At 36.2% G+C, this 71,257-nt stretch overlaps 6 protein-coding genes and 1 pseudogene across 10 annotated transcripts in view; 5 read left to right on the plus strand and 2 right to left on the minus strand.

Moving 5' to 3' along the window:
- The first annotated feature begins 8,569 nt into the window (after nt 1-8,569).
- LOC136234773 (pentatricopeptide repeat-containing protein At1g52640, mitochondrial-like) lies at nt 8,570-10,130 on the plus strand (annotated as a pseudogene).
- A 10,859-nt stretch (nt 10,131-20,989) lies between these two features.
- LOC136236051 (patatin-like protein 2) lies at nt 20,990-23,968 on the minus strand. The gene is made up of 7 exons (XM_066026163.1): nt 23,810-23,968; nt 23,532-23,713; nt 22,584-22,773; nt 22,324-22,488; nt 21,900-22,202; nt 21,429-21,601; nt 20,990-21,283 (listed from the first exon to the last, which is right to left on the minus strand). Exons 1-7 carry the CDS (start codon nt 23,939-23,941, stop codon nt 21,205-21,207), a joined length of 1,224 nt encoding a protein of 407 aa, XP_065882235.1. The 5' UTR covers nt 23,942-23,968; the 3' UTR covers nt 20,990-21,204.
- Nucleotides 23,969-31,103: 7,135 nt separating this feature from the next.
- On the plus strand, nt 31,104-32,663 carry LOC136234717 (pentatricopeptide repeat-containing protein At1g52640, mitochondrial-like). Its single transcript, XM_066024191.1, has one exon. The coding sequence runs from the start codon at nt 31,104-31,106 to the stop codon at nt 32,661-32,663; it is 1,560 nt and encodes a 519-aa protein (XP_065880263.1).
- Nucleotides 32,664-41,404: 8,741 nt separating this feature from the next.
- Nucleotides 41,405-48,694, plus strand: LOC136235535 (uncharacterized). Of its 2 annotated transcripts, none has more exons than XM_066025252.1 (10): nt 41,405-42,281; nt 42,740-43,900; nt 44,066-45,214; nt 45,383-45,424; nt 46,921-46,997; nt 47,405-47,489; nt 47,590-47,673; nt 47,794-47,895; nt 47,982-48,080; nt 48,252-48,694. In XM_066025252.1, exons 1-10 carry the CDS (start codon nt 41,535-41,537, stop codon nt 48,378-48,380), a joined length of 3,675 nt encoding a protein of 1,224 aa, XP_065881324.1. In that variant the 5' UTR covers nt 41,405-41,534; the 3' UTR covers nt 48,381-48,694. The 2 variants fall into 2 exon arrangements, with proteins under 2 accessions (XP_065881324.1, XP_065881325.1); XM_066025253.1 differs by having other exon boundaries at nt 42,147-42,281; nt 42,783-43,900.
- Nucleotides 48,695-49,058: 364 nt separating this feature from the next.
- On the plus strand, nt 49,059-51,517 carry LOC136235650 (probable inactive heme oxygenase 2, chloroplastic). Its single transcript, XM_066025485.1, has 5 exons — nt 49,059-49,765; nt 49,931-50,154; nt 50,815-50,922; nt 51,006-51,136; nt 51,234-51,517. Exons 1-4 carry the CDS (start codon nt 49,246-49,248, stop codon nt 51,099-51,101), a joined length of 948 nt encoding a protein of 315 aa, XP_065881557.1. The 5' UTR covers nt 49,059-49,245; the 3' UTR covers nt 51,102-51,136; nt 51,234-51,517.
- Nucleotides 51,518-51,655: 138 nt separating this feature from the next.
- Nucleotides 51,656-56,094, plus strand: LOC136235649 (uncharacterized). Of its 3 annotated transcripts, XM_066025483.1 has the most exons (7): nt 51,656-51,800; nt 52,661-52,911; nt 53,019-53,254; nt 53,324-53,582; nt 55,000-55,179; nt 55,358-55,513; nt 55,584-56,094. In XM_066025483.1, the coding sequence occupies exons 2-7, from the start codon at nt 52,900-52,902 to the stop codon at nt 55,770-55,772; spliced, it is 1,032 nt and encodes a 343-aa protein (XP_065881555.1). In that variant the 5' UTR covers nt 51,656-51,800; nt 52,661-52,899; the 3' UTR covers nt 55,773-56,094. The 3 variants fall into 3 exon arrangements, with proteins under 3 accessions (XP_065881555.1, XP_065881554.1, XP_065881556.1); XM_066025482.1 differs by lacking the exon at nt 51,656-51,800 and having other exon boundaries at nt 52,390-52,911; XM_066025484.1 differs by lacking the exon at nt 51,656-51,800 and having other exon boundaries at nt 52,399-52,911; nt 55,599-56,094.
- A 14,591-nt stretch (nt 56,095-70,685) lies between these two features.
- The window catches only part of LOC136235226 (uncharacterized), an 8,445-nt gene continuing 7,873 nt past the window's right edge, over nt 70,686-71,257 (minus strand). For both annotated transcript variants that reach the window (XM_066024810.1, XM_066024812.1), the window contains one exon: nt 70,686-71,197. In XM_066024810.1, the coding sequence (XP_065880882.1) occupies nt 70,988-71,197 (210 nt within the window). In that variant the 3' untranslated portion in view covers nt 70,686-70,987. The remainder of the gene's footprint in view (nt 71,198-71,257) is intronic.

The raw sequence follows: 71,257 nt of genomic DNA on the forward strand, positions 1-71,257 counted from the left end.
TGTCCTGGGATCCACGTCCATCGCAACCTCGGGAGTGTCCACCGGAGTCAACAGCGTCGATAAATAATGAGCGCGACCCCCTGTGTGGTCCCATACGTCTTGAGGGGAAAACTGGTGGGTCAGGTCGCGACGAATGTCCAACAGAGGCATGGTCCTCACTGTAAACATGGACACTGGAATCTGGCCAGGTGACCAATGCGAGGCGCTAACCCCGATAATGCCCCAATCGCCCAAGTACCATGCCCGCACGCAGGGGCCTGTAAGTACGCACCGCTGCCCCTGGACCAAAGTCGAGGTCGTCCCATCCGAATCGAATCTGAAAACAAAAAAGAAAAGCCAGGTCTAATCAAACGAAAATCTAGCATAGTTAGAAGATGTTCACCTACCCCAGGGTCCGCGAGTCAATCCGCGCTAGGAATCGCGCCACGGTCCGTCTCTCCTCGGTGCCTAGATCAAAATCACTCCACCGAGCCATAAGGGGAGGCCTAACCACCCGCGGCCTGCTCCGATGCGCGCATGGAAGAATTCGCCTCTCATAGGCCCAAACCTGCTTGTAGAAGCAAAGGTTACTAACAGAAATCGCGAAAAGAATAAAGAAACAAGCTAATGATGAACGACATACCAAGAGAGCAAAGCTGTAACCACCGAAGTCCTTGCGCTTCCGGCAAGTCAAATCCAAAAACTTGTATAGAAAAGCCAAGCCGGCTCCTGCCCAATCATAAGACGACACTGCGTCCAAATCACGGAAGGCCTGAATAAGACCCGCATGTATCGTCCCGCTCTTAGTGCGGAAGATCGTCTCACCCAAAGCATATAAAAGAAAGCTGCGAACGGCCTGATCCGTGTCGTCTAGCCCGTAGGAGTCCCTACGACTCAATAGTCCGGAGGTGGTAATGAACTTCGCCGGGGAGACCTTGACGCCCGTATAGACTCCGGGTCCAATCAAAGTAGATAACTCGGCGCGGTCAACCCGGGGATGCACCATGTCGAAGAAGAGGGGAACCGGGATACCGCTCCCCCGCAATCCGGTCAGTAAGGAGAAGTCACGGGGCGAGATCGTCATCTCCCCAAACGAGAAGTGGAAGGTGTGGGTCGAGTCTACCCATCTCTCACATAAGGCGCGAAGGCCGAATCGGTCACACCGTTGGCGTGGGGCAACGCCAGGATAAAAGGCTCGAAGCCCAACTCTCGCACCCGGGCTTTAGCCGCCGGGCTAAGCATGACATACTAGATATGAATATCCTCTGTAGTCCCAGAAGTGCCTATGATCTGGAAAGAACGGAACAGGTAAGTTTAAATGTCGCTCCTAGGCTTGCGTCTAATAAAGGCTCGTTAACCTAGTTATTCTTCCGGTCAAGTTTAAATCTAACCTAGAGACACTTTGTCACTTAGGACCGTCATTTTGTGAGATTTCGTTCTTAGGGTCGTTTGTATAAGATTTGATTAATTCATTATTCTTTGGTGTTCCACTCTCCCACGCATTGGTAAAGAGATTGATCTAATTTTAACATTTAATTTGGTCGTTTATGTCTTGTTGTTACTATTCACGTGCACTATTCATGTTGTTACTATTCACGTGCACTATTCACGTTTTTACTATTCACGTGCACTATTCACGTTTTCACTATTCACGTGCTATTCACGTTTTTACTGTTGGCATGCATTGTTCGTATTTTAACTATTCACATGCATATAATTCACATTCTTTCAAAAGATAAATAAATTGTTGCTTGCGGACGAAGAAATTCGTGTTTTCTAGCTAAAGTCTTCTAAAGACGACTTAGAGGTTGGCATGCAAATCATGTTCAAAGTAGGGCTACTAAAGCCTAGAAGTCTAGTCAAAGGACAAGAGAGTAGAAGAGTACTTACCTGGTTAGTGTGGGTCCGGCTAAGATGAGAAGCAGGATCCTGAAAGGGGACAACTCTAGTCAGGTTCTCAAAACCCGCATCCATGCCCTTCATGCCATCGTGTTTATCCAAATCCATCACGAGAATGCTCAAAATTAGAAGTTAGAGAGAGAGAGAGAAGGTGTGGGGTTGAAATGAAACCCCACCACCTTATATAGGAAAAGGGAATGGCATTCCCGTAAATAGCGAAAAAGGTACGATGTGACATAAAGGTAAAAAGTAAATAATTAATTACCAAGTGCACAAACCTCCGATTTGCAGTCCGTTTCAGCCTGCGTTTCTGCCAGGCGGTGACCAATAACACCAAGATATGACTCCAGATGACAGCCAAATTTTACAGAATAGTGGTGCCAGTCAAAATACAGACAACAGTCAACAGAAAAATAATTGTTAGTCTGAAGAGTTCCAGACGAAAAGATAAGGACATTCCTATCAAACAACTCAAATACCCGAGACGGTAGCTCTAGTGAAAGTACAGACGACATCGTTTTAGAATTCAGAATAGTTAGAAAGGACCTTTTGCTATTGAGCCGTCTTATCCGCGGTCGTGGACCAGGGTTGCTTTTGAGCCATTTTACCCGCGGTCGTGGACCAGGGTTGCTTTTGAGCCATCTTACCCGCAGTCATGGACCAGGGTTGCTTTTGAGCCATCTTACCCGCGGTCGTGGACCAGGGTTGCTTTTGAGCCATTTTACCCGCGGTCGTGGACTAGGGTTGCTTTTGAGCCATCTTACCCGCGGTCGTGGACCAGGGTTGCTTTTGAGCCATCTTACCCGCGGTCGTGAACCAAGGTTGCTTTTGAGCCATTTTACCCGCGGTCGTGGACCAGGGTTGCTTTTGAGCCATTTTACCCACGGTCGTGGACCAGGGTCGCTTTTGAGCCATTTTACCCGCGGTCGTGGACCAGGGTTGCTTTTGAGCCATTTTACCCACGGTCGTGGACCAGGGTTGCTTTTGAGCCTTTTTTACCCGTGATCGGTTTAGAGACCAGGGTCGCTAGAAAGGGTTGCTTACCCGCAGTCAATTTAGGCTAGGGTCCTTAAGAAGAACATCCGCCGGCAGCTGATTCAAAGGCAAGGACGGAGAGGATCGAAGACGAAGCTGGAGCGCGCAGCGCAGAGATCGGGTATTCTTCCTCCTACTCTTTACGTGTATTTTACTTTAATATATTTACATTGCATGTGTTGCGTTAGCAAAAAACGTTTTCAAAACACACACATCACTGTCAAAATAGGAAAGTAGGGGCAACTGTAGACACCGATCGGATGACCTGTGACGAAAACCTGTAACAAGACGGTTGAAGCGGCTGGTTCCGGGAGTTTTAAAGCAAAAATATATATAATAAAAAAGAGAAGTTAGAAGGAGTTGCGGACGGCTGGCGAGCGCTCAGCGACGTGGTGCGAGCGCCTAGCGGCTGTCGACGCATGCCCGATGATAGTTGGACGTGCGCCCGACAGCGCGGGGCGCACGCCTGATGTCCGCTGGGCGCGCGCGCCCGACGGCCGTTGGGCGAGCGCCCAACGACGTGGGAGAAGCGCCCAACGTAGGTGGGGCGAGCGCCCGACGTCCGTTGGGCGTACGCCCAACCTGCGTTAACGCAGACGCCCAACTAATGTTGGGCGTTCGCCCAACCTGCTTTGGGCGACGCCCAATTTTAATCGGGCGTCGCCCAAAGTCTCCGGGATCCGTGCCTATAAAAGGCACGAATCCCCATGCAAAAAAGGGGGAGGAGGGATTTTGGAGAGCTTTCTCACTCTAGACATTTTTAGAGAGAGAGAGTGAAATTTTTTGAGAAAAATATTTTTTTCTCAAAAAGTCCGAATTTCCTAAAAGTTAAATTTTTACTAAAAAACCCGAAAAGCACAAAAACACAACTCGTGGAATCAACCGACTTCGACTGTCAGATACCGATCTTGAGGTATTATCCGAGTACTAGACTCGTATTATTTATTTCATTTATTTTATTCATTTATTCTAAAGTTTTATTTATTTAGTTATCTATTTAATTATCACGTTTTATTTAGTTTTGAATAAACATTTAGTTTTGTTTTGAAATAAAAAACCTCGTTTTAATATCCCAATACGAACCGTGATCCGATTCAAATGTAGTTCGGGAATTAAAAAACGTTGTAATTATAAGTTTTGAAAATATTTCTAAATAACGTTTTGAAATAAAACATCGTTTTAGGAATCTCCGTTATAGACTATGATCCAATTTTGGTAGTTCGGGGACTCAAAACGATAGAATAGATTTAATCTAAAGCTTTTAAATAAATCTGTAAAGTTTGGGGTTGTTTCTGTAAATTACCGTTTTCTGTCACTAAAAGCGGGTTACCGACGGATTTTCCGTCGGTAAAGCTGCTGGAACTTAAAAAATCCATTTTCTCAACCTTTTTCTCATCTTTTTTACATTTATTCTTGTATAGGTATATGTATAAATATGTAATGAGATTATTAAAATTATTTTCAAAGTATATGACTAGTAATAACTTACTATTGAATGTCTATTTTGTATATTTGGGTATGATTTTCATTAATTTGGTTTTATAAAGGCTATATGTATATATGTATATTTTCCTTTTATTGTTTTGGGTGGGTTATCCTCCATATATTTATTATGTATAAAAACTATTTAGTTTAAATATGGTTTTCTTATTTATAAACTTTATCCATTACTTTTTACATATTCTCAAGTTAAAATAAAATGTGTATCATATCTAGTATTATACTTACTACCCTTTTTACTTATTAATTCATATATACATTATTATTTTACCTTTTTATATAAGTATTATTATTATTTTGCCATAGTGTATATTCATATAAATAAGTGTATTTATTTCCTTTTTTGAATTTCCTTTATATATATATATATATATATATATATATATATATATATGTTTTAAAAAGTATTTGGGTTGGGTGAATTTGGGTTTAGTTAGTAAGCATTGTAATTATGTTCAAGTGAGGGTTAATTGAGTGAAAAAGGGAAAATAAACCACAAAAAGAGAATTTAATTTGCTTATTTAAATTTAAGTTTTCTAGAAGTTCCTAATGTAAATAAAAGGCTTTCTTGTCACTTTAATCCGTTTCTTAAAACATCACGTGTTAAAACCTTAGTTTGTTCCAACGACGGATTAAGCGAACCCTGTAATTAAAAATTGTTTTTGTGAACAATGATGTTTTGAATTGTTTTCCTAATTAAATGGTTTTGTATAAAATAAATTGACTTGTATGCTTAATCACGTTTTAGATTAAAACCGTTTGCTCAAACGTTTTCAAACGCTCGAGTCGTTTCAACGGCGATTCGAGTGAATAGCATTAACGGGGCTTTGAAACATACCTAAATCATTCCAACGACGATTGAGGTACGAACCATGTAAATAAACCCGTTTTTTGGGAGTGAGATTAGCATAGATGTAATATACGATGTAAAGCATAAACCACACTGTAAATAAATCAATTCTTTCTTCTATCCCCCTCTCTCCTATATACTTTAAATTTATGCAAAATGGGTGATTCTTTACTAAAATGGCTTTCAAAATAACATTGTCAAAACGGTTTTCAAAGCGAGAAAGAAAAGGTTTCAAATGAATTTTAAACTTAAAGAAATATGCGATTAGTCCGTTATCGCCTAACACACTGAGTAGGAGGCCGGTGGTTCATAACCGGGCGATGTCGGGGTGCCTAGTAGCCTTTCTCCGGAAAGGAGCTAGCCTTATCGGCTCGTACCTAAGTTTCCCGAACCCTTACCGATCTCCCGCAAGGGATCGGTGTTCATTTTCCCATTCGTGGGTGGCGACTCTTCCATACTCCGAGCTCCGGTCCTGCCGAGCAGCTTGATTCCACGATTGGTTGCTTTCGGCGTCAATCACCGCTTACGTCGCCATGAGGTGTCCACCCCCCGGTCCGCCCGGGCGAGGCCGTTCGACACCTTGTCTAACAGCCGCTCTCCACATCTGTCCACTTTCTACTCCACCATATGTCACACCCGACCCTAGACGACCTCAATCGGCATCGGGCGTGAAATAGAAAGATCATAATCAATACTTAAGAGTCTCCAATTTATCCCAATATCATAATATCATATATATTACAATTGAAATACCAAAGTTCTAACCATAATTCTAACAATAAGCAGCCAACTTCCATACCTCGCCTAATCGGTCGGTAACCTGCTCTATATCCTGTACTTTCTCGCCTAAAAACATTAAAACATTTAAAAACGTGAGACAAAAATCTCAGTAAGAAACTATCAGCTACAAAAACCCAATTTACTTAACATAACTACATATATACGTTTCTAAAGGGAACCTTATAAAATATTGTAATCAAATAAGTGGTTTATCAAACCAACTCGTATTTAATCAAACGTAAGACCTTATATCAAAATCAATAATAACCGAAAACATCATCCAAATGAACTTAAAACATTGTATCCATCCTCGAGTTTCTCCCCTGAAGTATCAATCCATAACCACATATATAATCGAGACGTCTCTTAACATTGCCTATCCCATATGGTCTTACCCGACACTTCTTTGCCATACCCAATAGGTCTTTCAAACTGTGTACACAGGCCATGTCCCTCACTGAACATGGTCTTCAAATATGGAACCACCGATCCGGATAGCTCTCGATGGATATAAAATCATAAAATCATAAAATCATAACGTGCTCAAATATCCTTTCACAATCAAATTCCTAACTATTCCATAACCAAAAATCATTTGGCTACAATTAGCCCTTTTGTATCATAAAAATCATATTTGGATTTCAATCCAAAATAATAACAATAACAACCGCAACATATATGTATATATGTAAATCAACCAAATTAAGCCTTAAATCACCATAATCAAGTAAAATCTAAAATTCATATAGAAGTATAGTTCATAGCTTCATTTGAACTGTAATTGTACAATAAAAAGCAAAATCGTGAAAAATCCCAATTTTATAAAATTCATGCAGAACCTTCAAATATCAATTTCCGGAACTTCTTTGATTATATATATATCTATATACATAAACCTCAAAATATAGTTGATAGTTACTTACCTTGGCTACTAATGAAAGACCATAAACCCGTTCAATTCGTTTTTAAACTCTGTCTAAGCCATTTCCCTTCAAACACTGCCGAAATTCAAAAACTCTTCAGCTAGGACTTAGATCTATGTATAAGGATGCTATGGTTCCAATTTCAAGTAATTCAGACGGTCGAAATTCCGTAAATCAAAGAAACGGTGGAGAAACGGTTCAGAGAAAACTGATAATAAATATAAAAAGAAAAAGAAAAAGAAAAGAAAAAGATAATGATCACCGCCACTTCTGATTTCTGTTATATATATCAAATTTGATAAATATCACGTTTGATCCTCTATTCTTATATAATCTTTTACAGTTATCTTAACTTTTAATTTACACATAAAAACCTCAAATTAACTCCAAACTTTTTCTATAGCACCAAATAAAAATCATACACCTAATAATTATCATATATACTAATATCAAAATATAAATTCTAAAAATTTAGTCACGGACGTGACACCATAACTGTGCGGTGTCGCGAAGGAATGTTGACGCATTAACGATTTTTGCCTCATCATCGTAAATCCCTGTGGCTTTGAAGAACTGCTCCATCCCGAATAGAAAATTCTCCACCGTTGTGGCATTTCGAACCCCATTGAATGTGCTTGGCTTCTGGACATTCTGCCCCGCGAATGATTTTACGCCGCTTCCTCTTGAAACAAACGACGGGTACTGACCATAGCTCCGACCACCCTACCTACTGTTACCTTCACCTTCGATCCTACACCCTTTCCTTCCGCTCCATTCCTTTATTGCAATTAAAGCTTAAAGTCCTTTTTAGTTTCGCATTCACCATTATCTGTAGATGAACCAAGATTAACTAGCTGCAGATCCTTATGATTAAATTTTATTGAAGAACATAGTGGGTTTTGATGGAAAGGTAAGGCGGTTGTCTAACGTTTTTCATTCTTTTTATAGTGATTTTAGGATTCTTAATACCCTATCTAGCTTACCCATTGCCAGGGAAATTTTTGTTTGTTAATATTTGCATTTGGTAATCTGGGTACTGCTTAAATTTAATTGGTGAATTGGGTTTTTCGTTTGTTGTAATTTGGTGACAAGGGTTTATCTTTGTAAGTGATTTTTTTTATCTGGGTTTAAGTTGAACAACTGATCTGGGTTTAGTTAGAAATTTGATAGGTGATCTGGCTTTAGCGAAAAGAAGAACAGTTAACAGTTAGGATTTTGATCTAGTAGTTACCCTGTTTGACTCCCAATAGGTGACTATATATTGAAAAATATAACATTGGTGAATTCAATTTCAAGTCTATGGTTCATTGGCCGGTGAAGTTTGGCGATTTGGATATCTGTCCATGATGAAAGCTGCAAAATTTTGTTTTTGGACTTGGAATTTAGTAATGGATTTTTCGTGCTAAATTTCGTTTCTTCAACGAAATATGGCGCTTGGCTGCTCATTTCTTTTGAAATAATTTCATTGCTTTGATCTGGAGCCTCCCCAAACATTTGGTCCGAGTTCAGCCACTAACCACTATTTAATGATTAGCTTCAAACTCAGAAGCCACTTCTAAAGCAACCAAACCAGATGTTCAAGGCTATGATTCTACCGTCGAAAATGATACTTAGATCTCTTGTTTCAAAAACTCAACCTTTGTACTCTCTTATGCACTGTTTTCACAGCCTCAAAAGCCAATCTTTCTCTTCTATTACTCCACATAACGTAAATCCGCCGTCACCAAACCTTGTAAATGAGATTTCCCGCATACTTAGCGACCATAGAAACCCCCACCACGATTTGGAGCTTTCTCTTTGCGATTACTCATCAACAATATCAACAAACTTAGTGGAGCAAGTTTTGAAACGTTGCAAGAATCTTGGATTCCCTGCTCACAGATTCTTTCTGTGGGCTAAGAGACTTCCAGGTTTTGAGCACATCACAGAAAGCTATCACATTTTGGTGGATATACTGGGTGCTAGTAGGCAGTTTGCTTTATTATGGGATTTTTTTGATGGAGATTAGAGAATATCAGGATTGTAAGCTAATCCGACAAGTTTTTTGGTTTGTTTTTAGAGCATATAGCAGAGCCAATTTGCTAGGAGATGTCATTCGCGCATTTGATCGAATGGTTGAATTTGGTTTAAAGCCTAGCATCCATGATATTGATCAACTATTGTATGTGTTATGCAAGAGGAAGCATGTGAAATATTCCCAACAATTTCTTGATAGAGTTAAACATCAATTTGAGCCTCAAGCAAAAACTTATAGTATTTTAGTGAGAAGGTGGGGTGATATTGGAGAACTGGTATCAGCAAGTAAGGTGTTCGATGAAATGACTGAAAGAGGAATTGATGTGGATCTGCTTGCTTATAATAGTTTGTTAGAGGCTTTGTGCAAGGGAGGGAGAGTTAGTGAAGCCCATAAGATGTTTCGAGATAAGAGTCCATATAGTGTTGAACCAGATGCATCTACTTATTCCATATTCATTCATGCATATTGCGAGGCAAATGATATTCATTCATCTTTTAGAGTGCTTGATGAAATGCAGAGACATGATTTGATCCCAAATGTTTTCACTTACAATTGCATCATCAAAAAGCTTTGTAAGAATCATAAGATCGAAGAAGCGTATGAACTTTTGAATGAGATAATTGAGAGAGGGAGTAGCCTTGACATATGGAGTTACAATACAATCCTAGCTTATCACTGTGAGCATTCTGAGGTCAATAAGGCTACCAAACTAATAGCTAGAATGCTAAAAGATAACTGCTTGCCAGATCGACATAGTTATAACATATTGCTAAAATTGCTGATAAGGGTGGGGAGATTTGACATAACAACTGAGGTCTAGGAAAGTATAGGGGAGAGGGCATTTTATCCTTCCGTCTCCACATATGATGTTATGATTCATGGTTTGTTCAAGAAAAATGGTAAATTAGAGGAGGCCTTTAAGTACTTCGAAATGATGATCGATGAAGGACTACAACCATATTCATCCACAGTTGAGATGTTGAGGAATAAGCTAACAGGGTTTGGATTAGTGGATTATGTTGAGATACTTGCTAGTAAGATGGAGAATAGCACTTCCTGTATAATAAGAGAGTTGACGACTTCAATGAGAGGCGGTAAACTGCATGTTAGATCGAGAAGAGAAGAAACAGATACTGAAAGTGACTGAAACATTGAAAGCAATCAATTAAACTCCTTCTTCCTTGAACCACAAGGTGAAAAAGTATCTTGCTTTTTATAGATATCTCTTACCATTTGGCCAAGCATGATCATTTTTCATGGCACTGCTAGAAAATACAGGCTGACTTTTAGATGGGGAATTCTTGCCCAATAATGTTGTATTTTTTATCATATTTTATTGCCAGTCAAAAAAAGAAGGTTAGTTCTTATGATGCATTCGCCAATTAATATGACTATATATTGATGTCTGTTTTCTGTGTTTCTCAAAGAAAGTGAACTTAGAAGTAGTTCTATATATGTATGTATATTGTTTGCCTTCTTAAATGTTCAGTTTTTCAATTAGCATCCATCCCATTTCCCTAAAATAAATTAGGCTTCCCTACATGGGTGGTGACGAATTAGAGAAGAACCTTGAGCTGTTAATCGGTGCGAATGGCAACTGCAAATTGTCACATGTAAATAATAGCAATCATGTGTCACATGAGTAAAGAATAGAATTTGGATTAAAAAAATGTCATAAAAATTAGTACATAAAGTTTTAATCATTATATGTTGCACTAGTTTATCATATGTGGTTATGTACTGAATCATTCAGTCTCAACTCCTGATCTTGTTTATCTTTACAAGTTGTTTTTTGTGCCATTGATATATTGTATTTTTGTGGAAGCGGCAATCTTGACGTAGTTCATTCGATATTTGTGATTCTTTGTAAGGTAGGAGCATGCTTGTGGCTACCATCATGGACATCGTCACATCCAAATGTGATAGTAGAATAGAAAATATCTTGTTCAAGCCATCCTTGTCAGGAATGCAGAAATAAGGGATATTACTACTGCCATTGAGGTCATTGAGGAAGGTGGCCTGCATATGGATGGGTCACATGATAGTGAAGATGATGACAGTGGTGGAAGGGGGATGAAAGGCATTGGAATTAAAATACTTGAAGGTACAACAGTTTTGGGGCTTGTAAGAAGTAGTGGGCTAGAAACGTTGGAGCATCCTAATTCTAGTCACATAGAATGTTTCAGCGAGGCTCCTAAAACCATGAGAAGAGAAGAAACAGATACTGAAAGTGACTGAAACATTGAAAGCAATCAATTAAAGTAGAGTTAGATCCTTCTCCTACTTCCTTGAACCACAAGGTGAAAAAGTATCTTGCTTTTTATTGATATCTCTTACCATTTGGCTGTTGGATCAAATAAATAAACTTTCACAGGTAACAGAGGAAGAGTATAATTGATGGAAGAAAATTCTCTTGCTTTACTACTTGTATTGATAGGTATTTATAGATTACAGACATGACTCTTGGTAAACAATATTAACTTTCTATAAATACAGATACAAATACAGATACAGAAATACAGAAATGACTCTTGGATAATACACTGAACCAAATTAGAGACTATTAATTACAAGTTTATTATTTCAACACAACCCCTTAAACTTATAATTTTTTATCCCATAGTAACACCAAGAACAGCTCTCAATCTGCTGAAATCTTCCAACTTCAAAGCTTTAGTAAAAATATCAGCAACTTGATCTTTGGATGGTACATGCTTGAGTTGAATTTCTTTCCTTCCAATGCATTCTCTGATAAAGTGATACTTGGTGTCAATGTGTTTGCTTCTATCATGAAAGATCGGATTTTTAGCCAACGCAATAGCTGACTTATTATCAACAAAAACATCAGTTGCTCCATCTAGAGCAAACTTCAAACTTTTTAACATCTGTCTCAACCATATTGCATGACAAACACAAGAATCTGCTGCAACATACTCTGCTTCACATGTTGAAAGTGTAACAATTGCTTGTTTCTTAGAACTCCAAGCAAAAACAGCAGTTCCTATAAAAAACACAAAACCAGTTGTGCTTTTTCTATCATCAACATCTCCTCCCCAATCACTATCATTGAATCCATACAATCTGAAATTGTTCTGGAAAGAGTAAAATAAACCATAATCCAGTGTACCTTTGATGTATCGAAGTATTCATTTTGCTGCCTCCATATGAGTTAAAGTTGGAACCTCCATGTAACGACTAATGAGTCCAACTCCATATAAGATATTTGGCCTTGTACATGTCAAAAATCTCAGTCTTCCAACCAACCTTCTAAACAAAGTTGGATTCACCTTTTCTTCATCATCATGCTTTGACAACTTATTTCAACAATCCACTGGCGTAGAAGCTGAATTGCATTTATCCATCTTGAATTCTTTTAAAATAGCTTCTGTATATGACTTCTGAGACAAAAAGACACCTTCATCACTTTGCTTAACTTCAATGCCCAAATAATATGACATCAGCCCCAAATCCGTCATCTCATAATTATTTGTCATCAACTTCTTAAATTCTTCAATCATCTTTTGATCAGATCATGTGAAAATTAAATCATCAATATACAAGCATACATACATTATTTTTCCATCCTCATTCTCCTTGATATACAAAGCATGCTCATATGGACATCTTGTGAAGCAATTCTTCTGAAAATAGTCATCGATGCAAGAATACCAAGCCCTTGGAGCTTGCTTAAGGCCATACAAAGCCTTTTTTAACTTCAACACCTTATCTGCTTGCCCTTTCACAGTATAACCCAATGGTTGATTTACATAAACTTCTTCTTCAAGAGTTGCATTCAAGAATGCTGATTTGACATCCATTTGGTGAATTTTCCATCATTGTTGAGCTGCCAAAGAAATAACTAATCGAATTGTCTCAATTCGAGCCACCAGAGCAAAAACTTCTTCATAATCAATTCCGGCCAGAAAAACCTTTTACAACAAGGCGAGCTTTATACTTCTCCACTTTTCCTTTGGCATTTTTCTTTATTTTGAAAATCCACTTCACTGCTACAACTTTTTTTCCCTTTGGCAATGTTGTCAATTCCCAAGTGTCATTCTTCTTTATGGAATTTATTTCTTCATCCATTGCTTGTCTCCATTTCTTTTCCTGAACAGCTTCTTCAAATTGTACAGGTTCTGTATCAGCAAACAAACAGAATAAAGTAGCAATATCTACTTCTTCAGTTTCTGCATAAATCTCACTCAAGCTTCTCATTCGAGGCTGCCTTTCTGATGAACTTTCTGGGGATGAGTCTGTCATATTTGTCTGAGATGTGGAAGGTGAATTCGGTGGTGTGATAATTACATCATCATTTTGACTTGTAAAATCATCATCATATATAAGAAGAAAATCATAATTTTCATCTTCTGGAATCTCCCAATTCCAAGAGCTTTCTTCTTGAAATTCTACATCTCTGCTTATCATAACTTTTCCATTCCGAGGATTATAAAATTCATAACCTTTGGAATTTTTTGCATAGCCAATAAACATCATCTTCTCACTTTTATCATCCAATTTGCTTCTCAATTCGTCAGCAACATGAACATAACCAAGACAACCAAATATTTTTACATGAGAAATATTTGGTTTCTTTCCACACCAGCTGCATTAGGAGTCTTTCGCAAAAGCTTCTTTGAAGGACTTCTATTATTTAAATAGACTGCACATGTTACTGTTTCTGCCCAAAATTCTTTTGGCATACCTTTGCACTTCATCATGCTTCGAGTCATGTTAAGAATGGTTCTATTTTTCCGTTCCACGACACCATTTTGTTGAGGAGATCTTGGAACAGTAAGTAATCGACGAACACCATTATAATCACAGAACTGATTGAATTTCTCGGATGTGAATTCTCCTTCTCGATCAGTTCGCAATGCTTGAATCTTCAAGCCGCTTTCATTCTCAACTAGTGCTTTAAATTTTTTAAACACTTCAAATGCTTCAGATTTTGCCTTCAAAAAATAAACCCATGTTTTCCGAGTATAATCATCAATAAATAATAAGAAATACCGGCTTCCTCCATGTGAACTCGGATTAATAGGACCACAAATATCTGCATGCACCAATTCAAGTGGCTTTGATGTGCTTGATAAAGACTCCTTTGGAAAACTCCTTCTGGATTGCTTCCCGTACATACATCCTTCACAAATCTGATTGGGATGATTTATAGAAGGTAATCCATGCACCATTTGTTGCTTTCACATTTGCTCCAGTCCACCAAAATTCAAATGACCCATTCTGAGATGCCACAACCATGCAGAATCTGATGAGGCTTTCAAACACATAGGACGATCACTGCTGATTTTTAATTTGAACATCTTGTTTGCAGACATAGGAACTTTTGCAATTATTTTTTTCTTTCCATCTTTCATAACCAGCCCATTCATGCTCATCTCCACCTCATAACCTTTCTCCAAAAGTTGTCCAATACTCAAAATATTGGATTTCAAAGCTGGAACATAATAAACATGAGAAATAAATTGATGATCTCCATTCTTCAGTTTGATAAGAATGTCACCGCTTCCCATAACTGGAACTTTTGTTTTGTCACCGAAAGAAATACTTCCTTTCTTAGATTCATCAAGCTTATAAAAAAGTTCTTTATTTCCCGTCGTATGATTGCTTGCTCCCGAGCCTAGATACCAAAACTCCTTGCTCCTTGCTTCATCTTCGCTACATGTCAGTAACAAAGTTGATTCTTCATCGTCCGTCTCGGCAAAATTGGCATGTTCATCTTTAAAAGGTTCAGATTTACACTCAGCAGCATAATGTCCAAATTCTTGACAATTGTAACATTGCACACGAGATTTATCACGACCATGCCAATTATTTCTACGGCCTTGGAAATTGTTGCCTCTACCACGTCCTCTTGCATTCCATTGCTGATTATTTGTGGCTTCATTATTGTGGAAATTTCTGCCACCTCTACCTCTTCCATTATATCCACGATTCCCGCCACGGCCACGGCCTCCACCTCTTGATCTTCCTCTTCCTCTTCCCCTTCCATATCCACCTTCAAATTGCTTCTTTTCTTCTTTATCATTCAAATCTAGTTTCGCCTGCAACACCTGAGCGACATGTTCTTCTCTATTTTTTAATCTTTCCTCATGGGCTTGTAACGAACCCAAGAGTTGATCTACAAACATAGTCTCCAAATCTTTTGATTCTTCAATGGCAGTCACCACGTAATCAAATTTCTGAGTCAAAGAACGAAGGATTTTTTCTATCACAAGAACATCCTCCATTTTTTCTCCATATCTCTTCATCTGATTGACAATTACCAAAGTTCTATTAAAGAACTCATCAATTTTCTCTGACTCTTTCATCTTGAGTTTCCCATACTCACTTCTCAAGGTTTGCAAACGCACCTTGACTACTTTATCTTTCCCCTTAAAGGAATTTGTATGGGATCATTCCATTCATCATTGTAGAGAATTTTTGCTGGCTCTGATACCAATTTGTTGGATCAGATAAATAAACTTTCACAGGTAACAGAGGAAGAGTATAATTGATGGAAGAAAATTCTCTTGCCTTACTACTTGTATTGATAGGTATTTATAGATTACAGACATGACTCTTGGTAAACAACATTAACTCTCTATAAATACAGATACAGATACAAATACAGAAATACAGAAATGACTCTTGGATAATACACTGAACCAAATTAGAGACTATTAATTACAAGTTTATTATTTCAACATTGGCCAAGCATGATCACTTTATTATTTGGCATAGATATCTTCTCACTTGTTTATTTTACTTGATAGTTTTGAACTATCTTGGTATGAGAATGATGCTGCAGCTTCTTTTGGTGAACCTCAGTTGCCTGCTAGTTGTACATACGTATGCTTCCTAAGAATTCTCACTTGGATTTCTTTGGTTTTTGTCCTATAGGGGATCAACCCAGCTGGTGTTGCACTTGTTCTCCATTGTTTGCACATCCATTTTGCAAAATTGGACTCATTCTTTCTTGATTCACATGACCGAGGATGGTCCATTCAGGTTCTAGTGTTTTTGAAGATGAAAATGCACACATGTGGTCTAATTTTCTAAGGAAAGACCTTGTTGAAACTCCTACTCGGTGGTTCCTGATGCTAGTTGTACGTACATATGCTTCTCTGTAACAAATTCCTTAAAACAGAAAGATGAAGTTTAGATGCTGAGGAAGTTGGATATGTTCAAGCCAACTTCATTTGGAAGTGCCATTTACATTTACCTGCTTCTTAAGTCTTTTTCACAGGTATTATTGAAAAATGGAGAGCTTTGCAACTAGATATACTTTTTTTCTCTTTATTTCTTTGATAGAATGTATAATATTAATAAGAGTTAAAGAGTATTTTGTTATAGTATGGTGATATTGACTACTAATCTTCATTGAGATGGCAAGAGTAATTGTTAGCCGGTCTTTTAAAGATCATAGAAGTTAGATGGCAAGAGTAATTGTTAGCCGCTTCGAAGATTTTGTTTTCATTATCGCATAACAATTTCATTTGGAGTTTACGATATAATGGACCAGGTGCAGTAGATTTGATCAATGAAAACATAGATGTATGCTACTTTATTGGAAAATGTCATATTTTCATTAGTAAATGGATAAAGTTCAAATTTGGTCGTATATCTTTTGAGAGGGCCGGTCCTGATAATTTACGGGCCCTAGGTGAAATAATAAATTAGGGCCCCTTTAATCAAAATATTTTATGTAAAAAAATTAAAATACATTTCAATACAATAAATAAAAAAATATTTTATTAGTAACTATACGGTACGTATTATTACATTCAATAAATACAATTGTTTATCTAAAATAAAGAAAATGTTTCAGAATTTCTTTAAATTATTAAACTCCTATTTAACTCATGTGGTATATATCCAAAATTTTATCATTCGGCTAATGTAGTATTATTTGATAACATTTTTCCATTGGAGTATTTTCCGTAAAGGACCTCATTTTGGATTAAAAAAAACCTAACTGATTTGTTCAATTTTTCGCTAGTAATTCTTTATTTTATTTTTCTATACACACGTAATACGTGGATAAATAAGAAAAAAATAATAATTTCTTATTTGTCTACATATTAAATCTATATGATAAAATATTAAATCAATTGCCGCGTATCAAAAATTATGTCATGTGGCCAAAAAATTAACAAATCGATTAAATTTCCATCCAAAATGGCAAAATTACTTTTTAATGTGTCATTTAAATTATGATTTTATACTCTAATTAAAAAAAATTAGACCCCAATTCATTAATTCCAACCTTTAATAAATATATTTAAACTTAATTTCTATATAAACTCTCAAATTTAGTATTTGTATATTTTTTTTTATTAAGCTATTAGCTCTCATTGCAGGGAGATCCAAAAATATAGCTCTCACGAATCCGACAAACAAATTGTAGGCACATCTAAAAATATGCTTTCTTGGCGGATCGAACTCACAAAGCATTGGACAAAAGTGGTAGGCTTTACCACTATGAAAGTTATTTAACTTTGATATTTATTGTTTTCTAATCTTTATATATATATTACGCACCTAATAAAATATTTGCCCCTCCTTACAGCCTTGGGCCCTAGGCCAGGACATTCCTGGCCTAGGTCCAGGGCCGGCCCTAAGTAAGTGTGGATTTATCTCTAACGTATGAAATATTAAAATGGATTAAAAGACTATTTGGCCGATCAACATCCAAAATGTTTGTTTTTTTATCCTTGCCCTATGATTTGGTTAACCCACTAATCTATCCAAAATGTTAATTTTTACCCTGACCTGTTATGTGGTTATATTTGTTACTTGATCTATTAAAAAATGGTAAAATTTGAACCATCCCCGTTGGTTGAGATTTTACCAATTTTGGATAGATTAGAGGGCAAATGTTACCAATTAATATGCTAGGAAGCAAAAATAACCATTTTGGATAGGCAGTTGGCAAATGTTACCAAATAATAGAACACTAGCCAAAAACAAACATTTGGATAGATCAAAAATCGAATAGTGATTTAAGCCATGATTAAAAAAAAAAATTACTCCCAAACATTTCCAACAAAATCAGTTTTACCATTATATAACATAATATTGAATAGAAAGATTTACCGTTATTTGGCATGTTATTTAACTCTAAAATCAGACGCGACAAAAATCAATTATGTGTAAAATATTTAATACGGTTACAAATACTACGTCAAAATGTCAATAATTAAATTTGTCACAAATAAATTAAACACAAAAAACTACCTAAAATATTCACTACGTTATTTATATGGTTACAAATAACCTCCTATAATGCACAAAAAAAAAACAACAGTTTTGGTTTATTGATAAAATTATTTTGGAAGATTCAATGTGGCAGTTATATAATCAAATCAGTTTATTCAAAATTTTCATTACATCATAGTAAAATTATCTTGTTTAAAAAATTTAAAGTAAACTTTTATTATTTTGTACATTAGAGGTTTATAATAGAAGTTCTTAGATATTCATAACACTAAAAACTTTATTTGCATGGACTTTAATGTGTTTGAAAGGAGAATTAATCCTAAGCGAGCTGTCATTTGGTTCGAAAGCTTAAATCATTCCATTATGCAATGTAATTGCGAATACATGATTACTCGGTTGGGGAGCCGATTTTACAGGTGTATTCGCAAAAAAAAAAAAAAAAAAAAAAACTTGCTAAATCGAACTTGCTCAATTTTCTTAAAAAATATGCGTGTTATAATTTGAGTGGTCAAGAACCAATTTTTAAGTACTAATGTATAATTTCTCAAAATTAAGCTAGATTTAGTTTAAAATTCCTAACATGTAAAAAAAATTGGATATAGAGTGGACCGAACAGGTTAAAAAATTAAAAATTTTGATTTGAGAGGGGCTACCAGGTGAAAAAAATTAATAATTTGGATTTAGGAAGTACCTAATAGGCACAAAATATTAAAGTTTTGAATTTTGGACAAACCTAACACTTAATGAGTTATCTTGGTGGGCTAATTCAACACCCTGATATTATTTTTTTTGAGACAGAGGGGGCCGAAACTACCTGAAGTCACAGTGGTTTCAGCGGTCGGAGGGCCTGGGCCCCCCGCCCCTGATGCAATGGTAGAATGTAATCTCTGCTACCATATCATTACTTTGTCAAACTATCCCCACTAGGGTGAAAATTACTAAAATATCCCCACTACGGTTACAACTTAAAAGGGTAAAGATAAGGGTAGTATGAGAATAGATGTGCAAATGGCAAAGATAATAATAAGCCTAACCACAGAATAGTAAATAAGGTAGTGACATAACAGTAATAAAGAGTGTGACAGCCTTTGTCTCCTCTATTTCAACTTGGTGAAGAAGACATCTTAAACACCCCGCACGTCGTGCCACATAACCCACACGGTGTATGAGTCCAGTTCTGATGTTCCACAGTATTTTGTCCTTGATTTATGTGAGCTCCGCACTTCGAGCTGCAGTGACACGACGTGCATATAATGACACTATTTGTCACCTCGGTTTTGCCCCTTGGGTACTTGAACTCTGCCTCGTCCCTCTCCCGTGGCAACCCATCGCCCATGGCCTCACCCTTGGGTACTTGAACTCTGCCTCGTCCCTCTCCTTGTGGGCATGTTTAGATGGATATGTATGAAATGGTCTTGGTTGAGACTGATATCCGAATTGGTGAGCCATAAGCACATATGTTCAGAGTATATCTATAGCAGACTATGTGAGATGAGTTCAACTCTTTCATAACACACATGATTGTATTCTGAATTAGTGAGCCGGGTCGAAATACAGAATGCGCTCAAAGAACATTATACATATATGATTTAAGCGTAGCATGGCCCTTAATTAATAAAATAATATACGAATATGCATATTGCTATAATAGTAGTTATGAAATGTGTGATTTATTTATGTTTTGTGTTGTTGAATATATATAATGTATACATATGAGTATATTTTGAGAACTACGTGGTTTTAATTCTCAAATTAATATATTAAGATGCATAGGAAGCTTGATAATAAGTTATCATCAAATCCAACCAAACAAACAAATTTGATGACCATGAAAAAACGACTTTAAAATAAAAGCATGACATAAAAGAATTAAATATTAAAATTAAAGAATGATAAATTATTATAGTACATGAGAACAAATAATGTTAAATATGGAGAATATTACTATTTATCATAATTAACACAAAATATTTTGTTAATTATACCTTAAAAGTATAAAATGCTACACCAACACCATAAATATGTAAGGTTGAGCCTCCTATCTTATCTAATTATTAATTAAAAACTATCTTAAAGGTTTTAAGTATTTGTTTTGAAGAAGTGGACTTCTTTTGTAATCGGGATCCTTAGCAGTTTCCTTCAAATTCAAACTTGAAAATGTTTGTTGATTTTAAGTTAAAATCCGCTCGATCAAAACTTTCAAAGTTAGTTATATATATAATTTTAAGGATCCGTTTGGTGTGTCGTAATGCAATATAATGTAACCAAAACCGTAATATAATCAAAGTTGTAATGTGATGGAATGGAATAGTGATTCCATTAAAATGTTTGATTGACAAATAAAAAAAACGATGAAATGTAATTACCATTTGCTTAGTTAAATGTAATCGTAAAATTTTATTTACATGATTAAAATAAAAAAAACATGAAAAACGTGAAATTAGTATATAATTTTCCGTGTTTCCGTAGTATTTTTTTTACATTTTTCTCGTTTTACTGTTTTCTATTTCACCGTTTTTTCCTATTTTCTCATTTTTTTATTTTCATTTTTCACATTTTTTTTTGCTTTTTTTTCGTTTTCAATTTTTATAGTTGTTGCGTTTTTTAGAATGATGAGAAGTGTGATTTGACAAATGAGAGGATGAATGAAACTTTAAAGATAGAAATTAGGATTATATGTTTTAAATGTAATGAGAATTCAAACCTTTTTTTTTATGTAATGAGGATTACAGTAGTTAAATAAAATTTAATCTATGCATTTCTCATTCCATTACAATAAATATTTAACGTGCAACCAAACATGGTAATGACCATTCAATAAAATAGGCATTCCATTATAAAACCCATTACATCTTACCAAACGGCCTTAAGAATGTTCCATGTATTAAAGAATAAAAAGAAAAACATATATTTCTTATTCATTGCCACAAAATAATTAAGACAAACAGAAGATTACAATTTGTACCATCCCATTGGGAACTTATTCAATTTAACCCAAATAATTATCATTTTGAATTTGCAATTTTTCCATGAGGAGACTTAGCATGGCGTGCCTGCCTCTCCTGAGACAGCAAGTTAGCAAACCTGTCAAAAAAAAAAAAAAATACATATCAGATTTTTTTTTTTGGTTCGTAAGGATGTCCACAGTCGACAACAGTGACTATCCCTTTCGCAGATGGTTTGCACCTCTATGGATACGACTCTGGCCACGGAAAAATAATTGAATTACCTTATAAGAGCCTCTTCATTAGTCTCCTTATTAAAAGTTTCAAAAATTCCGGTCTCTAAGTTAATTCTAGAAACTGGTTTCTTCAACAACTTTTCCCCAACTTCCACTAGATCATCTAAATTCTTTTTCGTCGCAACATCTACAGAAGAAACTGTTTTGCTTAAAGTGTCATCCTGCAAATCATTAATTTGGTTAGTACTTTCCTAGAACACGGAGTCCGTTGCACCCCCGGTTATCGAAATCCACTCTATGAGATGGTTCCAGACACCACTATAAGAAAATTGCTTTTTGACAACAAGTTCGGCAACAAAAGAAAAAGTTGTTGCTTCAAATGGAAAGTCGTTGCAGAAAGAGTTTTGGCAACGACTTGATGCGTTGCCAAAAATCACATTTCTTGTAGTGCACTCGAGGGTTTGGGGTATTGCAATTGCACCCCGAGATTTGGGATCCTGATTCTGTCACTACTCATACCTGAATTCGGAGGTAGTTGTTTTGAGAATGAAGGGCTTGAAAAACGACGGAGAGATGTAAATCAACCATGTCAGCACTTGCTTGAGAGAAAACATCGATTAAGGGTGTAGAATTGTGGCTTGTTAACCAACTCAAAATGCCCCATTTTGCAGCTTCATTTGCATTATATTTCTCTTCGGCTTTAGCTGCTCCGGTTCCTAACGAGAGGACTAAATATTTTCCATAGTCCATGGGCTTCATTGGAAAGAAGTCTTGGTTTCCTCTTATTATTTCTTTCTTCACTTCTCCCATAGCAACCAATGTCTGGTCACAAATTATACTCAATTAATTAATTAACTCCGTCAAGAAAATGATAAAATAAAATAAAAATTACCGACGAAAATTATATTCAAGTTTTTGATGTAATAATAAATAAATATGGTACCGGATTATTAGCTGCAACACCACCATCAATGAGGTTGAATTGTCTGTTTTCTCCGGTTTTATCATCGTGTGTTTCGAAAAGATGGGCTGGGAGATAAGTTGGTGCAGCTGAGGTTGCAATGCATATGTCTGAGAGTAGAGCATTCAGCGACGGTTCAATTTTTACCTGGCCGTCGGAAAAATGCGTTCGAAACTAATTTAAGGTGTTTGATTATTTAAAGACTATAAAATTAATATTTTGGATAGGGAAAGAGAATAAACCTGATAACTGGAAAAGACAGTAGGTTGGAGTGTTTTGATATCAAATGTTGGAATCACAACATTTGTCAATGTTTGGCTCAATCGGAGGCTTCCTAGTTTTTTCTGAACCAAACTATGTAAATATTTTCCGTCATATTTTGGTCCTGTCAGTGCTTTCATGATCTTCGAAGTATTAGCAAATAATGCACATCTGTTTTTCCAAAAAAAAAAAAAAGATTGGGTAAGTTTTATCAATTATTCAAAAGTAAAAATTGAATAATTAATGGAATAAACCGGATAAATTTAGCACATGCCCGTCACACGGATGACATGGTGCATTGTGACCAATAATTTGATGACAACTCATGTATTTGTGTCACTAACATGATTTGATTTCACGGTTTTATACGATGGTTCATGTTAGCCGACTCCGAATCATGTGGGGACTAAGACTTATAGTTGTTGTTTTATTCCTAAGTATACTTAGTGTCATCAAATTATTGATACAGCGCACTGACGTGGTGCGTCGGGCATATAATATAATCTCTGAAGAAGCTGATCAAGATTGTTTGAATACTTTGAGAAATTATAATATATATGCCTCGTGCATCACGCCATCTGTACTAGATCAATAATTTGATATCACGTTATACTTTAATCAATAAAATATCTTAACCAATTATTTATATAAAACTCTAAACTCAAAAATAAAATTAAAAATAGACTATTAAAAAATAAACCCTAAATCCTAAAATATGTTGTGGCCTTGAAATATTAGCTCGGTTCACCGATAAAGGTGCGCCGGACGTATTGAATATTTTGAAAATTTATACAACAATCTAAGTTGGAACCATTTAGGTGGTGATATATCAACACCACTTCTGACGTGTCTATCTCCTAAATGGTAATGGACCAATTGGTCCCGGACTACAGTAGAAAATCACAGATTGATTTACTCTCGTTATTCACCTTGGTTGGGGGAAAATATTAGGGCACTCGTTAAGGTAGAATTTGTTGATATCCTGAGCAGCAAATATGGGACGATTATTCTCATTAGGGCTAGCAAGCATAGCAGTAACCAGACCTCCTGTGCTTGTTCCTGCCATCACATCAAAATAGTCTGCGATCCTTGCATCCTCACCGTCCAGTTTCTATACACAAAACATAACACAATTTTAAATAAATTAATACATCTAACATTTTTATTATATATCTTATTAAAAAAAATTCCAGAATATATAATATACCTGAAGTTGAGACTCTAAGAAGCTGAGGATGGTCCCCGGGATAATTCCCCTTATTCCACCTCCATCAATGCTAAGCACTGTAATAAGATTTCCATAAGTTGGAGGCTGAAGTGGTGCACGTGCTCCTTCCATTTATATTTGAAATTAAAGAGGTTAATGATTCTAATTAGTATGAGATTAAGATGTGATTTGAGATTCTTTCACTTATGGTATTTATAGAGCCCTAAATAATAAATTCTGCATGCATGCATGAATGTTTGACCAAGTCTATATATGATAAATTATGCATGCACGTATTGTTTGACCAAGCAAATAGTTTTCTGGATAATGTATATAGATTAAATTAATGTAAACGACATCGGTTTGAAAACTCAATTGGATTAATTTAAACTGGAGTTTACTAGTAGGTGAGACTCACACACACTTGAATTGTAGGTTAGAAAATAAGTTGATCAAATTCTCCTTATACATATCCACATTCAAGGCCTAATATTTTTGAAATTTGTATAATTAATTATTTAATATTCAAATTACAATGTTTTCTTAATTAATTAGTTCAAGTGATAATGAGTTATTTGAATATAAATGAAGAAGAGATGAGAAATAAATAGTAAAATGTCCTTATAATAATAAGACATTTTCTTATTTGATAGAATGTATAATAAGACTTAATATTTCTTCCAACAAGATAAAACCATTGATCAAGACATTATATGTACTATCATAAAGAAAAATCAAAGATTGGTGATTGTGTTTTCAAATTATATTCGTAAAAGATGGCGATTTAAATTTTGACAGATAAAAATAACATTGAATAATCAGGTACGTAAGACGAAGATGTAAATTTTGACAATGAAATAATATTGAACATTAGGTTTGAGGAGAAATATTATATTTTTCATTTTTTAACTCAAAGCTAAATAGAGTTTGTTTAATTCTAATTTATATTTATATTTTTGAAATTTGAGTAATTAATCTATTCATAATTTAATTACAATATTTTCTTAATTAATTAGGTCAAGTGATGATGAGTAGTCAAAATGAACAAAATGAATAGTCAAATTTTATGCATAAAAATACTTTTTTTTCTCTTTTTTCGTTGATAGAATGTATAATATATTAATAAGAGTTAAAAGAGTATTTTGTTATAGTATGGTGATATTGATCAGAAATGATGATTATGCACGTGTAGTGATGACATGTAATTGGAAGTTCAATCCCATTAATTTTGTTATGATAATATGAAGTACTAATCTTCACTAAGATTAAATAAATTATGTGCGACCAAGCAAATAAAAACATGAAACATTACGCTAAATATTAAGATTTTTAAAAAAAATGGATGCACGTACGGCGGCTGTTCAAAGTGATTTAATTAGGTAATATAATTTGCAACCTAATTAGTAAGTTTTAAATTGGCTTAATACATAAATACACCCTTAAACTTGACATGTTTATTCTCTTGGCACCCTAAACTTTGATATAAACCTTTTACACACCTATACTTGACTAAATTGAACCTCATACACACTAATTTGCATAATTGACACCTTTAATAATTGACGTGGCATGGATGCGTAACACATAAAATTGAAGCGCGTGGTTGCTTACCATCAAGACTTCCTTTATTACCAATTCACCTTCTTCTTCTTCAACAGCACTAATCACATTATCCACCTTCTTCTTCTTCAATATTTTTTCTCCACCATCTCCATTTAGTCTGTTATTCGGCCTGCATCTTTGCAAGTGGTTTCACCCTTTTTCCGATTATCCTTTTCATTTTGTTGATTTCTTACCAAATGTTAATGGCAAATGAGAGGAACTTAGTAAGAAGTTTTTCTGCTGCAATCCTCACATGTTCAGTAAAAAATTTCAAATTACCTATAAAATAAACACTCATTCCATATTGCTGCACAATGCTTTCAAGCATGAGGTCTCCAATACTTTTCTTCCACTTTCACTAAATAGTGAGATTTGTGATATTAATCGAAACTGTGTGGATGCTTCAAAAGATGAGTTCTTCAGGCTGACAACAATAGAAGGTAAATTGACTGAGCAGGACCCAGTTCAGATTCTTGATGCCATTTTTCCCTTCTATACAAGCATAAAGTAGTGGATTTTAGCATATTATAGTCATGCCTTCCTGATTTTTTATTCCTATTTATCTATTTGCATAAGTTCTCTTTTGCTGATCTGTTGTGGCTGTCGACCTGTGAAGAACAACGTGATAGAAAATCAATCAACAACTGATGAAGTTTTGAACGAAGAATTGATCGAATTAATTTGAAGAAAATCAGAGTGTTAGAGAGGATATGAAGAACAAAGTGATAGAGGATGAAACATAAATCCCTAAATACCATTTTTTGCTGGTTCAGTTTTAATAGATTTACAGTGATTAACCATGAGTTTTTCTATTATTTGTTTCCTTTTCAATTTTAATAACACCTGTCACTTTATTATTGGACACTCTACATATCAGTTGTGTGTGGAGAGCACGCACCAGCAATGTAAATATTTTACCACAATTCAGAATGTGAGAGGTTCAATTTAGCCAAGTTAAAGTGTGTAATAGGTTAATGTGAAAGTTTAGGGTGCCAAGGGAAAAAAGTTGCCAAGTTGAAGGGTGCATTAATGTATTAAGCCTTTTAAATTAGTGTAAAGTTGGTGTCTGCATACTGGGTTGGAATCATTCAATTAGTTTCTTCTAGTATACACAGTGGCGGAACCAGGATCCCGAATGACCCGGGGCTCAAACACATCAATAAAAAAAATTTCAAAACGTTAAAAAGAAATCGGAATTAACTGTGCGGTTGACGGTAAATTTTCAAAGTCCAGTCCGTTAGGGCTGGGCAAAATTTTTTTAGCCTCCAACGCATTAAAAATGTAAAAATGTTATCATTTTTTTTAGAAACTAGCATTGAACTAATTGAATATTAAATATGTTTATTTTTTTAATGGTAAAGACATATTAAAAATGAATTCAAACGTGTTATGAAAATAAAAATAAAAAGTTCATTTAAAAATAAAATGAGGTTGAAGGGAATCGAACACAAGACCTCTCAAATAAAAGCAAAGATCCTTAACCATCTCATCTATCTTTAAACATTGGTATAATACTATATAGAGTCAATATAATTCTCTCCAAAATATTACGAGACACCATTACTAAAAAAAAAAATTTCTCAATTCTCGGGCGGCCGGCCGGGGCTGGAGCCCCCCCAACCCCCCTGGTTCCGCCCCTGAGTATACAACCTTCCTCGTATGTAAAACCTTTTAATTTTGTATATAAAAATGTACAACCTTTGAGTGACCTCTCATTAAAATGTACAATAGTAACTATGATAGTTAACATGAAGTCAACGCGCCATGTCAATTATTTAAACTCCGTAAAAGTAAAAAATTGATCGACTAATGCAAAGCCAACACGCCATGTCGGTAATTTTGATTTTATGGAGGTCAAATTGCTAACGTTGCACGTTGACCGATCACAATTACTGACTGTATATTTTAGTGAAATGTCATTAAAAATTTGTATACTTTTGTATCTAAAATTGAAGGTTGTAGATGAGAAATAGAAGAAAAGTTTACGGTGCTTTTAATTTAGATGTGAATACTAATTTGATAATAAAATTTACTATTTTTCTTGCATTCATAATGTCTAAGCAGATATAATTAATATTATCAAGAGTCAAAACCTTGCGCCAATCACCAAGATTAAATGGTTGGTAATGGGTTTGGGCTTCGACAAAAAAAACCTAACCAAGACCAAGTCCATAGAGAACACATTGGATATAGAAAAATTTACGTATAAATTCACTTTTAAAAAAAATATATTTAAATTATGTTAATTTAATAATTTTTATTATTTTTAATATATTTTAAACAGTTTATAAATTAAAAATCTATGATATATTATTTAGCGTTTAAGATTTATGAATTAAGATTTAAATTTTTTTAAATTGAAGTGTAAAAATATATTTTATTTATTATATATAAAAAATAGTAGAGTTTAATAATATTATTTAATTGTATTTATAGTTATATATGAAAACCAGAGAAAATAAAGGTGATATTTTAGATTACATGGGACAGGGATAGGAAGCCTATAAATAGTCACTAGGGTATTTTTGGGACACATTGAATACCACTTCAAATACTACTTCATATTATCCATTTGTAACTTTCTTTTGTTTAATATAAGTATATTGTTCGCATCTTTTAAAAAAAACTTTTGAATTTTAGCTGTTTTAAAGATTAAGTTCTAATCATTTATTTTTCCATATGGAACTCTTGATTATTGATTCTACAGTAAAACCTCTATATAGAAATACTTTATATAGGCATAACCTCTATTTTGTTATAAAAAAACTCGGTCCCAACTTGGACCAGTTATAAATAGGAATAATCTCTCAAACGTTATTTGTTATATACTTTTCAAGTCCCACATTTAGAAACTATGCCTCTATATAGTAATAATTATATATATATATATATATATATATTAAGAATTCAAACTAAATTATAAAATATTAAAAAAAACTATTAAAATGATCTATGAGCTGGAAACACGTACCATAACCTGAAATTATAAATATTTAGTATTCTCATTAATGTTTATATTTTTCCCTTAAAACTCTTCCAATTATCTATATATTGAAAACCTAAACTCTAAATTAAAATTCTAACTATTTAATTTGTTCCATTAATGTCTATTGTTATACATTATATATAAATCATGCATGCCTATGATAATCTTAACCAATTTCAAATGGTATTATTTCATATTCCTTAACCATGCCTCCAATTTAAAATTTTATGTGTTGAAATTTTTTATTATACCAAACTCTATTTAGTAATAACCTCCCAATTGTTATACAGATAGCCCGGTCCCAAATGTATTCTTGTATAGAGGTTTTACTGTATTATGGATCAAACATTTATTTAACTTTTTTTTTATCGAATTTGGACTGTATACATCGTTAGGGTGATTCGGCTTGTTGACATTGACAAATAAAAATAAGAATTCCTTTACTATAAGAGATAAAAATTAAAAACTAAAACAAAATTATAGAAATTAATTTCTAGTATATTGTTCCAAACTTGATTTTTTCTTCTCCCATTTTGTGAGTTTCAACATTAGATCGGCAAATCGATCTCATCTCTTGACGTAAAAGTTAATAAGGGTCAAATCCATAACAAAATCAATAGTCAAAGACTCAATCAGGGGTTTGATTTTTAAAACATGTAAAGTTCAGGGGTTTCATTATGTTTTTTGCCTAAAAAAAAAAGCTAGCACAATATACTTCCTCTATTGAACCAAAATCAGCACTTCTCGTCTTAATCATCCGGAACGGGTTAGTTGGACTTCGGCCCTCCTTTGGCCCTATTTGCGTCTGACTGGAGGATTACAAAAAGTTGTTTGAGTATTCAACCATACTAGCTCATTTAACTCTCACATCCTTTAACATGTGAAGGCTCGCAAGCAATTTAGAGTAAATTACACCAATGGTATCTGAATTATACCCTAAATCACACTTTGATATCTGAATTAAATTTTGTTACAAAAATATACATGAACTAATGATAACCGGACAATTTAATCTATTTTACCGGTGACTGACGGTGAACTCAAAAGTTGACCAAAATTAATTAAATTTCAGGACCCACGATATACTGAACTAATATATAATTACAAAAATACCCTTTAATTAAATAAAAAATATTGATCTCTCCCTTTTTGATGCTCTCTCTCCTGGCTCTCTCTCTTCTGTTGTCTCTCTTTCTCGTTGCCGCCATCACCATTGAGAACCCGAACATCCTGAACCTCCTCCATCCAGTGAGTTGATCTCTCCTCCATCCTTTGAAAATCAGTTAAAAGAAATCGAAAAAAAACTTGGACAACCTTCCCCTCTCATGCGAGTATTCATTCATGAAGAAGATATGTGTTGCCCAAAAGGCAAACAGCCAACGGACTCATGGGCTTCATGACTACGGCTTTAATGGTGTTTCCCCCTTCTACAGTCTTTGGCTTGTTTCAGAAGATTGTTAGATTTTGTAAGGTATCTATCAAACACCAGATCGTTCGAAACCATTGACGAAGAAGGGGAAGCAACATCATCGGTCAAACAAGAATCATCATACAGCCCCTCCGCTTCGACTTGAGATCGACATGTTTCCTTTTCATTAATCTTCCTACACAGAGAAGACCCAGAGTTCATCTTTGCATCTCCTGCAATTATTCTAATTCTTCATTTGCTATCCCAATTTAAAGCAAACTTATTTCTTAGACCCATAGGCAATTACAATCGATTTACAATCTATTTATTTCAGTGTATACAACATTGAATTTTATTTTTTAGAGAGAGAAAGGAAATGGGAGAGAGAGAAACAAAAGAAAATAAGAAAAAGGAGGAAGAAAGAGCTATTGCTTCTGTTACATGAGAATGGAAGAGAGAGAGAGTGAGAATGGAGGAGAGAGATAAAATTTAAGATAAAATTTAATTCAAATTTTAATAAAAGTAGTTAAAACTCGCGTTGACTGTTTAGTGACCGGTTAATCGCATTAAATTGTCCGGTCATTGTTACTTTAGGTATATTTTTGGGATAAAATGTGATTCAGGTACTAAAGTGTGAATTGAGGTATAATTCAGGTACCATTGAAACAAACGTCGGGTATTTTTCCACAGCTCCGACCACCCTACCTACTGCTACCTAAAAGGGAAATTTTCATTTGTTAATATTTGCATTTGGTAATCTGGGTACTGCTTAAATTTAATTGGTGAATTGGGTTTTTTGTTTGCTGTAATTTGGTGACAAGGGTTTATCTTTGTAAGTGATTTTTTTTATCTGGGTTTAAGTTGAACAACTGATCTGGGTTTAGTTAGAAATTTGATAGGTGGTCTGGCTTTAGCGAAAAGAAGAACAGTTAACAGTTAGGATTTTGAAAAATATATTGAAAAATATAACATTGGTGAATTCAATTTCAAGTCTACGGTTCATTGGCTGGTGAAGTTTGGCGATTTGGATATCTGTCCATTATGAAAGCTGCAAAATTTTGTTGTTGGACTTGGAATTCAGTAATGGATTTTTCGTGCTAAATTTCGTTTCTTCAACTAAATATAGCGCTTGGCTGCTCATTTCTTTTGAAATAATGTCATTGCTTTGATCTGGAGCCTCCCCAAACATTTGGTCTGGGTTCAGCCACTAATCACTATTTAATGGTTAGCTTCAAACTCACAAGCCACTTCTAAAGCAATCAAACCAGATGTTCAAGGCTATGATTCTACTGTCGAAAATGATAGTTAGATCTCTTGTTTCAAAAACCCAACCTTTGTACTCTCTTATGCACTGTTTTCACAGCCTCAAAAGCCAATCTTTCTCTTCTATTACTCCACATAACGTAAATCCGCAGTCACCAAACCTTGTAAATGAGATTTCCCGCATACTTAGCGACCATAGAAACCCCCACCACGATTTGGAGCTTTCTCTTTGCAATTACTCATCAACAATATCAACTAACTTAGTGGAGCAAGTTTTGAAACGCTGCAAGAATCTTGGATTCCCTGCTCACAGATTATTTCTGTGGGCTAAGAGACTTCCAGGGTTTGAGCACAGCACAGAAAGCTACCACATTTTGGTGGATATATTGGGTGCTAGTAGGCAGTTTGCTTTATTATGGGATTTTTTGATGGAGATTAGAGAATATCAGGATTGTAAGCTAATCCCACAAGTTTTTTGGCTTGTTTTTAGAGCATATAGCAGAGCCAATTTGCCAAGAGATGCCATTCGCGCATTTGATCGAATGGTTGAATTTGGTTTAAAGCCTATCATCCATGATATTGATCAACTATTGTATGTGTTATGCAAGAGGAAGCATGTGAAATATGCCCAACAATTTCTTGATAGAGTTAAACATCAATTTGAGCCTCAAGCAAAAACTTATAGTATTTTGGTGAGAGGGTGGGGTGATATTGGAGAACCCATATCAGCAAGTAAGGTGTTCGATGAAATGACTGAAAGAGAAATTGCTGTGGATCTGCTTGCTTATAATAGTTTGTTAGAGGCTTTGTGTAAGGGAGGGAGAGTTAGTGAAGCCTATAAGATGTTTCGAGATATGAGTTCATATAGTGCTGAACCAGATGCATCTACTTATTCCATATTCATTCGTGCATATTGCGAGGCAAATGATATTCATTCATCTTTTAGAGTGCTTGATGAAATGCAGAGACATGATTTGATCCCAAATGTTTTCACTTACAATTGCATCATCAAAAAGCTTTGCAAGAATGATAAGATTGAAGAAGCGTATGAAGTTTTGAATGAGATAATTGAGAGAGGGGGTAGCCCTGACACATGGAGTTACAATACAATCCTAGCTTATCATTGTGAGCATTCTGAGGTCAATAAGGCTACCAAACTAATAGCTAGAATGCTAAAAGATAACTGCTCGCCAGATCGACATAGTTATAACATGTTGCTAAAATTGCTGATAAGGGTGGGGAGATTTGACATAGCAACTGAGGTCTGGGAAAGTATGGGGGAGAGAGCATTTTATCCTTCGGTCTCGACATATGCTGTTATGATTCATGGTTTGTGCAAGAAAAATGGGAAATTAGAGGAGGCCTGCAAGTACTTCGAAATGATGATCGATGAAGGATTACCACCATATTCATCCACAGTTGAGATGTTGAGGAATAAGATAATAGGGTTTGGATTAGTGGATTATGTTGAGATACTTGCTAGTAAGATGGAGAATAGCACTTCCTATACAATAAGAGAGTTGACGACTTCAATGAGAGGCGGTAAGCTGCATGTTAGATCAAGAAGAGAAGAAACAGATACTGAAAGTGACTGAAACATTAAAAGCAATCAATTAAAGTGGATTTAGATCCTTCTTCTTCTTCCTTGAACCACAAGGTGAAAAAGTATCTTGCTTTTTATTCATATCTCTTACCATTTGGCCAAGCATGATCATTTTTCATGGCATTGCTAGAAAATACAGGCTGGCTTTTAGATGGGGAATTCTTGCCCAATAATGTTGTATTTTTTTATCATATTTTATTGCCATCCAAAAAAGAAGGTTAGTTCTTATGATGCATTCGCTAATTGCTATGACTATATATTGTTGTGTGTTTTCTGTGTTTCTCAAAGAAAGTGAACTTAGAAGTTGTTCTAGGTATATCGTTTGCCTTCTTAAATGTTCAGTTTTTCAATTACCATCCATCCCATTTCCCTAAAATAAATTAGGCTTCCCTATATGGGTGGTGACAAATTAGAGAAGAACCTTGAGCTGTTAATCGGTACGAATGGCAGCTACAAATTGTCACATGTAAATAGTAGCAATCATGTGTCACATGAGTAAAACATAGAATTTGGATTAATAAAAATGTCACAGAAATTACATAAAGTTTTAATCATTATCTGTTGCACTAGTTTATCATCTGTGGTTATGTACTGAATCAATCAGTCTCAACTCATGATCTTGTTTATCTTTACAAGTTGTTTTTTGTGCCATTGATATATTGTATTTCTGTGGAAGCAGCAATCTAGACGTAGTTCATTCGATATTTGTGATTCTTTGAAAGGTAGGAGCATACTTGTGGCTGCCATCATGGACATCGTCACATCCAAATGTGATAGTAGTATAGAAAATATCTTGTTCAAGCCATCCTTGTCAGGAAATGCAGAAACAAGGGATATTGCTGCTGCCATTGAGGTCATTGAGTAAGGTGGCCTACATATGGATGGGCCACATGATAGTGAAGATGATGACAGTGGTGGAAGGGGGATGAAAGGCATTGGAATTAAAATACTCGAAGGTACAACATTTTTGGGGCTTGCAAGAAGCAGTGGGCTAGAAAGTTGGAGAGTCCTAGTTCTAGTCATACAGAAAGATTTTAATTGTATATATTTTTACTAACAGAAAAGAAAGTAGTATAATTAATTGTAGATTTTAATGTAAGAAATGGAATTTCAGGAAAGAAGAGGAAAAGAAGAGAGGGATGAAAAATCAAGAACAAGGGTAGAAATAGAATATGTAGCAGATATTGGTAAAGAGCGAGTTAGGAAAGCAACAAAGATAGCTGATGAAGCTAAAAAAAAGAGTTTGGATGGAGCTTGGGAAACTGCTAAGGACAACATTTTAGAGACTGTCGAGGGAGATGAAAAAGCTTGATGGCCCTGTTGATTGATACTGGAAGCTTCAACTTTTGTAGTAGAGATGTTATTTGGTAGTTGAAGTATTAAGCTTGTTAAACTTTGAAAGCGTTGACACTGGGTGGTCCTGTTCGGTATCCTCCCAATGTAAACTCAGAATGTTTTGAGTAGCAATCTGCATGAAAGTTGAACCAACTAAAACACCATTCTCAATCATCAATCATGAGATTGTCATTCATACTACTTTTAGTTTAACCAAACAATAAGAATAGAAATCAATAGCTTCCATATTCATTCCATAATGAAAAATTACTCAATCAGATAGGGGTGTACAATGAATTAATTCATTGTATTTGGATTACAATCCAACTTAACTCATTAAAAGAAATAATTCATAGGTTGGTTGTTAAAACCAATCCAACCATTTAATTAAGGGATAAAGTACCAAAATAGGCTTAAGGTTTTTGGAGAAGTACCGATTTAGGCTCAACGTTCAAAATAGCACCAATTTAGTCTTAACGTTTACAACATAATATCAATTTAGGCTTAACGTTTATAATATAGCATCAATTTCGGCCTCACGTACAAAATAACACCAATATAGGTTTAACGTTTATAAAATAATACGAATTTAAGCTTAACGTTTACAAAATATATACAATTTAAGCTAAACGTCATAATTAAATTAATCATATTATATTCTTTCCCTATTAACTTTATATGTTATCTTTTTATTTAGTTATATATTCTTAGTTATTATAACACAATTAATTAGTATTCTTAACCATTAAGATCTTATATTTGTTTTTCATCTATGATTGCATGACTACTAAATTTCATTGCTCATGTAATATATGCAAACTAAAGTAATTGAATATCCACAATATTTCGAACACTGACATATATCAATATTATTTTAACTAGTGTTCGAAATATTATAGATTTTTCAATTACTTTAGTTTGCATATATTACATGAGCCATGGAATTTAGGAGTCATAGAATAGTTGATGAAAAACAAATATAAGGTTTTAATGGGCAAGAATACTAATTAATTGTATTATAATAAATAAGAATATAGAACTAAATAAAAAGATAACATATAAAGTTAATAGGAAAAGAATATTATATGGTTGATTTAATTGTGACGTTTAGTTTAAATTGGATATATTTTGTAAACGTTAAGCTTAAATTCGTATTATTTTGTAAACGTTAAGCTTAAATTCGTATTATTTTGTAAATGTTAAACCTATATTTGTGCTATTTTGTACATATGGCCTAAATTGATGCTATATTGTAACGTTAAGCCTAAATTGATATTATGTTATAGACGTTAAGCCTATATTGATGCTATTTTGAACGTTGAGCCTAAATTGGTACTTCCCAAAAATCTTAGGCCTATTTTGGTACCTTATCCCTTTAATTAAATATTAAACTTGAATAAATTGGATTGAGTTGGATTGGGTTGGTTATTAATTCAAATAATTTCAAATATAAATTTATAGCTATTAAACATTAGACTAAAGTTTGAGAAAAAAAACATTGGACTAAATTAATGAATTTACAAATATTTGTACCAAATAGAGCGTAAATGATATTATTTTTTGAGTTAATTTTGAAAAAAAATTTATGCGTTTTCACGTTTTCATAGATTGGTACATGTGAGTTTTTTTTGCTCCAAAACAAATCACTTGACACCTTTAAAATAGAACGGTATTTTTGAGAATTTTTAAGTCATTTTTTTACCTTTTTAATGACTTTTTGACCCGCTTCTTTTTTTCTGGAATTCTAGATTTTTAAAATTCTAGAATTTTTTGGAATTTCACAAATATCTGGAATGAACTTGGAATTTTAAATTTCTAAAATTTCAGAATTTCTAGAATGTCTAAATTTCTAAAATTCCAAAATTTCTAGAAATTCAGAAATTCCAGGTTTTTGGAATTCTAGAATTTTAGAATTTCCAGAATTTACAAAACTCTAGAATTTTCAAAATTTTCGGATTTCCAAAGTTTCTAGATTTTTAGAATTATTTATTCACGAACTTTACTTGTAAACTTGTTTATGTACACAATTAAAGAGCTATTTGCGAGCAAACTTCACAAATATAATTAACAATTCACTCACAAACAATTCATGGTTAGATAATTTTCTTAATGAACCAAGTCCAAAAGAGGATTTTGGGCTCGAAACAAGCTCGAAGCTCGGCTCAAGCTCGTTGAGCAAGCCAAAGCTCGGCTCGGGCTCGGCTCGTTAATTTTATAGCAAGCTCGAGCTCGTTAATTTTATAGCGAGTCGAGCTTGAACAGGTCAAAGCTCGGCTCGGCTCGATTACAGCCCTAGCAACAGACATGGTGCCTTGCCTGAAATCGCTAATCTCTCTTTTTAACTGATACAACAGCGGTTTGTTGGACTCACCAAACCGCTGCTCTAGCCAGAGGTTTCGAGCAGATGATGCAAAAATAAACGCTTCCACTAAATCACGGGAAATAGAGTTCAAGATCCAAGAGATTACCATGGAATCAGCACGTTTCCATTGCGGAAATTTCGGTGAGTGTGTATCAGGTGTAAAATCATCGCACACAACAAAGTTGAGTTTCTCCTTACTGGATAATACGAGAATCATAGCACGGCTCTAGGAAACGTAGTTCAGACCGGTGAGGGGAGAACTTACCAGACTAACTCTGGGATTATCTGCAGTAGTAAGTTGAAGCTGGTAGTTGTAATCATCAGAGATATGTTGAAAAGCGGATCGAAAAGGCGGAGGTCTGGTTGGACGATTCACCGCCGGACGACCGCCAGAAGAACGTGTTGGACGGCCGAACAGTAATGGTGATGCAGAAGCCTGAACCACTGGTGGCGGTTGCGGAATAATCGGACTTGATGTCTTCGCTGAAGAATCCGATGAAGAATCGGAGTTGATCTCGAAATCTAAATGTTCAGATTGAATGTTGGCCATGGATTTAGGAAGAAAAAAAAACGCAGTCAATAAAGGAAAAAACTCAGATCTGTAAAAGAGGATTTCAAAAAATTCGAATTCCATAATTTTTGAAATTCTAGAAATTTGGAATTTTTGAAATTATAGAGTTTTTGAAATTTCAGAAATCTGAAATCCTACAAAATTTTGGAATTTCAGAATATCTGAAATTCTAAAAGATCCTTAATAAGAGGTTTAAGTTTCTCCTTTGTTATAATTAAAATTTTGAATATGTTTTATAAAAGTTGATCATTTATTGGGATAAGGTTCAACCTATCCGAGGATTAGACACACAAATATCCATAACGTTGATAGGTGTTAGCAATGTTATCCATAAAGTTGATAGTTATGATCAATTTTATTTATAACGTTGATAAGTTTGATCAATTTCATATATTATTAAAAAACACAGATATTTTGTTTTTGATTTTCAATTTCAATTGCATATCAGTTAATTTTTTTTTTTTTTGAAAGTATACCAGTTAATTCTAATTTTCAATTTTTCATGGTTTTATTTTCGTTTTACCTTTTTTTTCTAATTTTTTAGTTTTTCTCATTTTTTTATGTTTTTAAAATAAATAAAGTTTTCGTTAAATTACAATTTGTTATTTAACACTCTTAATTTAATATATGAATTATAATAATATTTTATAATAAACTTGTTTTTAAATGGAAAATAAAAGAATAAAAAGATACATGCAAATATTTGAATAAAAATTCAACCCAACCCAACTCAACTCAATCAATCAATTCCTTACATGGGTTAGATTTTAATCCAACCCATAGATAAAACCATTAAAATGTAAATATACGGATTGGGTTATATTTGATGGGTTGATTAATTTTTATACACCCCTACAATCAAACACCTTTAAGTTTTTTAATTACTGTGTTATTGAAATAGCGTCAGTAAAAATTAGAAAGAGGGAGTAATTGTTAGCCGGTATTTTGAAGATTCTGTGCCCGTTGTTTCATTTTTTTTTTGAACTGTTTTTTGCATTTCAATATTAAACCAGAGATAGAAAGTGTTTGGTAAAATTTTGAAACAATTGTTTTTTTTTTAAGAAAAAACAACTAATATGTACTGCCTATTAGCAACAGAACAAGAACAACTTAAATAAACGGGCCCTCTCTTTTCATTGTCGCAAAATCATTTCATTTGGAGTTGTCAATTTTTCCTAGACTCATGAAACGATATAACATACTAGATATGGATCTGATTAATAAAATTGTAGAGCATATTACTTCGTTAATAAATGGGATAAAGTTCAAATTTGTTTTAGAAAGTGTAGATTTATTATTTGAGTATCAAATAGTAAAATTGATTAAAGGATTAAAATGTTAGTTTTTAGTCTCCGATCTATTATTTGGTAACATTAACCTTATCATGACTATAAAAATATGTTAGTCTTTGGCTTCTGATCGAATATAACCAAATAATAGGTCAAGACGTGAAAATAATAAGTCATAAGCAAATATTAGCAAATAATAGACCATGAGTTAAAAACTAAGGTCATCTCCAACCGTGTTCTCTATTTAGCCTACTCTATCTTCATTTTTCTCTATTCTATCTTTAAATATAGAATTGCTACAGTGAAAGTTCTCCAACCATATACTCTATTTTACCCACTCTTTAAAACTTTTATTATTACTATATTCATTTTTCACATAACAATTTTTTTTAATAAACATAACATTTATATTATTTATATTATTAATCAAAATATATCCATTTATTAATTTTTATCATGTTTTATAATTTAATATTTTTTATTTTGAACTAAATAATTAAATGATAATTATTAAAATCAATAATTAATAATTCAATTAATTATTATTATTAATTTGAAATATAATTTTATAAAATTTGAAAAAAATATAAGATTTAACACGAACAAAGAAATACATTAAAAAAATTTTAAAACATTGCAATAACACTAAAGAGAAATTACATTAAAAAAACTAAAACAATAAAAAACACTAAAGGAAAGTACATTAATCTAATACAACACACGTAAACTAAAAAACACATTAATCCCTCATATCAATCCCAACAGACTGCTCGGTCTCAAAAATCTCTACAGCTTCATGGATTGTGTCGATATAATCAGATGGAAGACTTACCCATGGTGTTTCAGCACGTCCTCATACTTCACTGCAATTGTTTTTCTGCGCACTTGCTTGTTAGAGAAAAATAGATGCACCACGAAGAGATTGCCAATTTGCACATAAAGAAGTTGGATAAGCACCATGAAGCTCATGAAATGCAGTAGACGGTGTCACTTTTAGAAAAAATATTACAGAAATATTTTTCCTTTGTGTATAGTTTGCTCTAAAAATCCTCGTGTTTTCAAACAACAATCGAGAAAAATAAATGGGAAATCGGGATGAAACATTTCCGGTTGAATAAATGTTTGTCCGTAAGAGCGGACAACATCATATTGATATTCAATCATCTTTTGAGTACACTCAGACTGATTGAGGGTTGTGATGATGCTATATTCTATGGGGAAGTTTGATGGATCCATTTTCACAAGTGGGTGATAATGGAGGCTGAGATGGGTGGGTCTTATAGAAAGCATAAATCTCACTATCCCATGTGCTATCTACAGAATTATTACAGAACCCACTATCCCATGTGCTATCCTTTGGAATCATTACAGAACCCACTATCTCATGTGCTATCTACAGAATTATTACAGAACCCACTATCCCATGTGATATCCTTGGGAATCATTACAGAACCCACTATCCCATGTGCTATCTACAGAATTATTACATAACCCACTATTCCATGTGGAGAAAGAGATTATTACAGAACCCACTGTCTACAGAATTTTCAACAATCTTGGTGGAAGTGGAAATGATTTAGGACCTTATTGAGTAGTATGTTGTCTTTGTTGTTTTTCTAATTTGTTTTCGTTTTTTCTAATTCGTGTAATATTTTTCTAACGCTTTTATGATTTGTGTAATATTTAAATGTTTTTATAATTTATGTAATATTTAGTGTTTTTATAATTATAATTTAATATTTAAATGTACAACACAATAAAAAAAATCAAATAACACTACAATTAGAAATTAAATAATATGAATACGTCTAAAAAATAATAAATATACATGTACAAAAAATAAATATACATGAAATTAATATTTTTTTTTATTTTTTTTATTAAAGATTGGTTAGCGAGGAAGGGAAAGCGGCGGACATCCCAGCTATACTGGCACCTCCACCACAGACCCAAAAAAGCCCCGAACCAAATTTATTAAAAGAGTAAATAAATGTCATAATACAAAAAGAATAAAGAATAAAATGAAGCTAAAGAATTAGGAAAAGCGATAAACGCAACGTCCTACACGATCATGAAAAAAGACCGATCCACAAAAATCAGGGACAACATCCCACCAAGTCGAAGCTGTTGCCGTCCGTCCATAATTTGCAAGCGAATCCGCAACATGATTTCCTTCAAGAAAAATATGAGACACCACAAAAGCCACATAATCGATCTGATTTAAACAATTGAACCGTAAAAAAATATTTAAAACAAATATTATACAAAATAAATACTATATAAAACTAAACAAAACATTTAATGGATTAAGATTAATAAAAAAATAAAATTGAATTAAATAATAATAAAAAAAAGGATTTAAAAAAAATAATAATAATATATCTTTGCCTGCGGCATGTTTGCCGCAAGCAAATCCAGCTCCATTGGAGCTGGATTTTCCAAGGGTCTTGGAGATGGCCTAAAATTTTGATCAAGAGTCAAATAGTGCTTTAGATCATGGTAAAAATACATTCCTAATATTTGGACAAGATCAATTTTACCATCACATAACAGAAAATTGAATCTAATGGTTTACTACTATTTAGCAAGAAAATTGAATCTAATGATTTACCGTTATTTGTCAATATATTTTACCTTTCATATCAAACCTATAAAAAAAAAGTAATTATGCCTAAGATATTTACCGTGCCCATAATTAAGTTTGTCACATAAATTAATCACTAGTCCCAGGATTCAGTGCCTCTAGCCCGGCTTTTGCTCCCAAGATTCAGCCTAAAATATTCAATGTGTTATTTATAGTGAATATATTATTTTATGTTTAGCCAATTTTCATTGAATATATTATTTTATGTTTAGCAATTTTCTCTCATTGATATTTAAGCATTTATAATTGGTTTTTCAAGCCAAAAAATTCCTTTAGCAAGTAATGTATTTAATTTGTGATATTATAAAGAAAGTGAAGTATTTATTTTCAAATTATTATTAAGAAAAATGTCTTTTAAAACATGACTTTCTGGATGAAGTTCATGCTTCGAAATTTGGGCTTTACTCACAGCCCCAAAATATGGGCTTAGAGTAGCCCAAGACAGAAGTAAATGGACTTTGAGCCCATAAATGGTTGAAGCTTGAGATAAAGAAGTCAACAAAGAAAAGAAGCGGCATCTTGTCCAGCGCATTCCAAACTTGTCACATTTCCATACAAATAGCATTGAAGAAATCCAATCCCGCCATCTCCGACTTTCCCTGCGCTGCGCTAGAATTCCAAACAAAACCAAAACCAAAATCCAAATTTCTTATTCAAAAATTATGCTTCGTATCTTCCTCAGACCCCGGCGCTTCCGTCGTCTTCCCCAGCCTCTCCCTCGCTCTTCTTTTTCTTCTTCTTCTTCTTCTAAGAATCCCGCCGAACCACCTAATAACAATCTCAAAAGCTCCCACCTTCCTCCCCAACCGCCAATTCTCCACCATAATCCCAACCCTCTCATAAATGCCTCTACACCCTCTTCCAAAATCACTTCTCCTTACCCCGTACTCGGTCTCTCTGCCGCTGTTCTATCTGCTGTTATTGCCTCCGTTACTCTTCTATCCCCAAATGCTGAATCTGGCCCTAATAATAATTCTAAGTCTCTTTATGCTGTTGTTGAGCACGCAATTTATCAATCGAATGAGTCTTTCAGGAGACTCTTCCATCATGTTAAGCAAACAGGCGTTGCCGCATCGGTTCTCTGGCAATCGTTGAGCTCTGTGCTTTCTTCTGCGAATCATGAAGTCAGGGTGGGATTCGAGCTAAGGGTAGCGGCCTTGTTGGCTGACATTGCTGCGGCAAATGCGGCTCGAAGACAAGCCCTGGTTGGTGCAGGCAGCGGGAAGGTGGTTGATTGGTTGCTCGAAACTGTTGCCATGGGTGGCGATGGGTATGGTACCCAGGCTGAGGCGGCAAGGGCGCTTGCTTATTTGATTGCAGATCCAAATGTGTCCGCGGAAGTGCTTGGCAGGCCTCAGGCTGTGCCTTATTTATTGCGTTTTATATTTTATTGCCAGCCAAAAAAGAAGGTTAGTTCTTATGATGCATCCGCCAATTGCAATGACTATATATTGCTGTGTCTTTTCTGTGTTTCTCATGAAAGCGAACTTAGAAGTTGTTCTATGTATATCGTTTGCCTTCTGAAATGATCAGTTTTTCAATTAGCATCCATCCCATTTTCCTAAAATAAATCAGGCTTCCCAGGTGGTGACGAATTAAAGAAGAACCCTGAACTGTTAATCCTTGCTAATGGCAGCTCAAATTGTCACATATAAATAATAGCAATCATGTGTCACATGAGTAAAGCATCGAATTTGGATAAAAAAATATATCACAGAAATTAGGACATAATGTTTTAATGATTATCTGTTGCACTAGTTTATCATCTGTGGTTATGCACTGAATCATTCAGTCTCAACTCCTGATGTTGTTCATCTTTACAAGTTGTTTTTTGTGCCATTGATATATTGCATTTCTGTGGAAGCAGCAATCAAGACGTAGTTCATTCGATATTTGTGATTCTTTGAAAGGTAGGAGCATGCTTGTGGCTGCCATCATGGACATCGTCACATCCAACTGTGATAGTAGTATAGAAAATATCTTGTTCAAGCCATCCTTGTCAGGAAATGCAGAAACAAGGGATATTGCTGCTGCCATTGAGGTCATTGAGGAAGGTGGCCTGCATATGGATGAGCCACATGATAGTGAAGATGATGACAGTGGTGGAAGGGGGATGAAGGGCATTGGAATTAAAATACTTGAAGGTACAACAGTTTTGGGGCTTGCAAGAAGTAGTGGGCTAGAAAAGTTGGAGCATCCTAGTTCTAGTCACACAGAATGTTCTAGTGAGACTCCTAAAACCCTGAGCTTGCTACAAAAGCAAGACAGTTCGCTGGCAGGGAATTCATCATTTTCTGTTGTTCCTGGACTCTGGGATGATCTACATTGTCAACATGTGGCTGTCCCTTTTGCAGCATGGGCGTTAGCCAATTGGGCAACGGCATCTGAGACCAATAGACTCCATATTCAGGAGCTCGATCAAGATGGGCAAGCTGTAATGACTGCACTAATGGCTCCTGAGAGGTCTGTGAAATGGCATGGAAGCTTAGTAGCCAGGTTACTGTTAGAGGACCATAATCTTCCCTTAAGTGATTCTGTGTCTGCTTGGAGCTCTAGTCTCCTCACCACTGTATCTCAGGCGAGCAAAAATGATGATATTCCTTTGGCCCAAATGGCTTTGTCTGCGTTTTTGTGTTCTGTTGAGAGAAGCCAAGGAGCACGGAATATAGCTATGGAAAAGGGCCTTGGACTGATGAGAGACACAGCCAAGCAGACTACAAAACATAAGCAAGTGCAAGAAGCAATAGCAAGGGCTTTGGAGTTAATTTCTACAGGGAACATTCATTTACCTCTTGAAGAGAGCCAAAAGTGGGCTGCAATTTTGCTTCCATGGGTTTTTGAAAAGCTTCCCTCAGATAATATTCGATCATCTTCGAAAAAAATCCTTTCATGCATTCTTGAAGATCATGGGCCATGTTCAGTGCCAATTTCTCAAGGATGGTTAACCTTTCTGCTAAATGAAGTTCTAGTTTCCAGCAAGGCTGTATCTAGTAAAGGGGGCTCTCAGCCGAAAAGTGACAAAGTGAAGGTTTGTAAACTCTGCCATCTTGTTCAATGCTAAGATGATGCTGCATGCAAAATACTAACCTGGTTTGGCTTTTTAATTTCTACGTTAGTTACACAACTAGAAGTCACTATTGTCATCCAAGTGTTTGCTTGTTATTCTAGTAAAAGACTGTTAAAACTTTTGCAGACTCAAATTGATCAGTCCAACATCCTTCTTGCAACACAGACCACTAGTCAATTGGCTGGTGCTGTTGTAAACCTTGCATGGAATCAGCTAGGAGTTGCTACTGATTCAACTGATGCATTTCCTCTAGCAGATCTTCTTTCTCTGGAACCTTTTACTGGACCCTTCCAGAACTTGAAGAAAGAAGCTAAGTCTAAATTTAATGTAGCAGATTCTGCTTCGGCAACACTTAAGGGCATCAAAGCACTGACTGAACTTTGTTATGAGGATCCTGTGTGTCAAGACAAGATAACTGAACTTGGGGTCTTGTGCTTACTGAGGCGCTTCTTGCTGCGGGATGACTATGAAAGATTGTCAGCAAGGGAAGCTTATGATGCATGTAGTGCCCTTGAGGCACAAGAGCGAGTGAACAATGTGACGTCTGAGGTGCCTAATGCTGCTGGTAATGATCCATCCAGTGTTCGAGTTCCACCTACAGCTCATATTCGGAGGCATGCAGCAAGGCTGCTAACTGTCCTTTCTCATCTGCCCAAAGTCCAAAAGGCTATTCTGGCAGATAAAACTTGGTATAAGTGGCTTGAAGATTGTGCTGATGGGAAGATCTCAGGTTGTAATGATTGCAAAATACAGAGTTATGCGAGGGCAACACTTCTAAATGTATTTTGCTGTAACCATGCACGCAGAGATTCTGCGAACAATAACAACTCTGAGAGTGGAAGTGAAAACAACAATTGTCCTAGGTATGATGACATGATGTTTTTGATTAGTCCTGAATTGCCCCACTGGAAGCGCTGTGAGAATATGGGTAGTAAGACAATTGAGGGCCATAATTTTTCTTTATCTGATGATGATCCTATAAATGGTGATACTTCATCCATGACTGGAAGTTCAAATGGCAGTCAATGTTCTGGTTCTGCCAGTGAATTCCATAATAATTCTGAAGTAGTGTCTCCTCAGCTAGACGTTGTTTTTGTTCATGGCTTGCGAGGTGGACCTTATAAGTCCTGGCGCTTATCCGAGAACAAAGTGTCAACTAAATCTGGCTTGGTTGAGAAGATTGATGAGGAAGCTGGGAAGCTAGGAACATTTTGGCCTGCTGAATGGTTATCAAATGATTTGCCTCAAGTGCGCATGTTTACCATCAAATACAAGGTTTGTCTCCATATTGATACTTTTTAAGTACTTCTTGATATGCTAGTAATTTGTTTACTTTCCCCCCTTGATTGCTTCTTGAAATTTTGTTATCATTTATGTATATTTCTAATGATTATATATTTGCCTATTGGCTTAATTCCAACGCTTGATGAATGTTCGATGCAGACTAATCTTACACAATGGTCTGGAGCTACCCTGCCTCTTCAGGTAGCTTTCTAGTTTCTTCCTAAAAAAAAAAAAAGGGCGGCCCGGTCGCACTACGCGTCCCCGCTGAGCGAGGGTCCGGGGAGGGGTCCCACCACAAGGGTGTACTGGGGGCAAAGCCTTCCCTGCCAATTTATTTGGCAAGAGGCCGCTCCTAAGACTCGAACCCGTGACCTCTTGGTCACACGACAACAACGTTTACCGTTGCGCCAAGGCTCGCCCTCTTTCTAGTTTCTTCCTAAAAAGATTTAATCTTTAGTTTTATCATTTGCTTTTCTAGGGATAAAGGCTAAATTTGGGCCCTAAACTTGGCTTGTATGGTCAATTTTTTGGACTAACCAAAAATAAAATTTAAGTATTAGTTTGACCCTTCAACTTGGCATTTAGGGTCAAATTAGCCCAAAATGACGTGTTAGCATATTGGTAACTTTTTTACACAGGTCAATTTTGTATGCTGATTGGTATAATTTTGAACTAATTTAACTCCAAATGGCAAGTTAAGGGCCAAAGTGCGTCTAAAATTCATATTGGGGTAAATTTGACCCTGGAAGCCAAGTTGAAGAGTCAAATTGACCCTCTATTCTATTCCCTTTTCTAGTGACCCAATGCTGTAAATATCATATTCTTTTTGGTATTATATTGGCATATAGCTCATATTAGCCCCTAAACTATACTTTGAAAATCAATTAGCTCCCCAAACTACTAAAATCACCAATCAAGCCCCTAACCTAAAGAGAAATCAACAATTCTCACCCTCTTATTTAATGATGTTAAGAATTAATAGTAATCTAATCCTATTATAACAATTAAACACATAATTAATATTGTATAGGGTATGAAATATATTCATCTCAAGTCCCAAAAAGGACCCAAGATCAAATAGAATTTGAAAAAGGAAATGAAGTTAGAAACTTTATTAAGAAGGGAGAGATCTCTGACTTTTGCCAATGGAAAATAGGAATAAAATCCAAGATGAAGTGAAAATGTAGAAATCATAAAAAAAAATGTGTTAATTATGTATTTAGTTGTTGGATTAGAATTAGATTACTATTATTTCTTAAGATCATTAGAACAAAGGGTGTGAATTGTTGACTTCTAAATAACTTAAGGGCTTAATTGATGATTTTAATAGTTTAGGGACCTAATTGATTTTTAAGCTATAGTTTAAGGGCCAATATCAGTGTTATGCGTGCCTATTATATTTATAGCATTTGGGTCAAATTAGCCCAAAATGATGTGTTAGCATATTAGTGACTTTTTTACACATACCAATTTTGTAGGCTGACTCGTATAATTTTGAACTAATTTAACCCCAAATGGCAAGTTAAGGGCCAAAGTGTACCTAAAATTCATTTTGGGGGCAAAATTGACCCTGGAGGCCAAGTTGAAGAGTCAAATTGACCCTCTATTCCCTTTTCTAGTGACCCAATGCTGTAAATATCATATTCTTTTTGGTATTATATGTATAGCATAACTCATCTCAGCATTCAAATATGTAGGAAGTTAGCTCAAAGCTATTAGAGAAGCTTGTTACTGCGGGCATTGGGAATCGACCTGTTGTATTTGTTACTCACAGGTATGTGATTATTCATTTCTTTTATGAATTTTTACTATTAGAAAACTAAAGTTTTGTCTATTTTTTAGTTTTTGTTTCATCATGTATAACTAAGTTACAAGTGTTTTGGAGACTCAAATATTTAGCATGGTAAGATATCTAAAATTGGCATTTGTGCCATTGGGATATGACTGCAGCAAATGCATCATTTTTATACAAAACATAGATTCTAAACTAAAAGTTTCTTAATAGTTTATGGATTATAGACATCAAAGTGTATAGGAGTAGTTGAAGAAATTAACGCAGCCAGTTTTATTGGACTACGATAAGAACAGAGTATTTCCATTTTTTGGCTGTCTACGCTCCTTTCATGAACTCTCATGCTTTATTTGCATAAGAACAATATAATCTAGTGCTACTGATTGCAGCATGGGAGGACTGGTTGTTAAGCAGATGCTGCATAAAGCAAGGGCAGAAAATAATGATAACCTTGTGAACAATACTGTTGGAATCGTAAGCTCCACTTGATGAATTTATGTGAACTTAATTTGCAATTTGAATTGGTTAGTTAGGACTGTCAGGTTGTTTAACCTTATATATTGTGTGATTGCAGGTATTCTATAGCTGTCCACACTTTGGCAGCAAATTAGCAGACATGCCTTGGAGAATGGGCCTGGTGCTTCGCCCTGCTCCAACTGTTAGTCCACAGTTTTAATACATGATTTATTTTGTCCATTTCATAATGTATTGCACTTGGAGTAGTTACTATCGATTGAATGATTTATGCTTATAGTAGTTAGTATTTGTTAATGCACAGATAGGGGAGTTAAGAAGTGGATCTCCAAAATTAGTTGAGCTGAATGACTTCATCCGCCAACTTTACAAGAAAAGACTGGTTAAAGTCCTCAGTTTCTGCGAGGTAATGTTGTGGGACTTCAAACTGTTCGCATTTCTTGCATATCGCGTGTGTAATTCACCTGAGGATTAGATGTCATAATTTTGCAGACGAAGGTAACTCCAATTGTTGAAGGGTATGGAGGTTGGGCCTTAAGGATGGAAATCGTGCCGATTGAATCAGCTTATCCTGGATTTGGTGAACTAGTTGTAAGTATGATCGAAAGAAATATGTGAATGAATAATGCAATGCTTCTGGAATTGTAGACGGATTTTTAGATTGTCAATTAATGTAACATTAGTTGAGATGATAACTTATACATGCTCATTTGGAGTGTTTATTTCATGTCACAGACATCTGATGCAATGTTTATGAAACAGGTGTTAGAGTCAACAGATCATATAAATTCTTGCAAGCCAATTAACCGGAGTGATCCTTCGTATACGGAGACATTAGAATTTTTGCGGAAGCTAAAAGCCCGTTATTCATCACAAGATGCATCTCTATGATCTTTATGCTTGGGTTGCATCACAAATATATCTCTGAAATTTTGAGTACCAATCTGACCTATTCAGCCAATATTCTCTTTGTGTACATAAACTTTTCTTCATTAATTGTTAGTCAATCTCATTTGTAAATAAAGCATAGTGTTTGTTGTATATACCCTTTGAGGACGAAAAAGAACGTATACGGCAAACTGTTTTTTTCATCTTGCCGGTATACCCTGTAGCCAACATAACGAGTTTACGTTTAGTATGATTAGATTTATCATGTAATAAACAAAATCATGTCATATTTATATATACATTAGTTGGAGTTATAATTTATTTTTATATGGTGACACAATTATATCATATCAATTTTGTTTAATGCAACCGGTTAAAGTAACAAATTCTCTCTTTTAAACAAAATAAAGAATGATAGAAATGAAAGAAAGTGCAAGAACCCTTAATGTAGCATGAAACTTAATTTTCATCATGTTCAATTTTCAACTATTTTCCTTCTAAATTTAAGAGGAAAGCTTTTGTGCATCTCATGGTAGAGTTTTCTTTTAATTTTGATAATCGCTTCCAGATTAACCAAACCTTTTATTTTCTGTGATTTCACTTTTACTTAATTTTTTTTTTAAGTGCATTAAAATTCGAAATTTGAGTTTTTCACTCAAATTAATGTTAATTGCCAGCAAAAAAATAAATTTGTTTTTGTTTCTGGCCATTAAAAGTAAAAACTGGAGCACCGATAAGGCCGAAATTCCGGCATGGGCTTCAGTTGAAGCTTACAATGTGAATAAGCAAAGATGAAATAAACCTCTCTCTCGAGTTGTTATCATCATCTGCACAAGGAACTGGTTTAGTTCAGCCAGCCTGCTTAGCTATGCGTTTATTCTCTTTAACTGCATCAATGCCGCCGTTGCAAGAATCTATCCTACGAAATTCATTTTTCACTTCATCTCAATTCAACCTCAACACCAAACCGATAAGAAGAGGAATTTCAGCAAAACGACCTGCAATCATTTGCTGTTCCAATCCCAATTCTTCATTTTCACCGCTAGCAGTATCAAACACAGGTCCTCCGGTCATTAGAAAGAGGAAGCGCTACCGGAAACCTTACCCTGGAGAGGAAAAAGGTATCACTGAAGAAATGAGATTTGTTGCCATGAGGCTTCGTAATATCAAAGGGAAATACACCCACAAATTCAACGATAGTGACGATGAAAATAATGAATTATTGGATAAAGAACAGCAAGATGAAGAAGGTAATAGAGAAAAGGACAGCGAAAATGACGAGGAAAGTTGGGCACCTAGTACGGAAGGATTCGTGAAGTACTTAGTTGATAGCAAGCTCGTTTTTGACACTATCGAGCGTGTTGTTGATAAGTCCGATGACGTTTCTTGTGAGTTCTTCTTTTCTTTCGTAATTGATTATCTACTTCTTGCCATTTTGTTGAAGACAAAATTAGAATTAGACATTTTTTTTACTGGCTTAGTTATTGTGTTTCAATGGAGGATAGGTGTTTGATAAAATGCTGCAACGATTTGATGTGTTTTGGGATTTTCAGATACCTACTTTAGAAGAACTGGATTAGAACGATCAGAGGGTTTGGCGAAAGACCTAGAGTGGTTTAGGCAACAAGATATTGTGATTCCAGGTCCTAGTAGTCCTGGACTTTCCTATGTCAAGTATTTGGAGGAGCTTGCAGATAAGAGTGCACCCTTGTTCCTCTGCCATTTCTACAATATATACTTCTCACATATAGCAGGTGGTCAAGTGATAGCAAAGCAGGTTTGTCTTTTGGGTTCTTCACTTCTAAATTTGAGTTTATAAGCCTCAGATCAGCTTTGGGACCTTAGAACAGCTTTGATTTCTCTGAGAAAGTCATGTTAGCTCCTTGAATCATGTGATGCATAGTTGTTTTGTTGATCAAAATTATGCCCTGTTGTTGTTACACGTACAAGTTCAGAATTCGAAATTCAGTTCCATGATAGTTGATTGAAAATTGGAAGAGGTATAGAAGTTGTGTGAAAATAGGCAGAACACATGAATTATCTGGTGTTATATCCTGCCAACGTAGGATGATGAAACAAAATGGCTTGAAGTTTTCACTGGATTCTGGAAGACTAATTTGCAGACAGAGTAGCCATAGCATGTCTACCTCAATCAAGTCTCACCATATTTCTCCGAATTTGAATCGTATTATTGATCCTTGTTTTCTATGCTTTAATTCTCTTACCTGAACTAGGATCTCAATGTTTGAATGGTTTGTTTTCACCTGTTGATAAAATTCTTTGCAGTCTGATAGATAACCCTTTGTAGCATCGAAACTCCAGAAGTACATACTGTACTTCTTATCTTTTTCTTTTAAAACGAAGTACATAATGTTCTGAATCACATGAATGATATGCTAGACCTGTACATGTTGTTCTGACATTATGTTGGTTTTAGGTCTCAGATAAAATCCTGGAGGGAAGAGAACTAGAATTCTACAAATGGGAGGGAGATGTTGAAGAATTGCTGAGTGGAACGCGTGAGAAAATGAATAAGCTTGGGGAGGTTAATTGCTAGACTTAGTATGTTTAGTTGATTTGCATGAGTTTCCATTGGGACTTCAATTTTTGCTTATTGTGACAATGCAGCATTGGTCTCGAGAAGTGAAAAACAAATGCTTAAAAGAAGCAGCAAAGTCATTCAAGTATATGGGGCAGATTATCAGATTGATCATCATCATGTGAAGCAAAGTTATTTGCAGATTCAACAGTTTTGCTTGGTGAGGCTACAACTTGTTTCTGTCTTACGTCTAATTTAATAATTGATATGATGTTAATGCCGTGTTGCTTGTCAATTCTTTGGATGTGAACAATCAGGATTGGACTAAAAAGAGCACTTGTTTGTTCAAGTAATTGATCATGGTAGTGAGTGTTTAATCCTAACTGTGCAATTTTCACCATGTAAAGCACCAGATCCTGCCCACCGTATCTCCCTCTCGAGTATTGTTATTGTGAAACCAGTGTTTTGTTGATGATACTCAGATTGAGGTTCTGTTTGCAATGTAACTAACAATGGCTGTTGTAAAGTAAAAAATAATACTTTGTATGATAGCCAGGACATGGCTTGTTTTTAACCAAATTTATCATCTTCCTTGTCACAACTGGATCTATCATCAATTCATCATTGGTGTTGCTGTTTCTGTTGATGACTTAACAGGCATATCAAAATGTATACATAAGATTAACATATTGCTAAGCTGATGTAAATGGTTTTCTAAATTCAGTTCCTTCGCGCACGGCGAGACCCAACTTTACCTAAACAACAGAATTATGTTGGTGCAGAGGAAAATGAAGCATCAATCTGGACAAAAGTGTTAGAGAGGTTGATTCAACCAGAGTCGTATCTCTGTTAAGATTTTCATTCTTTTTCTCATACCTTGGTAGGTAAGACTTTTTCATGTCTTTCTAGCCAAGGTGTACACTATATTATTATTAGACAAAAAATATCTTCAAACCTCACTAATATTTTATTCCGATACATTTATGTTCATTTATTCAGGGCCGCGTTAATCTTTGTAACTATTAGTTAAAAAAACTTCCTATTAGTTTCTGTATAGCTACATTACAATTACAAGTTAAAGAGTTATTTTCAAACTATTATAATACAAGTAAACATTCAAAGTTGAATTTCCTGGTCATTATTAGCTTAATGCAACTAAAAATAAAAAAAGCATTGAAAAGAAAAGTCATAAGCTAAATCACCAGAATCCAAATGCCAGTCATCATGGGTTGGTTTGGTACAAAGTCAAAAGCAATATTTGGTGTATAGAACTTTCTTTAGTTATTATTATTATCAGAGCTGAATTAATCCATCTGTTTATGTCAGCACAGATTCTCATTTCTTAGTGCTTTTAAAACTTTTCAAATTGATTTTTTTAAACATAGAGAAACGTCATGCATGCAAATGGCAAGAACGGGTTTATTTACATCGGATTTCAGGTCTTCTTTTTCAAAAAATAAAAATAAATAAAATAACAAGTGTGTAAAGGATTACAGAGATGACCAAAAAGTTTTCTTTATGTTGAAATTTTGGCATCACCGTTTTTCTTTTCAAATGTTCCCACAAGATTTAAAAAAAACGCGTCAAAAGAAAAGAGTGGCCAAAGCCAGCTTAGCTTAGCTTCTCCAATTCCTAAAATCATGAATTTCATAACTTTCTCGGAAGCATGGATGACGATTTCTGTTTCTTCAACAAGCTCCATTTTTCTCTGACACTAAGTTTTCGGTTTTTATATTTTGAATAGGTGTAAGACAAATATGCAGCAGGCTTATGAAAAAGCGGACGTGTGATTCAATGCAAAATACTTGTTTGTTTTACCTTCGATCATAAATTACAATGGCAGGCTTTTGATCTGATCTGATTTTTTCTTACTCAGACCTTTTCTCTTGCCTTGTTTTTCTCAACTGTGAAATAAAACCCAAATTTTTCCTTACAATCTTCTTCTTCTTACCTCTCTCTCTCTATTTTCATGGAGTATTATACATGGAATCCTCAGTATGTTCCTCATCCTTATCCTCTCTTATCTCTCTCTTTTCTTTCTTTTTATCTTCTTTATACTCAATTAATGGAATCAATTGTGTTAATTTCCTATCCAATTTCAGGATTTATTGCTTCCGAAAGGTCCAAAGAAATCTCCACTAGTACTGAGATTGGTGGTGTTAACCTTTGCTATGGTCTGTGGAGTTTACATTTGCTCTATATGTTTAAAGCAAATAAGCCCTCATACAAGAGCCAGATTACTCAACTTTGAAGTTTTCGATCTTCCTTGTAATACTTCTCATATACAACCTGACGAACTTCCTTTTGTGCATTTCCCAACACCTCAAACTTTTAGCAGGTAAAACCTATTTAAATTTTGCTCTGTCAATCCGATCAATTGATTAATGATTCTGATGCGTTTTTACAGGGAAGAATGTCGGTGCAATCCTGTGAGATACTTTGCTATATTTTCGATGCAGAGATCGGGAAGCGGATGGTTCGAGACATTGTTGAATAGTCATATCAATGTAAGCTCTAATGGAGAAATATTTGGGAAAAAAGAAAGGAGAGCTAATGTTTCTGCAATTGTGCAAACATTGGATAAATTATATAATCTTGACTGGCTCAGTAGTGCTGCAAAGAATGAGTGCAATGCTGCTGTTGGACTCAAATGGATGCTTAATCAGGTCAGTTCTATACCAAATTTGAAATTTCCACATCCAGATTACATTCCTAATAAACAGATTAATCTGACCCATCTATGAAATTAATCAGATATATTTACGCAAATAATGGTCTCAAATCTAGAATCTAGATGCTTTAAGTTGAGCCGAAATAAGATATAATATTTGGAGTGTAAGTTTAGCAACGATAGGAGTAGGGAGGCAGAGACAATCACCTTAGATGGAAGAGTTGTTCAGGCCTCGGAGTGCTTCTGGTATTTAGAATCTATTATCAAACGGATGGAGAAGTAGATGGGGATGTTGCTCATAGGATTAAATCTGGTTGGGCGAAGTGGAAGAGTGCTACGAGTTTCCTTTATGACCCCCGCATGCCTAATAGATTGAAGGGAAAATTCTACCGCACGGCAATCAGACCAGCATTGTTATATGGTACGGAGTGTTGAGCAGTGAAACACTGTCGCATTCATAAGATGTCGGTGGCGGAGATGCGTATGTTGAGATGGATGTGTGGTCATACGAGAAAGGACAGGGTGAGTAATGAAATAATTAGGACAAAAGTAGGGGTTACATCTATTGAGAATAAAATGAGGAAAAACCGACTAAGGTGGTTTGGCCATGTAAGACGAAGAGCGCTTGATGCGCCGGTTAGGAGAACTGAAGAGTGGCAAAGGGATGTAGGGGTAGACCTAAGCAAACTGGAAGGAGGGTGATCGAGAGTGATATGAGTTTATCAGGGATTGAGGAGAATATGGTAGTAGATAGGACAGAGTGGAGGAAGAAAATTTGTGTCGCTGACACGACTTGATTGCACGGTTTCATATGATGGTTCATGTTAGCCGACCCCGAATCATTTCGGGACTAAAGCTTTGTTGTTGTTGTTGTAATGGTCTCAAATCACTTGAGTTAGGTCTCTAATTCGATTTGAAATATAAGCAACAGACAATTGGAGGAGGGCAAGAGCAGTGGCGGAGGTATAGGGATCACAGATGGCTCATCGACTCTCTGACTCTAGGGAGAAAACTAAAGAAAAAATATGATGAAATTTTCGTCGCTAAACATTATTTTCGTCGATTTAGAACAGGTTCTAACATCGAAAGGAATCTGCGGCAGAACTATCCGCCGCTAGTATTTAGTACCCAAAACTAGTTGACAGTTGTTAACTTATTTTCGATTCTACCACTAAAAGTGGTGCTACTTAGTGACTATATGATGGTCTTGATGTGTTTTGTTTTACAACTTTACTTGACCTATATTGCATATTTTTCAATTGGCTTTTCATAATCTCATAAAAACATAAATCATTTTTCTCGTAGGCTAATTGTTTTTGAAGTTTAGGAGCTATCGTATTAGTAATATCAAAGTTGAGGCGTCACGAGTGTATTTACCTCATATTAAATGATATTGAATTGAATTGTGGCAGGGGGTGCTGGAACATCACAAAGGTATAGTAGAGTACTTCAATGAGAAAGGAGTTCATGCTATTTTTCTCTTCAGGAGGAATTTGCTTCGCAGAATGATATCTGTGCTTGCTAATGCCTATGACAAATCCAATAAACCACTCAATGGAACTCACAAATCTCATGTTCACTCAAAAGCAGAGGTAAACTCTAAATTAAGGCTCAAAATAGCCGTAAAAGTATCAATTTAACTCGATCGAATTTACGGTATCAACTCGGCTCTCGAGTTGACAAATTAGTCCAAATTCTAGATATTAAATTGATACCTAAAATGTGATTTCTATAAGCTACAATCTTAAAAAAAATTGCAAGTATTTTCAGGCCAAAGTGCTAGCAGACTACAAGCCTACAATAAATGCTTCAACGCTGGTAGCAGAGCTGAAGCACGTAGATGATAGAGCTGCGAGGGCAATAGGCTACTTCAAAACCACTCGGCACATAGTCGTTTACTACGAAGATGTTGTCGGTAATCAGACGGTAAGGCTTTTGCATTTCAATTCAGTCAAATATGTTTATCATGTAGGATGAATTGTTAACCAAGTTGCAGGAAATTGGTATGCAGAAACTAAAACAAGTACAGGATTTTCTTAGATTACCGTATAGAGAGCTAAGTAGCAGGCAGATTAAGATTCATAGAGGAGATTTATCAAATCATATTCAGAATTGGGATGAAGTTCAGAATGTACTCACTGGAACACCTTATGAAAGCTTTCTTTATTCTGACTTTCAAAAGTAGTTTTTAGCAATACATAGATAATCATTCATTTCACTATTCTTTTTTATTTGAAATTCTTGTTATCCTTAATTAATTTAACACTTAAGATATATGTGCTTCCTCCGACCAAATTTTGTCAAATTTATATTTTTTGTATTTATGGTTTAAGACATTCAATATCAGACAAGAGAAAAGTGCATGCGATAAACCATACACTTGTAAAAATGATGTTTATTGGTTGGATCGATTCCACCCAGTTTATTGTAAAACTTCTCGAATTGACTCTTTGGATGAGTTTAGGCTCAATCACTTGAGTTCTTTTATTTGCTTCCGTTTCAGTTTATACATCTTCTCTTATCCTATAGACTTTTGTATCTGTATTAATTGAATAGGCAACACAAATCTAGCACGCATTTAGTGAGTTACTGTTTATTAAATAGATAATAAATAGTTTTGTGTTAACAGTAAATTGATATACAAACTTTTTTAGGGTTAGGATTGATTTCTTAATTCAAAATAATATGAATATCTAAAATTATTATTATTATATTGTCTTTTTTATAGGTTATCTTGAAAGTAATAAAATTTAAATTGTCACTTACTAATATGACTAATGTTTAATGTCGTCTTTAATAAAGATAATTAAATTATACGTGGCTCATGAACACATTACATGAATCCAACACAATATAATTAGATTAGAGGTTTGTTACATTTTTGGACCGTCAAAGTTAACCTATTAATAAAAAAAAATATCACCATCATCAACAGAATTTCATACCATGAACACGATATGAAAACGATATTAACTTGGTATCAGAGCATCAAGTAAACTACCCATGTAGGCCAAACAATGAGTGGAGAGCATCGATTAAACTACCCATGTGGGCCAAATAATGAATGTTCCCGCTCGTTACCTTCCACTATGCGCCTACAATTACCACACGCCATAAATGTCAGATAGGCCGCCATTTCCCATATCCCCCACAAAGCCAAACAGAGTTACTAGCATATAGGGCTCATCCCATCATGATGACTCCAACCCTTAGAAGGGCATCCACAAATCAAGGTAAAGACATTGATTTATTTAAATATTCGTTAGTAGTTTTCATAATCTTGTTTAATCTCAATCACTTTGACATAGGAGTACATGCGCCAGTATTCGGTCCTCCTCTGACCCATTGTCTATCTCTCTCGCAGAAAACTAATACATTCTAGACACAACAAATTCCCTCGGTAATTTTTTCCTCATCAAATTAGTGTGTGAGCGTGTATCAAACAAAGCATCCATCGCTCACTTTAAAACTCCCTTATTAGCCCCAATAGTTCATCTATCACCTTGGGTACCCTAACACCTTCCCCTTTACATAAGTCATGTGTCCAAAGATCTCAACCCTTCAACTGAAGGATCACCCCAATAGATGCCAACAGACAACTGCTAACTCCTCAGGTCATATCTCTAGAACTAGATGTATGTCTCGATGGAGGGTAGTGTTGGTCCCTTGTTTAGTTGCAAGTATAGTTCCAAGGGGGGGTTAGGAACTATTTAAACTTTTTTACAATTTAGGCAGACTTCTTTTTTTAAAGAAAAAAAGGTTTGAACAGCGGCGCTGAGTAAACAGTAAGGTACTGGCTTAGTCAACAGGTGACTAGGTCAGTTTCTTAGCTTGAGTCAGGAGATAGCACTTAGAGTCTATTCCTGAGCTCAGACGTTCAACGCGCACAACTCAACTTGACCTCTTTACTTGGTCAGTTTTGATTATTTAAAACAAGCAATATAAATAAGGAGTTAAGGTAAGAAATACTTCACTCAGCAGATTTATCCAGGTTCGGCTTCTTCTAAGCCTACATCCTGTCCCCGGAACACGTTCCGAAATTTCAAATACTCTACTGAGCTCTTTAAAGGTAGAGCCTCAAACCTTTTACAATATCAGCAATTGAGTATGACAAGAGTACCTTCCTCTATACTTCTACTCAATCCTAATCTCTCCGCTGAGTACTTAAAACCGAGTACTCAGCCTCTCCTTTCTATCTCTAGAAATGATAAGTGTTTTGTCCTAATACAAAGATGTGCTAAGACACTTTAGACGATTTACAATCACTCTAGACTTTTACACAGATATGAGAAATGTAGTGTAAGAATTTTGCTTTGCTTCTTGCTTGCAGAACTTGTAGAGATTTGGTCAGCGTAATGGCTTGATCAAGTTCTGTGTGTTGTGAAGCTTATGATGGCACTATTTATAGAGATGTCTGGGCGTCGGTCATTTCGAATTTCGAAATAACCGTTGGAGGGAAACGGCTATGTGTCGTTGTCATCCTGACTTGCTCAGAGCTATCAGCCAATCACAATCGTGTATCTTCTGTCCTCGGTCAGCTCAGCAGATGGTCTCTCCTTTTATGGTAAAGTCAACTGGACAGTATACTGTGTCGTCTGAACTTTGCCAAAAGAGGAAACACTTTGTCTGGAAGTTTTCCTTTGCCAGCTGCTGTCTTGTGCTTTGTCGAGACGACTCAGCAGCTTCATTGTGAAGTTGTTCCCGAAGGTCTTCTAGATCCTTCCGTTTGCTGAGTTGCGTTTTTGTTCAAAAACGGCAACGTCTTGACATACGCGGGCCGAGTGTACTGAGTTGTTTGACTTGGGCCTTGGCTTCCGTATTGGGCTTGGGCCTTTCGATTCTTATGTCTTATAGTATTTTAACTCAACATTGAACAAACACATTAGTAGAATTAAATCAACGCATTTAAACTTAGTGTGTTTAGAATATGTATATATATTATACTTAACCAATTTTGTCAAATCAAAATTATGTGGAAAGGTGTTTCAACAAACTCTCCCATTTTGATGTTGGCAAAACTATTCAGCAAGGAACTCAGTATGAGCTCCCCCATGATAGTTGACCTAATATACTTTAGCAAACTCCCCCGTAAGGGTTGAGCTACTGACTTAGTTTTACTTAAAACATTTAAGGATTTAAATGAGTAAGTCTAAGGTCAGTTTTTAGGTATAGGTCAGCTATATCACATAGTCTATTTACTCAGTGTTAAGCGGAAGTTTTAGACATATAGAGCGCGCTGAGTAATTTGTTGTTCAATGAGTTCTTATCAGAATGTTTCATAAGTACATAGGTTAATGTCAAATATGTTATCAGCATATCATTTAGTCAATAAATATTATATAAATGAAGATACATAATAACTCAGTACTTAATAGCATATATCATAACTCAGTATTGGAATAAGAAAAATAAGTATGATATATATTGAAAGAAGTCAGCAAGTACATAGTAAAAGAAATAAACTAGACAAATAGATTACACTGATATGGCCTAAGTTATGCTAGCCTATCTATTTCTTCTTCTTGCCCTGTGACTGACTTCGCTCGTACTGACGTCGCTCATGCTGAGCTCTAGCAGCTTGCGCTTTCTCCCCCATTTTGTCAACTTCAGGGAGCTTGAACGCATCGGTTAAGACAGCACGAGAAAGTTCTTGGGAAAGCTCTTTTAGTTTGTCAGCACTTTCATTTACGCCATCAAAGATGGCAACTCCATCAGCTGATACTTCGACTGGTACGCGAAGATCAGCAGCACTGAGCATATTTACACTGAAAGCTTGAGCTTTTGCTTGCCAGATGAGAGCTTCAGAGAGGCCAGCAAAGACTTGGTGGAAAGTTTTCAAGAGAGCTGAGTCATAATGATGACGCTGGATATTATTATGACGGATGTGATTGAAGGATTGCTGTGCGAGAGACAGCAACTCATTCTGCTTCAAAGCGTCAGTATCCATCTCTTGCTTGTTGAGGTTAAGTAGCCTGATGGCCTCACCGATTTGCTCGACTGAGCACTGACTATAGGACACCATTTGCTCATTTGTCTTAAGTTGCTCAGTATGAAGCTGAGCAAAAAGCATCTTGAGTTCTGAGGAAGTGGCGTAGTCAGTGTTCACAGCAGACAACTTCAGAACTTGCTGATGGAGAGAGTTCAGATGTTGAATTGTTGACAGCTGTATCTCTACCAACTTGGCAAGTGAATCCTGCTTAGCTTGCTGGGCTTGGAATGACAAGACGACATTCAGCAGATCCTTGAGTCCTTTGACTTCGTTGAGAAGTAGAGTGACCTGGGAGAGCTGAGTTGTCTCAGGAATTGAAGATCCAGCAGCAGGCGAAGCGGAATGTTGAAGATCGTGGATGAGTGCTTGCACTGAGTCAATGAGCTTTTTACCGGACTCAGTGGCATCCCGATGTACATCAGTATGACCAGAAGAAAGTGGAGTGAAAGGAGTACCCTGGTCAGTGACTGGATGAGTTGGCTCAATCTGCACTTGAGTTGAAGGAATTGTTGATTGATCAGTAGAGAGGTTGTTGATGGAAGACATAACCCGAACACTGTCTGTGCTGACAGCAGAAAGATGGGGAGTCAGCACCATGCTTGAGGAGACAGCATGGACAGTGGTTGGTTCAACATGACTTGTTGAAGTGGTTGAAGTGGTATGGTCGGCATGTTCCTGTTGAGAAGAAACAGAGGCTTGTTTTTCCAACGGCGTTGTAGTAGAGGAAGTTGATGGTCGTTTGAAAAACTTTAGTTGAACAGTAGAAGGGTCCTTTATTGTCTTAGAGAGGACAAGTTCAAGAATAGATGGTGATTGCACAGGAAGTTCACTGACCATCACTTCACTGGCCTTAACCAGCTTTCACCTTCTACGTGGTGGAGTGGTATGATGAGCAGGTTCTTCTGAGTGAGTAGGAGTAGGTTCCTTTTCCTCAGTATGGGTCTGGTCAGCTTGATCAACTTGCTCAACTCCAGCAGCTAACTCAGTGTCAGTTTGCACATTTCCACCAGCTAACCCAGTGTTAGCATCCTCAGCTTCAATTTCGCTGGCAGTTTCTTCTGAATCCTCATCGTCATCCTGACCGCTGGTTTCTTCTTCTTCCTCTTCCTCCTCAGAACTATCTCCGTCAAGTTCTTCCTCAACTTGGGAGACGAAGTGGTCATCTAACTGGACCTCAGTTTCCGTAGCATCAATACCTTGGCATTGAGTGAAATGAGAATCATCCGGTATAATGAAGTCGGTCGGTATAACGTCGAGAGGTGCCAGTGTTGAAGTCTTTTGCTTCTTCTGAGGTAGTTCAGCAGCTTCCTCAGTTCCAGGCTCATCTTGCCTGGTTCTCTTTTCAGCTGACTTTCCAGCTGACCTCTGCCTCGTTGCAGGAGACTCAACATTTGGTGACTCAGTAGATTTTCTCTTGCGAGAAGCTGGAGCCTTAGTTCTTCTCCCTTTCTTAGGCTCAGCAACAGTTTCCTCAGTTTGGCCAGCTTGGCCAGCAGCAGCAGCAGCAGCTTTTCCTTTCTTCAAGGGTTGCCCAAATTTCAGTGCCCTCAGCGAGGCAACTGTGATCTCAGTTCCTTTGAAGGATTCCTCGCCTTCGAGATCAATCTTGTGGTCAAAAAGAATTCGAGTTATGAGTGACCCAAGCCTCAGCGTACCCGTGCTGCGTAGGAACCCAGCAACTAAGAAGACCGGCATGTTGATGGGGGTGTACATCAGCATGTGCCATATGAAGCACTGTTCAAAGTTTGTTGCTGATGTAGTGCAGTTGATCTTTGGGTAAATAAAATAGCTCAGTAGGTAGTGAGCCATCTTCTGGTGTTGTCCCATTGAAGATGCTGAGATCTCTCCTGAGTGACCCTTAGGTTTGCAGAAGGTATGGACGTAGTTGGTTTTGTCCTGATCTCCTGACTTCCTCAGCCTTACTCCCTTAGTTTTGAGCTGGAGGAGATTTCCTATGTACAGAGGGTTGATGAAGATGGTTTTTCCTCTTACTTCAGTGCTTAAGTAGTCGGTGGAGTCACTGGCAACCTTGAGGTTGTGGTAAAACTCCCTTACCAGGTCAGGATATGTCTCATCTCTGACCGAGAACAGCCCAGTCCATTCGTTCTTGGAGATCCATTCGGCAAATGGTTGTTCATGTTGTACGAAATGCTCAGAGACCCATCTGGAGGGCTCAACCTTCCATTCGCGGACATTTTCGAAGACCTTGGAGTAGGTCCTGATCTTAACAGCTTTCCTTTTTCCAGAAGTTTGGCCAGTTTTACCCTTGCTCGGTGTAGAGGGGTTTTGTGAAGGTTCATCGGAGCTGGACTTTTGGTGGCCGGCACCGGAGACGTTGAAAGATAACTTAGTCATTCTTCGAAGATGGAGGAATTAGAGGAACTTGAGAGAAAAGAAGTTCTAAGTGATTTCTTTGCCTTAAGAATTGATTAAGCGTAAAGAGTAAAAGATGGGGAAATACCCATAATTTATAGACGAAATGAACGGTGTGGATCTTAATCGAATCCATGTGTCAGTTTTGCCTTGGGATCATGTACCGACAACGATCCTGGCATTTATAACACATTACGGCGAATACGTCATCCTAGGCTATACGCGTGCTTTGCATTTATGCTAACGGATTAATCACTCAGTATTTAGAATGTCAAGCGTTTGATATTCTGAGTGGTCAGTGCAGTATTTAAGGATGATTTTAAGTTCAAGTTCTAAACTAAGTTTCTCAGCGTGCAAGTTTACTCAATATTGTATATTCAGTCAGTTTCGATGAGTTACTCAGCAAACAATAAATCATTCAGCATGTAATTCACTCAGCATTCATATTCATTTAGCACAGGAATTTACTGAAGAGGATTAAACATACCAATTGCTTCTCTCAGTATGTTGAACTGCTCATGGGCCAGTGGCTTCGTGAAGATATCCGCAAGCTGTTCGTCCGTTGGGACAAAGGTCAGCTTGATCTCACCCTTGAGTACATGGTCTCTAATGAACTGATGTCTGATGCTGACATGCTTCATTCTGCTGTGTTGAATTGGGTTCTTGGAAAGATCAATTGCACTTTTGTTGTCACATTTGACTTCAATTGTCTTCGTTTGAACACCATAATCTTCAAGTTGTTGCTTGATCCATAGGACTTGAGCAACATAATGACCAGCAGCGATGTACTCAGCTTCAGTGGTGGACAAGGCTACTGACGCCTGCTTTTTGCTGAACCAGGATACAAGACAGCTTCCTAAGAAGTGGCATCCTCTAGAGGTGCTTTTTCGTTCCAGCTTATCTCGTCCATAGTCAGCGTCAGTGTATCCGATGAGTGTAAAATCATGAGTATTTGGATACCACAAACCTGCGTTCACTGAGCTTTGAAAATATCTAAGGATTCTTTTTACAGCAATGTAATGAGATTCCTTAGGGTTAGATTGATATCTAGCACAGTAGCATACTGAAAACTGAATGTCCGGTCTGCTGGCTGTTAAGTAAAGTAGAGAGCCTATCATACCTCGATATAACTTGCTGTCTACTGACTTACCATTCTCATCAGCGCAGAGGACAGTGTCAGTGCCCATAGGAGTGGATATTGGCTTGCAATTTTCCAAGTCATATTTCTTTAAGATCTCCTTGGCATATTTGGCTTGACTGATGAAGATGCCATTCTTTCCTTGTTTAATTTGAAGACCAAGGAAGAAGTTGAGTTCTCCCATCATAGACATTTCAAACTCAGTCTGCATTTGTTTGCTAAACTCCTTGCACATTGATTCGTTAGTTGCACCAAATATTATATCATCAACATAAATTTGGGCCAGCAGGGTATCTTTACCCTTTTTCTTAATGAATAAGGTTGTATCAGCTTTACCCCTGACGTAATTTCTAGTCAGCAGGAAACTGGTCAGCCTCTCATACCAAGCACGTGGTGCTTGCTTGAGGCCGTACAGAGCCTTTTTGAGTTTGTAAACATGGTTTGGGAACTTAGGGTCCTCAAAACCTGGAGGTTGATTTAGATAAACCTCCTCGTTTATAACTCCATTAAGAAATGAACTTTTGACATCCATTTGGAATAATTTAAAATTCATGTAAGATGCATATGCACATAATATTCTAATTGCCTCTAGCCTTGCCACTGGGGCAAAGGTCTCACCGTAGTCTATACCTTCTTGCTGACTGTAGCCCTGAGCTACAAGCCTTACTTTGTTCCTGACTACGTTTCCTTGTTCGTCCATCTTGTTCCTGAAGACCCATCTTGTTCCGATGGTCTTTTGACTCTTTGGATGAGGCACTAACTCCCATACATCATTTCTTCGAAATTGATCGAGCTCCTCTTGCATTGCGTTCATCCAGAATTCATCGTACTCAGCTTCAGCGAAATTCTTCGGTTCTTGTACTGAGACGAAAGCAACATTGCTGAGGTACTTCCTGAGTTGATTCCTCGTCATCAGGGTATTCCCAGCAGAATCAAGGATTGCACTTTCGGAGTGCCCTCTTGGAATCCTTATTTCTTTGGGTAGATTTATGTCTTGTGCTATTCCTGTTTCAACAATCTCTGCAGAAGTAGATGGGTCAGTAAAAGTAATCTTAGGTTCACTCTTACTCTTGGTCAGCCTTTTCGTGAATGACTCAGTAGCTGGTTCTGGGTTAGCGATGATTACTGAGTTTGGATCATCTTCGGTCAGCGGCTGGTATCTACCTGCAGGGTCAGTTTCATCGAACTCTACATGTATTGACTCTTCTAACACTTGAGTTCGCTTATTAAAAACTCTGTATGCTTTGCTGTTTGTTGAGTAGCCCAAAAAGATAGCCTCATCAGCTTTTGAATCAAACTTTCCTAAGCTATCTTTGGTATTTAAAATAAAACATCTACAGCCAAAGGCACGAAAGTATCCAATATTGGGCTTTTGTCCTTTCCAAAGTTCATAGGGGGTTTTCTTGAGTATAGGTCTAACTAGAGCCCTATTAAGAATGTAGCATGTTGTGTTAACAGCCTCTCCCCAAAAATACTTTGGAAGCCTATGCTCATCCAGCATTGTCCTGGCTATTTCAACCAGAGTTCTGTTCTTCCTTTCCACAACCCCATTTTGCTGAGGTGTTCTAGGAGCAGAAAAATTATGGTCAATGCCGCTGGCTTCACAGAATTCAACAAACTTTTGGTTTTTGAACTCTCCACCGTTATCACTATGGATATGAGCTAATTTTAGGTCTTTTTCATTTTCAATTTTTCTAACCAAATTTGAAAATGTCTCAAAAGTCTCATCCTTGCTAGTCAGCAAGATGACCCACGTATACCGAGAGAAGTCATCTACAATGACCAAGGAAAATCTTCTTCCACCCAGACTCAGCGGCTGGACTGGACCAAAGAGATCCAAGTGTAGCAACTCTAACGGACGTTTAGTTGAGACAATGTTTTTACTATTAAAAGATTGTTTGGTTTGTTTTCCAGCTTGGCAAGCGTGGCATAATTGATCTTTGTGAAATTTAAGTTCGGGCAGTCCCTCAACCAATTGCTTTCTTGCTAGTTTGGCCAGGAGGTCCATGCTTACATGACCAAGTCTCCTGTGTCATAGCCAGGAATTTTCTTCCTTTGTTACTAAGCACACAGTTTTTGAAAACTTTTTCTCTAAGTCTAGCATAAAGACATTATCTATCCGAGGGGCAGTTAAAATTAACTCATTTGTTTTACCCTCGTATATTTTACATCCAGTAGCATCAAATATAACTTTTCTACCATTGTCACATAGCTGAGCTACGCTGAGTAAGTTATATTTGAGTCCGCTGACTAGGGAGACAGATTCAATAGTAGGATTACCTCCGATGGTTCCTGAGCCTACTATCTTACCCTTCTTGTTGTCTCCAAAACTTACGCTCCCTCCTCGTTTATGTTCAAACGTGATGAACTGAGTTTCATCACCCGTCATATGCCTTGAGCATGCGCTGTCAATATACCACATCTTTGACTTCTCGGCACATCTCAGGCTTACCTGCATTGTAACTAGTTACTTTTAGGTACCCAATTCTTTTTGGGTCCTGACTTGTTAGGTGCAACAGGTATAGCATCATACTTTATTTTATGGCGGCATACATGGACAGTATGGCCATTCTTTCCACAGAAGTCACAACTGACCTTCTATTTAGGATTTTTTACTGACTTGTCAGCACCCTAGTGCTGAGCGTGCCAGCACACCTTAGTGGTGTGTCCTAACTTCCCACAAAAGTCACACTGGACTTTTCGCTGGGGATTCCATCTCTGCCGAGTACCTTGGTACTGAGTTCTCAGAGGAATGTTATTTTTATTTGGAACCTTTAGTTGGTTCTAGATGGTTGTGACGTCCTTCCTCAGTTTCTTTGAAACTGTCTGGACTTCAGAGACATACTCATGCATGATCTTCATGTTATCATGCAGAGTCGAATTGTCCTGAAGAAGGTATCTGAGGTCACTCAGTTTGATCTCTTCCACTTCGTCACAGCGCCTGCTGAGTGCTCTAACTTTCTTATTACACTTCTTGACAAGTGTATAGAGATCACTCAGGGTATTAACCATATCGTTTCTGAGCTAGGGAAGAGAAATTACCTCATTTGATTGTTCCTCATCATCTGATGCGATGGATGGGTCAGCATGCTTAGAGACGCATGGCTCAGCAAGTTCGTCAGCCATGAAGCATATCTTCGCTGACTCGGTGGCCTCATTTTCTGTGGATGAAGACTCATCGATGTCGCTCCAAGTAGCCACCATTTCTTTCTTCCCACTTTTCTTGTCTTTCCTCAGCGTGGGGCAGTTTGACTTAATGTGGCCAGTTTGATGGCACTCAAAGCATGTAATGGGCTTTGAGCTGTCCTTTCTGTATTTGCTGTCACTTGAGTCAGCCTTATACTTATCAAACTTTCTGTAAGGCTTTTTAGAGTATTTGTCACTCTTCTTGAATAGCCTTTTCATCTTCCTTGTGAACATAGCCATCTCCTCATCATCAGTTGAACTCCCGTCAGTGGAGTCAGCTTTCATGACAAGTGACTTCTGCTTCTTGTCTTCAGATTTTTCCTTCACCTCAAAGTTTTTCATGGATATCTCATGGGTCAGCAATGAACCGATGAGTTCGTCATATTTGTAGGTGGTTAAATCCTGAGCTTCCTCAACTGCTGTCTTCTTTGCTTGCCAGTCCTTCGGAAGACTCCTGAGTATCTTTTTGACTTGTTCTTCCTCAGTGAAGATTTTCCCAAGTCTCTTGAGCTCATTTATGATGTTGGTGAACCTTGCGTTCATGTCTGAAATGCCCTCATCATTGTTCATCTCGAACAGCTCGTATAGTCTCATCTGCTGATTCACCTTGGATTCTTTCACTTTATTTGTTCCCTCGTAGGTGACTTCCAGCTTTTTCCAGATCTCTTGTGCCGACTCGCAACCTGAGATTTTGTTATATTCTGCAGCATCGAGCGCACAGTGAAGCATATTGATAGCCGAAGCATGGTTTTGAAGCTTCTTAAAATCATCCTCTGTCCATTTGGCCTCAGCTTTTATAACTGTTTGGCCAGCCACAACCTCGACAGGTACAAACGGGCCTTGGACTATAGATAGCCAGGCACTCATGTTTGTAGCCTGAATGAAGTTCTTCATCCTATTCTTCCAGAAGGTATAGTTTGACCCGAAGAATAGGGGAGGCCTAGTAATGGACAGCCCCTCAGGCAGTATTTGAGTTGTTTGGTTTCCAGGGAGAAACCGAGTGCTGTTTTCGCCCATGGTAGGGATCAGCTCAAGGTTGTTAGACCTTTTAAAGTGAGCTTTTAAGCTCTGATACCACTTGTTGGTCCCTTGTTTAGTTGCAAGTATAGTTCCAAGGGGGGGTTAGGAACTATTTAAACTTTTTTGCAATTTAGGCAGACTTCTTTTTCTAAAGAAAAAAAGGTTTGAACAGCGGCGCTGAGTAAATAGTAAGGTACTGGCTTAGTCAACAGGTGACTAGGTCAGTTTCTTAGCTTGAGTCAGGAGATAGCACTTAGAGTCTATTCCTGAGCTCAGACGTTCAACGCGCACAACTCAACTTGACCTCTTTACTTGGTCAGTTTTGATTATTTAAAACAAGCAATATAAATAAGGAGTTAAGGTAAGAAATACTTCACTCAGCAGATTTATCCAGGTTCGGCTTCTTCTAAGCCTACGTCCTGTCCCCGGAACATGTTCCGAAATTTCAAATACTCTACTGAGCTCTTTAAAGGTAGAGCCTCAAACCTTTTACAATATCAGCAATTGAGTATGACAAGAGTACCTTCCTCTATACTTCTACTCAATCCTAATCTCTCCGCTGAGTACTTAAAACCGAGTACTCAGCCTCTCCTTTCTATCTCTAGAAATGATAAGTGTTTTGTCCTAATACAAAGATGTGCTAAGACACTTTAGACGATTTACAATCACTCTAGACTTTTACACAGATATGAGAAATGTAGTGTAAGAATTTTGCTTTGCTTCTTGCTTGCAGAACTTGTAGAGATTTGGTCAGCGTAATGGCTTGATCAAGTTCTGTGTGTTGTGAAGCTTGTGATGGCACTATTTATAGAGATGTCTGGGCGTCGGTCATTTCGAATTTCGAAATAACCGTTGGAGGGAAACGGCTGTGTTTCGTTGTCATCCTGACTTGCTCAGAGCTATCGGCCAATCACAATCGTGTATCTTCTGTCCTCGGTCAGCTCAGCAGATGGTCTCTCCTTTTATGGTAAAGTCAACTGGACAGTATACTGTGTCGTCTGAACTTTGCCAAAAGAGGAAACACTTTGTCTGGAAGTTTTCCTTTGTCAGCTGCTGTCTTGTACGCTTTGTCGAGACGACTCAGCAGCTTCATTGTGAAGTTGTTCCCGAAGGTCTTCTAGATCCTTCTGTTTGCTGAGTTGCGTTTTTGTTCAAAAACGGCAACGTCTTGACATACGCGGGCCGAGTGTACTGAGTTGTTTGACTTGGGCCTTGGCTTCCGTATTGGGCTTGGACCTTTCGATTCTTATGTCTTATAGTATTTTAACTCAACATTGAACAAACACATTAGTAGAATTAAATCAAAGCATTTAAACTTAGTGTGTTTAGAATATGTATATATATTATACTTAACCAATTTTGTCAAATCAAAATTATGTGGAAAGGTGTTTCAACAGGTAGTTCCGACAACACATCGACATGCTAAAAGTAAAGCGCGACAACACGGTAATATGGAAGCATAACGTCAAGCATGGTGTCCACAAATGATCGAAAGATCCTCCCTAGCAGTGCATGTGCCAGTATCCGGTCCTCCTTTGACCCATTGTCTATCTTTCTAAAAAAACTAATACATTCTAGACACAACAAATTCCCACAGTAATTTTCTCCACATCAAATTAGTGTGTTGAGCGTGGATCAAACAAAGCATCCGTAGTCACTTTAAAACTCCCTTATTAGTCTCAATAGTTCATCCATCGCCTTAGGTACCCCAACACCCCCCCCCCTACAAAAGTCATGTGTCCAAAGATCTCAACCCTTCAACTGAAAGATCACCCCAATAGATGCCAATGGACAACTGCTAACTCCTTAGGTCATATCTCTAGAACTAGATGTATGTCTCGATGAAGGGTAGCTCCGACCGCACCTCGACATGCTAAAAGTAAAGCGCGACAACACGGTAAAAATGGAAGCATCACAAACGATCGAAAAATCCTCCCTCGCAATTTCCATATGGGCGACCTTGTCCTTCGTAGCATCGAAGCCTCTCGATTAACCAAAGGTCGGGGCAAGTTCGGTTGCAATTAGGAAGGTGCTTTCCAAATCAATGCATGTATCAATTTCCATAGTTATGGAATGCATGACCTCACATGCGAAAATCATCCCTAGAACATAAACGAAGATGCCATAAGGAAGTACTACTAGTAAACACTAAAATCCTTATATTTTGGTTCTTTTGAGTTACTTCACAAAGTCGATTTTTGAGAAGATGAATTTTTGAGATACATATCAGGATCATAATTTTTGAGATACATCTTGGATGCTCTCTCCAGCCTAAACACTTCCTCCAACCATTGCCTTTCTAGCAGAAACTCGTTTCTTTGCCCAAGCTAACGTAACCTCGCTAAGAGACGAATTATGACTCATTCATGCGCAAAAAGAACCAAAATACACACTTAATAATTCACAAACTTTAATAAACTTGCAGAACTCCGTAACTCTAAGATATATGAAATGCCCTCTTTGCTCCGGATGAAAATGGGTTCCCCACTTTTCAGTATTGCTATCATGTCTTGATATTTTATTTGATCTTCATAGGATAAAATAAAAAATAAAAAAAAAGGATAGCACCTCATCTTCATCGAGGATTTAGGAGCGCTCTTGATCCTACTTCTCTAATAGATGAAATACTAAAGGGGTCTCGCCATGTGTTTTAATTCCACAAATTAATGAGGTTACCAGGCTCTGATACCATACCATGGAACCATTTGAACCAAAAGCTCGAACTGATAGTTAAGGACCAATCATATATCTTATATTAATATCTGACATACGAGTAATTACACATTCACTATATCAGAAAAGATCATCATTTAAAAACCACTACAAAAATAGGACATCCCACATTCCATAACATAGCCCTGGAAATCGTCGATTGTAGGAGACACACGTTTAGAACCAAGAACGTCTCTTGTAATGAGAAATATCAAACATATGACGTGGTCCCAGTCCATTTGACCCAAAATTAAAAAAAATTGTCATCATTATCACAATTCTTTAGAAACCGTACACCTGATACATGTCTCAAAGATCTCCCTAAGGCAAGAACCAAAATAGATGCCCACAAGCTTTGACCCTTGGGAGTGCAGCTCATTACAGACTAAACCTTGGGATATCTGATCCATATAATCAATGAATAGCTATTGAAGCCTTGAAAGACTTCGAACCAAGCTAACAAGGGGCATATGTTATTAGAGTATTAATTACACCACCCATGTGGACCAATAAGGAGCATTCCCGCTTCGTTACCTTCCATTTGCGTTAATACGTTGCGTCTACAACTGCCACACCTTTTTTTAAGCATTTATCATTTAAATGAATAGCCACTCACCTTACTAATATGAAAATTTTCATGTAGAATTACATATAGCATTGTGATTATTCAATCTGTGATGGGATCCGCTTCAATGGAAAACTTAGTTAGCATTTTTATTTGAGCTACAACATATTTATATATACACATCATATGATATAATTATATATTACATCTAAACCAATATATACATTGATTTGAGAGGAACCCAAAGATTTTGCAATACCAGAAACCTAATTAAAAAAAGAATCATAAATTGAGAAATGAATGTCAATTTCAGAACTACTTTTCTTTCTTTCTTTCTATCTATCTTTCTTTCTTTTTCCTGCTTTCCCTTTCCCTTTCCCTTTACCCCCACAAACAATTACTTCCTAAACGATCAGATTACAGTTGCGTTATACCATTAGTTGCTCCAGTATCTGTATTCTCTGTTTGTCTGATAACAAAGTGATCAACTATTTTAACAGTATTCAGTGGGTCCTGCTGAGAAGTAGCAGCTCGCCATTTACTTGGATATTTTCGTTGGTGACTCAACTGCTGCGGCTGCTTCGTTTCTGCATCCCAATGCGAATCCAATTTCCATTGCTTCGGTGTCTGCAGTAACATGCGAATACCTTACTATGACTGTCTGAATATAACATGAAATTTCACAGT

The sequence above is a fragment of the Euphorbia lathyris genome, chromosome 7 (genome assembly GCF_963576675.1).
Source record: "Euphorbia lathyris chromosome 7, ddEupLath1.1, whole genome shotgun sequence".
Lineage (NCBI taxonomy): Eukaryota > Viridiplantae > Streptophyta > Magnoliopsida > Malpighiales > Euphorbiaceae > Euphorbia > Euphorbia lathyris.

Bases quoted from the DNA above. Each gene is read 5' to 3' on its own strand.
- LOC136236051 (XM_066026163.1), bottom strand. From the start codon at position 23,941: ATGGAAGGAGCACGTGCACCACTTCAGCCTCCAACTTATGGAAATCTT. The intron at 23,714-23,809 runs GTATATTATATA...TTTTGTGTATAG, and splicing joins TCTTAGAGTCTCAACTTCAG to AAACTGGACGGTGAGGATGC. The intron at 22,489-22,583 runs GTTTATTCTCTT...TCCGACGGCCAG, and splicing joins CTGTCTTTTCCAGTTATCAG to GTAAAAATTGAACCGTCGCT.
- LOC136234717 (XM_066024191.1), top strand. From the start codon at position 31,104: ATGATAGTTAGATCTCTTGTTTCAAAAACCCAACCTTTGTACTCTCTT.
- LOC136235535 (XM_066025252.1), top strand. From the start codon at position 41,535: ATGCTTCGTATCTTCCTCAGACCCCGGCGCTTCCGTCGTCTTCCCCAG. The intron at 47,674-47,793 runs GTTAGTCCACAG...GTTAATGCACAG, and splicing joins TGCTTCGCCCTGCTCCAACT to ATAGGGGAGTTAAGAAGTGG. The intron at 48,081-48,251 runs GTAAGTATGATC...TTTATGAAACAG, and splicing joins CTGGATTTGGTGAACTAGTT to GTGTTAGAGTCAACAGATCA.
- LOC136235650 (XM_066025485.1), top strand. From the start codon at position 49,246: ATGCGTTTATTCTCTTTAACTGCATCAATGCCGCCGTTGCAAGAATCT. The intron at 50,155-50,814 runs GTTTGTCTTTTG...TGTTGGTTTTAG, and splicing joins GTCAAGTGATAGCAAAGCAG to GTCTCAGATAAAATCCTGGA. The intron at 50,923-51,005 runs GTTAATTGCTAG...GTGACAATGCAG, and splicing joins AAATGAATAAGCTTGGGGAG to CATTGGTCTCGAGAAGTGAA.
- LOC136235649 (XM_066025483.1), top strand. The intron at 53,255-53,323 runs GTAAAACCTATT...GCGTTTTTACAG, and splicing joins ACACCTCAAACTTTTAGCAG to GGAAGAATGTCGGTGCAATC. The intron at 55,514-55,583 runs GTAAGGCTTTTG...ACCAAGTTGCAG, and splicing joins ATGTTGTCGGTAATCAGACG to GAAATTGGTATGCAGAAACT.